The sequence below is a fragment of the Cupressus sempervirens genome, chromosome 4, assembly GCF_028749045.1.
Source record: "Cupressus sempervirens isolate cs-2001-9-10 chromosome 4, ASM2874904v1, whole genome shotgun sequence".
NCBI lineage: Eukaryota > Viridiplantae > Streptophyta > Pinopsida > Cupressales > Cupressaceae > Cupressus > Cupressus sempervirens.
The window spans coordinates 716,230,191-716,302,279 of record NC_143121.1 but is presented as its reverse complement, the minus strand read 5'-3'; the positions used below and the strand labels follow the sequence as shown (position 1 = coordinate 716,302,279).

Genomic DNA, 72,089 nt, shown 5'->3' with positions numbered 1-72,089 from the left:
CAAATGGAAATAAGACTCCAATTCATTCCTAGCAAATGGAGATGAGACTAGTCTTCATTCCTAGCAAATGAGATTCCTCTTCATTCCTTGAAAATAGAACTGAGACTCTTCTTCATTCCAGCTAGCAAATGGAGCTGAGAATCTTGTTCATTCCTAGCAAATGGAGATGTGAAGGGAGAAGCGGATAAGGCCCGAGATTGATCCTATGGGCCCAAAATTCAATCCCACATGGCTCAAAACTCTTAGTATTAGTAATAATGCCCTACAGCTGAGAATGTAAACTTAGGCTTGTGAGCAACATCTAATGCATATAGACAGCCCTTGGGTGTAAAACGTGGGGGCCGGGTCTAATAACACCAAGCCACAATTCCATAAGAATGCGGCTTAAAATTGGGCACTATGGTTGGTGAATGGGCTTGAGAAGGCCTAAAACTTAATAATCAGGGCCTGACAATGAAATGTTGTGACCTTAAAAGCCTGCTTAAGCCAAGATTCGAGTTTAATAAGCTCCAAATGGCCTTGAACTTTGCAATCTGAAAGTAATTACAACTCAAATCTACCCTTTACTGCAGAAGGCCAGATCTAAATCTAATAACAGTGGATTTTAAATTTGCATCTTGTGCAAAGTGTAGCCCTATATGAAGTATGGGGGGGATTTAAGGCCTTACTATAAGAACAAATAATTGAATGTATGCCAGATCTGGGCCCAATTTCAAGGTGGATCAAGCCCTAAGACAGTGGAGTTATACTTGAAATGAATTGAAACTTGCCCCTATTTGAGGTGTGTGGATGTAAGGCTTTTAATTAAGACCCATGTATAAGACGTGTGGCCTAATATAGGCCCAAATTATGATCAGATCAGAGAGTTCAATCAGCTAAGCCCTATCCTAGATAAAATGTATGGGCTGAGAGCATCAAAATGTGTTTGTGATTTGAAATGGGGTCTGCCCTATGGCTAACTTAAGGTGAATTAAGCCCAGATCTATGCTCAAAGACCAATGAAATGAACCCTTATGCCCAGAATGTAACATCAGTTGGCTAAATTAGGCCCTAAAGATGTAACATCTGGCCTTAAGGATTTAAATTTAAGTCGCTTATGCCCTAGTTCAATCCAAACAGCTGGATCTTGGGCATTAAACTCGAGTAGGGGTATGGAGGATTAATTGAATTAAATGCATGCATATCTGGGCCCAAAAGTCAATGGCAGCCCTTGCTATCACTGTCTTACCTTAACCTTTGTGAATCGAGGCATTAAATTTAATATCTTTTATCAGGTTCTACCCGATGCACAATCTTGAATTTCAGATTTCAAAGGGAAATGAATTAAATGCCATGTCTCTCACCCTCAGAACTCGAGGCAATCTTCATTTAATGAAAATTTGCAAGCATTTAAGATTAAGTTGCACTGATAATTGCCCCATATACCAAGACATTTACTATGAAGGCAGGGCAACAGGGCTCTATTTTGAAGATCTCTTGATTGCAATTGCAAGACAAGGGCAAAAATTTTGAACTTTCAGAGGCAGATTTCAATAAAGTTGTTTCATTTTACTAAGACTGTTGAGAGTAGCAGAGGTTTGATCCATCATTATGACCTGCGTTTGCAAATTAAGACTATTCTGGTGCCTGTATCAATCATGATAATCCATCCTCAAGCTGGTACTGTCAAGAAGATTATATCCCAAATCAATTAAAATTAAATAGGCTTTGACTTCAGACTAACACCATTGTCAAATTCTGAATTTAGATTAGCCTTCACCAGTAAATTAAATCTGATTGCAGGTCTAATATCAACCTTTTCTGAAGACCTCAGTTTCAAATTAGAGGGGCCACTTCTTAACAATCTGAATTTGATCACAGGCATTAGACTCAAGGAGATAGCTTGATCCCAGCCTGCCATCGCAGTTTTAGCTCCACTCATTGAGGTTTATTTTAATCGTCAGAGTTGTATATCAAGCCATATTTTCAAACCTAATCGCATCATTTGGCTAAATGTAGTTAATAGACTAGACTAAAAATTGAGCTGAGAAAAAACAAAAAGGAAAAGACTAAGCTAAGACACAACAAAACCCAACCTGGAAAACAACCATAACTGATAAAGCTTCAAATCCTGTCCATTGTAAGACAGGTATTTCAGTTCCATCCAAAGACCTTAGTCTAAAAGAATTAGCTCCAAGCACTTTGCAAATTAAACATGTCTTCACAACTGTAGCAAATGTATACCCGATTATCATCTAAAGCATGCCAGATGCCTTTGGATGAACGAATAAAGCAGAAATAATTACCAGAATGTGTGCTCCAGCCATCATGAACAAGAACACCATAAAGAGTGTTCTTAAAATTTCCCTCCTATGATTGATCAATAGACAGAGAAACTAGAATATCATTCAAATGTGCAATATTTATTAAAAAACCAGTAGATATTACAAAAACTATATTATTAGATTCCACTGAAAATGTGATCCACTGGCAAATAATATTGTAAGGGCTACTTACATGTGAACTGCTAACAAATGGTTTGAGATCCAACGTACAACCAAAGTCTACTTTTTTGTCAATTTTTCCTCCAGATCCAACTACACTGAAGCGCTTGAGATGAATTGCAAGAACATGTGGTGCTTTATCAATTTTGAGTTGTTCTAGAGCCTTCACTTTTACTTTGCATCGTTCACATTGATCTCTTTTCACACCCCCATCTAACTAATCCACTGCCGTGTAATGGCATAATGCTTTCAACAATAGATCGTTTCAAATCTTAGTACAACCTCAACGATGAACACAATTCTAGAACAAAACTTATTTATTGACCAAAAGAATACCTTAGAGCTTCTCTTAGATTGAGATTCTTGTGTAGATTTACTATTATTTGAAGGAAAAATAACAAATGAGCAGCAATCAAGTGTTGAAGAGCAAGGAGAACCTAACACCAAAAAGGTTCAAAAGGTTGTAGCAGAGGTAAAGAGAAAGGATGCTGATGAAGATAGAAAAAGAATTTTGTTGCAGGCATATGAGAATATGATGGAGATTCCTAGTGTGGGGAAGATAGCAATAATTGGTAAGAGTTATGTTCTAGAAGGAGCTTGTTATTGCTTCTTGTTTCTACCTATTGTTAGTATCTTATTGAGCTTCACTTTGTTTCGAGAATAGTTTAATATTCTCTACTAAACAGGGCCAACCACGTGAAGGTGGAAGCTCATTTGGCCCCACCCCCCTCCCCCTAACATCACTCTACATTCCCCGTTAACATCTAACATTCATTCATTCTTTCAACCATTAATAAAATGTAACATTCAATCAATATCACATGATAACATTCATTAACACATTAGATTCGTTAACATGCAACATTCATCAATATTTTGCATTAACACATAATTCATGAACATTCATTAGCACATAATTAAATTCATTGAGACATAAAATTCATTCATTATCAATTAAGGTATGTAGATGACAATCATTTCTTTTTTTTCTTTCTATTTCTTTTTTCTATGTAAGCTCTAAGAGGAGCATCAGTGTCATCATCAATTCCCCCATCATCAGTTGTTTTGTTCTCTGTTCTTGATGATCTCAAATTCCTATGATGTTGCAAAGGGGGGTCCTCTGCAATAACAAATAAAAGAGTTAAATTAAAATTAATTTATTATAATTGTTACAAGTATTTAATTATTTTAAATAACATAACTGTGGCACTCTTTACCTGATCTGACCACATCATTTTGTCTGGACTCAACATCAACACGGTCATGAACATCGACCCCTCGATCCTCTACAGCTGCTATACAAAATGTTACTTTAATCCAAACACCAATTGCAATTACATATAAAAAATTTAATAGCAAATGGATACCTCCACCACTGGGATGCACATCATGCAAACCTTTGGCATCCACAGATTGTGTAGAAGGATTGTCAGGCTGCATTTCAACATCCTACACATTGTTATCATTGCTTGCTTAAAACAAATATACTCACTTTATATTGGAACTTAACATCAAATAGACTAATTGGTAAAGTATTCAATTTGAAATAAATTTCATTTAGCTTATTTACCTATGGCTCAGATGCATCATTATTAGAACCTTCCACACTGATTTCAGCTCGTAGCCGTTCAGCCACGGCTCTATAGCCTTGTTGGAAGCCAATTCTCTTATCCTCTTCTGTGAGGCATCTCTTGAACTCTGAGCCCTGCATTTTTGCGTGGTATGGTGAATTTTAATTGCATTGTTTCATCAACCAATGGAGGGTAGTTAAAATATCAACAGCAAATCATCTATATCCATCACAATATAATAGGAGAAAAATCGAGCAGTTTTGATGGAGCAATCTACTATATAAATGTTGCGTGTTTGTATGCTTTTCTTGTACCAACATATTTTCTCCAAATTCTTAAGTTGGGTAAGAGTTAGTTCAGCTCTTTGGAAATAAAAATGGCTACAAGTGCTGCTGGATTCCCTCATTCTTTCAATCACTGCCTTTATTCTCAACTATTGGAGGAAAATTCAGTCTCAACCATGGCCTCCATTTGTGAGATTTCTTCATATGAGGATTTTGTGAACGAAGAGAAAAGTAAAATATTAGTGATTGGAGCCACTGGTTATATTGGTCGCTTTGTTGCTCTTGTAACTGTAAATAATGTCATATTAGTAAATGAAGGAATCTTCACTAATCTAGATTGCAGAATCTGAATTCAATTGTTGAATTGTTTATATTGAATATGAAAATCCACTACTGTTATTATATTCTATTGACCTATTTATAATTGATGAGCTAAATAAGGGAGTCCTAGCATTTCCCATCACATTATATAAAAAATTTGATACAATTTTTCATTTACTAATACTTACAACTCTTGCTTGAAGTTTCGAAAAACCACCAGAGCCGAGCTTGTGTGTCCCGTGCTTTTCTAGTCTTGCCTTTGTTGCCTTTGATGTGTCAGGAAATCTATGAAAAGTTTGAAATATGTTAGATAGTATAAATATAGAGGTTAAGTAGTACATAATTAGATTCTCAACAGTATCACATACCTTGTTGTACTCTCCACTGTTGTAATATTATTTTTCTTGTCAGCTTTATATTTTCCATCCAAAATCAGAGCCTGCCACTCAGCCTTAGGAACATAGGGCGGACGCTCGTACCTGGGGTTATCCCGTAATTTTTTTCTATACTAGTCCCTAATATACTTCAAACATAAACCAACTTTTTCAAGGAGCTTGTTTCTCTCGAATGCACGAGGTCCAAAGAGTTGGGTCATGCTCTCTATAAGATCATCCTTCAACGGTTTGCGTTGGTTATTCCACCTTTTAAGTAAAAAAAAAACATGTTAGACTCATAAATGAAGTGAAGCTACCTTTAATATATATAGTTCAAGAAATGGATGAAAAGGAAAACTATTATAGCAATGATATGAAATCAAAATAGTGGTTTGGGGTTTTAGTTAGGATATGATGTTCCACCAGGTACGCATGGTGGGCCCGAATATTCGCAAACACTCATCACCAAATTTTCTCCAAAAAAGATCATTCCCTACAAAACAATCATGGGATCATTAGTCGATGAAGAGTGATCAAAAACTAAATTACTATTATATCACTATAGAATAATAATAACTTTAAAGTACCTGGAACTTTGGCTACTTTTAATGGAATACCTTCATCGTCACTGACAATCAATGTGACATCCTTCACCGTTCCCGTACTAGGAACATTGGAACATCCAGGAAATGATGCTCCAGCTCCTATTGCAAAAAGTTTCATAAGTCTTTTTCATGAAGTATAAAAGAACAAATGATAATTGATGTTAAAAAGTTGTAAAAAAAAAACTGTTTGTTGTTGTCATAAGAGAGAAAAAGAGGGATTTGTGTACTAGAAGATGGTGCAACAGTCGATGCCTGTAAGTTGTGTGTTGTTGACTCAGCAGTTGGAAAGAGATTTGTGGTTGTCCTGGATGGAGGCGGCGTCATCATAGGATTCAATTGATGTGAAGCTGAAGAATAAAATTGTTAGAGCATGCATAAATATAGAACGCGTGGACTAGCATGGACAAGATTGTTAGAGCATAAAAAAAAGGATAGTTCGAGCATGTATTGTCAATGATTATGATCATTCCTATATATATTCAATGGAAAACAGAAGTGGGTAATGGAACATGCGATCTACCTGAACCACCTGCAACACCCTCATCATGGGAACGGGGCTCGAAATCACGCAAAAAAATCTGTAAAGACAACACATCCATATTTTAATTAATGCCATAAAAGAGCATAACATAAAAACCATTATTGAACTCTTGTTATAATTAAAAATTTCATTAATACTTACTTTTAAGGTTTCAGAGGTGTGCATCAATTCAGCTCCTCTTTCTCTTATTTCCTGAGTAGTAGGCTTTATGGTTTCCAAACGTAAAATTTCTCTGCCAATTTTCTTTAGCGACTTTTTAGTCGAATCGATCGGCTCATCGGTGTCTGCTAAATCAATATAAAAAGGGTCCTCCTCAGGGGGGGGGCTGCTGATCAGGGACTGCAGGTTCCTTTCCCTCCCTCCGACCACTGGCCCTCTGTGACAACAATAGTATTAGTATTATCAAAATTACTCCAAAACAATGAAGAAAACAACATTAAAAAAAATAACATTTTGCTTCTATCTAGTTTGCACAATTACAATGAGTTTTACCTGCTCGTGTGTAGATGAGTCGGGAACATCGCCAGTATCCCCTCCAGGCGGTTGCTCCATATTGTGCCCCTGTGTCAAAGATCAAGTATAAAAATGTTAGCAAAAAATTTATTGACTAAATGGTATGTTGGAGTCATTGATTAGAAGTTGGTTTAATAGTATGTACCACCCCCATGATAGTAGCCTCGTTTGTATCTATGCGGTTCAAATTGTAATCAATAAGAAGCTCTTCCCCTGCACGTATTGATTTTATCGCATAGATGAATACACGATTTCCCTCACGCGCCTCAAATATGCAATTGGGTTGCTTTATAGTTGACCCAGGTCGTGTACTATTTACAAAACCCACAATATTCCTTGTTGCTTTTGGCCTTCCATCAATGTATATAGCCACACTTTTACTTTGATTATTGTCTTGCTGTTGTATATAATTTGCTGAGAGGGCATACCTACGCATACTTTTTTTATATTTAACAATATGCATCCAAATTTTGTAATCGTAACATGGTCCAACATACTCCATCAATTCAGAAACTTTGTTGTAAGACACCTTTATGCCGTCCATAGAAAATAGGCCCAAACCATGTAGTGATGATGGTGCTATGTGATATATCCTCTCGTTAACACAAAAATCAGTGTTTATTGGAGGAAGTTCCTTGGGTACCCAATGTTTCTGTAGATGTTGGTACCTCAAGGGCACCTCGATGTCGCCTTCTGTCTCATCATCATAAGAACATGACCCCCCTTGAGCAAGGAAAAATTTCATGCGCTTATTGAATTTTCTTCTAATCCTTTGACCTCTAGTTAATCTCCCTATTCTAGATAAACTGCATGTCTCACTTTCCTCTTCTATTCCTATATTTCCCTCACTCGAGGAAGACACTTCTGACAAATACCTATTCGCTGATACCTGCAAATGGGAGAGATCTTAGAAGACATCAATCTTACTATTGATAAGTGTATTAAATAGACTGTCTATAAGGAGTATTGACTTATACCTGTCGATCCATGAGACTGTGCGGGATGCTCCTGAAAGGGGTTCAATTTCCTGCAAATGTAATTCAATTATCGTGAGCATAATCACATCATAATCATAATCACATCCATCATTAGCATCACATAAAATTTAAAAACATTAAAAGGTACACTTAAATCAGGCTCACATTATAAGCCTACTAGGGAAGTAGGCCTAGTGAAGGGCTAAAACTGGGTTTTTGTATCAGCTGATGAGTTGAGGGCTTAGTCACCTTGGGGACATGCTATTTGAAGTTGTTTGATGTGTGTGGAGGTGGAGGAAACACCTAGTTAAGGTGAAGTCAAGTTTGGCGCCTATTGAGGCATTGTGAGCATTTGATAGTTTGTTGATTAGATTGCTTGGATGAATGTATTGGATGGATTGAGGGACATTCATGAGATTATTCCAAAGATGTAGAACCTAAGGTGGCATAAGGATTTGGTGTCCACTATGATAGGTTATGGTGTTGGCTTGGATCAAGGAGAGGCGAAGTCCCTCTTGTTATGAATGATTGCAAGACCACCTAGGGTCTCTGCATCACCTACAGAGGCAGAATTATTAACCAAAAAATTGGGTAAGAACTTATATTATGTTTTCCCTATGATATTCTAGGTACAACTCCCTTTTATAGATATTTAATGAATTCCCTTTTCTAAACTAAACACTTACAAATGCTTTTGACCTGAAAGAAAATAAGGCTCAATACATTCACGCATCAATATGTGTTTTAAATAGTTTTATTTAATTAATTTAGATTAATAATTAATTTAAATTAGCAGTATTCTATTTGTAGTTGAAACTTGTAGCTTTTAAATAGATAATGAATAAATTATGTAACCATATATATAAGACAAATATATTTCTATCAAGAAATGAATATTAAATAGATTAAGGATTGATGGCATACCTCTAAATTCCATCATCATCATCCTCGTCGTCGTCATCATCATCATCATCGTCCTCGTCATCGTCGTCGTCGTCGTCATCATCATCATCCTCGCCATCATCGTCGTCGTCGTTGTCATCATCACCATCATCATCAACATCTTCATCATCATCATCAGTAGCAACATCATCGCCATCATCTTCTTCTTCTTCTTCATGAAAATTTGTGTCAGGAACATCATCCAATAACTGTCGATCGTGATCACCATCTACATCATCTTCTACTTCTTCAATATCTTCTTCTTCCATCGCATTATACTTTATTGGCCTTCCTCTCAGTTCATGTCTAACAACAAATGACCAACCCGGTTTATGTGGAACCTCTGAGTAAAATACCTGCTCACATTGGCTTAGAAGAACATAAGGCTCATCCCCAACTGGCTCAAATGACCTTGTATTAACCATTGTAAATCCATTATCATGTTCAATAACAATTCTATCAGGATCATTTGGATTAAGTCGTAGCCTGTACCATTTGACAACGAAGAGTACTAATTTGAAGGAACTAAAGTCACACTCAAGTATCTCATCCAAAATGCCATAGTATCGATTTTCAAACTCTTGAGGATGTAAGTCGTTTCTAGATGAAATATTAGTCACTTGAAAGACTACAGTTATTCCTGAATCACAAGTTTTCTTCGTGTCATCCAACACTTTGACCCAAAAATTTTGACCATTATAGAACATAGCCTTGTGGTGTTTAACCTACACTAATATGTGAAACATATCAAAATTATTGTATCGTGAGTTGATAAACATACGGGTGATTAATAAATTTGTACATACTTGGAAATCTCTTGAACCACGTGCTAAATCTATTTTTCTTTGCGTAACATTGGAATCTCCATTACGATGAGCTTCTTTAACCAATGAAGATACACCTTCCCATGTTAATGTGCGACCAGAATGTTGACATCGTTCAATCCATACTATCATCCAATCAAGATTGTTTGCAATATACAAAAGTAGTGCATCCCACTCTTGAGCACCTGTACAAAAAAAAAAAACAACTTACAACCGATTTATTTTGAAGATTAAGAAATAATTTATTACAATAACATCTTATAATTTATTACCTCTCACTTTCCTCAATGTACCTTTCCCCATCAAGTACTCCCCTTCTAATTTTTTAAAACGCTCGAGATCCCAAATGTGATCTACATGGATATTTGATGCAAACTTAGGAAGATATTTAGTAATGTACACCATAGTCTAGTATACCATATATCCCTCTACCATAGAACCCTCAAGATATGCTCTTTGTCGAACCAAAGCCTTCAAAGATTTCAAATGCCTCTCAACCATCCACATTGACCTAGTGTGTACAGGTCCACACAATTCAATCTCCTCAACTAGGTATATGAGGTAGTGTTCCTGTGCATTGAAAAAAGTTGGAGGTAGACACTTTTGCATTTCACATAGTAAATGAGGAATTCTTCTCTTCCAATAGTTTATATCTTCTTTATGGATTTCTTTAGATGACAACCACCTACATTAAGAGATTCAAGTCACAAAAAATATATAAATATGAGACTTTACAAAATAATATACAATAGATTACATAGCAAGAAAAAAAAATCGCGAATATAATAAATATATACAACAAATTGAACAGATATTACTGCTTACCTCATATATTTTCCAAGATCGTATATCACTTGTTTGATGTTATTGTTGAAGTTCTCTGGGAGAGATAGAGGAAGCACGTACTGCAGTAATTATAAACCAATCATTTCATTGTTTTCTAACATAACATAACAAACAGTACACCTAGTTTATGAATATATTGTAAATATAGAAGAACATAAGTTACCTTGACGAAAGTATTCCAATCATGCGTTTTGAGCCCTGGCCCAAATTCACTTTTTTTTGATATGAGATTGTTTATGTTCGCAGCAAATCCTGTGGGAAATCAAATTTTTCGTATGACTTCTTTTATGGCATCACTTTGTTGCTCTGTTAATAACCATGGAAGGGCACTTATATTAATCTGATCTCTGTTGCTATTTGAGTGAATGAAATTTTTCAATGCATGATTGGATTCATGTATGTCATTACAAATTTTGACAATTTTTTCTTTGTCACGCCTTCCATCCAATATTTTCCACAATGTCTCTGTTATATTCTTTCCAATATGCATAGTATCAAAAAAATGTACAATTTGTAAGTGCTCGTAGTAGGGCAACCTGCTAAATTGTCTGGGATAGCTTTTTAGTCCCTTTGGAAGGTTGTCAGTATTGCCTTGACGACCTTCACGATCATCAATTACACAATTAGTCAACAAAAATCACAATAGAAATATATAAATTACAAACATAAACCATTAGGTGGAACGGCATTACCTCGACGATTAATTCTATTATATTCCAACTTCCATAGGCGAGGTGTCATTCTTCGTGGCTTTGATGTAGTCTCTTCTTTCCCATTGAAAAGAAGTTTTTCCGTGCTTCGATACTTATGATTCCTATGGAGGAAGTGTCTACACTCATCAAATACCTGCTTTCCTAAACTTTTTGAATGACGAGATTTCATCTTTGGACCACAAACTGGACATGCAAATTTTCCCTTTGTTTGAAGACCTACAAGATAATGATGTAATTGGATTATTAAATATGTTGATTTTTATAATTAGAATTATTGTGCGCAACTTGAATTCACTATAACATACCACAAAAATGTGTTAGCCCTGGGGCATCATGTATTGTCCATGCAAGTATTGCATGGAATTGAAATTGTCTTTGTCCTATTGGTCTAGACATGTCATACATAGTGGCACTGTTCCATAACTCCACCAACTCATCGATAAGAGGCTCAATATATACATTCATATCTTTTACTTGATATTTACCTACTTGAATGAACAGTAACATTACATAATTATTGTGACCGTTTTACTGCAAGATTTGTAAGTACGTGTAAATTAATAACTATCAAATGATAAGATACCTGGAACAATCATTTCCAACATAATGTGCTCCCTCTTTATTGACATCCACGGAGGAATGTTATTGTTGATAACAAAAATAGGCCACACCGAGTAAACAGATCTCATCTCTCCAAATGGATTGACACCGTCTGCTGCCAATGAAAGCCTGAGATTACGAGGTTCTTCTTTGAAGTGTTGCCACTTTTCCTCTATGTGCATAAATGCCGAACCATTCGTAGGGATTTGAATAATGTCATCTCAACTTCTATTGTGTGCATGATAATCCATAAATTGATCCAAGCTACTACACCTGAATAATTGTCGCATCCGTGGAATAATGGGGATGTAACGAAGAACCTTTTGAGGCACCTTTTTTGTTAGTCGATTTGTTTGATATCTACTCATATGACATACAGGGCATTGTGTTGCAAATTCATGTTCTTTATAATATATAATATGATCATTGGGACAAGCATGTATTACTTCATACTCCATTCCAATATCTTTCATAGCAACAGTTAATTCTCGATATGAGCGAGGTAGAATATTTGATGATGGTAACAGAAACTCGCCTATCAATCTACAGCAAAATGTTAATATAAATAATATTAGTGGTACATTATTCACCCTTTGTTAACTATAAAGACATATATGACATACCTTAACATACGTGACATTGTTATGTTGGATAAACCATTCATAACCTTCAAGTTCAACAACAACAATACAGCAGAGAGAAGAGTTGTTTGGGAGTCTTTTTATAAGGGCTCGTATGCCTTCTGAAGTAGAGGTACATCAAGGCTATCATCATCATCATGATCAGATACGCTTGGACTAGATGTGTCATGGATCAATGTATTTATACCATCCTCTTCAATTATGTTTTCTGGCGCATGATCGTCATCTTCCATGGGATCATTATCTTCACCTTGGATATTTGCACCTCCATGTTCCTCCACTTCGAAAACCATATTCTTCGAATTGTTGTGGTGCATATCATGTACTTCCCTGGGAAGATCAACCTATATAAAATTGATTAACATAAATAAACCATGATCATCAACTCATCATCAAGTGATTTCATATGTATATATATAAATTGTTAAACTGATATAATGAACGACTTACCAGTGGATGATAGTCATGCCCCCCTTCAATGTGACCATTCTCCCTACAATGTCTCTTAACTGTTTTGATTAGCAGTCTTCTACGGTTTAAGCCCTTACAAATATTGCAAGGACAATAACATTTTCCATCACCTTTTCTTTTCAAGTTAGACCACAATCTAGCGATTGTCTCCCTGTTTTGTTCTTCACTTATATTATTTGACATGATCGTTCTTTGCAAGAAGCAAAAATCAGGCTATGAAAACTTCAGTCTACAACTTTCACAAACTAAGCAAAATTGTCGAAAGTACACAAATCTTCTTAGACCTAGCTAAATACTTTAATATGTTAAAAATACTTTCTTTGACTTTATTTCTAAGATTATTTGTAAAACTTTGACCAACCGCCTGGAGGTCTTATTTCAAGAGACCTTAGAACATTAAGCCACTAAAAGCAATTTCAAAACATATAAGCTAAAAGTCTAGTTAAAATATACATTAGAATTTAAAAAAAAAACAATTTTCATACTCGAGCGCGCGGCTATAACTCGTGCAACGGCCTTCTTGCTTAGCTGTAGAAGCTCTCCAGCAATGAAATTATACAAACTACAAGGCCTAACTAAAATTTCAAAACATATAAGCTACAAGTCTAGTTAAAATATACATTAGATTAGATTCAACAATAGCAAGCAATGTTATTCAGAATTAGATTCAACAAACCTTAGCATTGTAAATAGCCATCTCCTCTAAATTGGACTCTAGACACGAGGGGGCATTCACATACTCTTCCCCTAAAGGTATCCTAAAGAACAAAAGCCACTATTCTTGAGTTTGTGAATTGCACCTCGAGATGAATGAAGCTTAAAAGGAATGAAAATTGTTTTCATACATTTAAATTAGGATGTAATATTTATTCATAAGTATATGCCTTGCAAGCACTTAAAATTGTTGTTATATGTGTTGCGGGAAAAGAAGAAGTTTATACTTATGTGTATAGGCGCACTTCCTGTATGCGATCCAAAGCTCGAATGTTATCAAGTGTGTCCAATGATAGGGAGAGACCTCTGTGCAAGCAGAAGATCTGCAATGAAACAAAAGAAAAGAAAATTTTCTTATAGTAAGAACAAGTTTGTTGTGCTGCACAGGGTACCAACAAAATAGTGTATAATATCTTTTTCTTTACCTGGCTTTCAATTCAGCATGAGAGCCTTTAATAGAAAAGTCAAGTTGATAACATATTTAACAAGAGCTGCAGGGCAGCATAGTTCCTGCGTAAGTCCAAGAAAATGTGTGAGGATTTCAGCATAGTGCATCTTACTTCAGCATTTCATGTAACACAGCCAAATCCAAAAGAAATCTCGCAGACAAACTACCTGAGATTTATAACCTTTATCTTCCAATATCCAATGGCTCCTTATAGGCGTTAATACAAAGAAGCCAACTGTCAAAAACTGTGGCAGTGATATAAACATTTTGAAAAATAAAATTGTATTAGGTATAAATAAAAAATAGTGAAGAATGGTGTAGACTTGTAGCCAGAAGATAACACAGTGAAAATTGATGAGCTCTTTGTTATCACCCACCTCTTTGTTCATACCTCGTTGTATTGGTAATTTATGTGTTTCATTATTCTTACTGGTTATATATTGCCTTTATTATGAAAAGTCAATTTAACCAATTAGAATATGAGTGCAGGTGAGTCCATGTATAGAAAGAGCAGTTCTAGATCAGTTATCTAGTTACTTCAGAGAACGACTTGCAGGCTATCCATCAACTTCTAGTGAAGATGAAAGAGTGGTAAGAATTTGTTCCCTTCATGTTGGGGATAACTATATCCTTACACTTTTTCAACCAACATATGTTTCAAAGTGATTTTTTACAACATATTTGCATTGCATTAGCTTGCAAACCCAAGTACGGACCCCAAAAGGCAGGTGGCAACATGGTTGGTATGTATAGAGAAAAAATGCTTAACACATGCCTAGAAGCAGTTAATGAAATTATTGATCGATTACCCGATCTTGCTATAGCTCCATGTCCCAGTCCATACAGTCCCACATTGAAATGAAAATTTCATTTGGGGTCTGAGTTGGAAGATTGTCTCTTGGTTGAGGCCATTCTATAAGTATTTGATGTTTAAATCTGCTGTATGCCATTCTGTAAGTATTTGATGTTTAAATTTGTTGTATGCCTGATGTCATGTAGCTTATTACATAATGTAGGTCTTCTTGGAATGAAAATTTCTCAATTATTATTTTCAGAATTCGTTATTGGTATAATCTCATAGGTTTGATATTTCTCATCAGATATCAATTCTGTAGAATATATACTTTAATCGACATGCAGATTCATGTTTTAAGCAAAGCTGTGCGGTGGATATTATTGTATGATTGCATCTTAAATGTCGGCAATTAGAGGGCTTCCTATACAAGTCTAATTTTTAACTTGCACACTGAAGTTCATGGCAATATATTGACATGTGATGGCACTTTTCTACAACCTGAAATTAGTAGCACGTGAAAGCAATAATGAATGGTGATGACACACTGAAATATTGAAGTGCAAAGTGTCAGAATCAACAATATTCATGACTGAGGGAAGAGAGCAATAGTTTTTCATATTAAAAATAGTGACAAAATTTTTCTATTCAAGTCAATGATGGGTTGAGGTGTTTGTAACATTGTACAGTTTGAATAATATCTTAATAATGCCATGTTATCTTGTTTATGGATTTTCCATATTGCTTTAAAGGCTATGAGACACGTTTTGGTTTTTGAGTATAAAAATAAAAATTAACAATTTTATTCAAACTGCAAGTTTCTTACATATATTTTTTGGAAAAGACATTTTCTTTCTCCCTTTGACTGAGACAATGATGTTGGGAATCTGTAAATCTGTAAAGTAACTACTAATTACTCAAAATAATTAGATCCCATTTCTCCAAGGGCCAACAGCATGACATCCCTTTCTACTGCCCATAGCATTATTTGTCCTTTTGCAAATATACAAACTAGGATCCACCTCCCTTAGGCTTTTACAAGCTCAATATTAATGGAGTGTCCAAAAGTAATTCAGGGCGGGCAAGAATAATGAACACCATAGGAGGTCGCTTTGAATGAGTTGTGGTAACCTTTTGCCAAGTGATCCACACTAAAACGATTGTGGAAGCCTCTTAATATAGGTTCACAGAAATGTGAGGCTAAAGAATGAAAGGCCTTCCTATTGAAGGAGATTCCCTCTCCATTCTTTGAGGCTAGCAATTTCCATAATAAAGAGGACGAGGAAATGAAAGTTTTTGATTTTATGGGTAAAATATGTTTTCAAGGGGCCCTGAAACCTTTTGGAAAGCCAAACATTGAACACAAAAATAATAGCAAAAGAGTAGGCAAAAGAAATATGATATTAAGCGACTAAGACATGGAAACACTGAAAAACATGGAGAACGTCTCTGCCGATGCGCGTCTCTGAAAAATAATGGGTTTATTTGTCTTACACCTTGCTGATGCGCGTCTCTGCCCGACCCTCTGAATGCCTCAAGTTCGCCTCTCCTGCGCGCACGCCTTTCCTTTTAGAAGAACCCAGCTGTGTCGCACAATTTCATTCAAATGAGGGTTTTTGGCTTTTTTTTTCTCTTATATCCCGCTGGCGTCGCAATTGCGACACCATCGGGCTAAAATTGAAAAAAAAAAGCCAAAACCACATTACCTTCTCTTGTCGTCGCAAATTAACGTTGCAAATTGACCCCTAATGTATTAGTGAATGCAGAGTAGCAACCCAAGCATCTATTAAATAGATGCTAATATTCATTAAGCATAAGACTTCAAAGCTACAAGAGGAGACAAAAGAAATTATTTCAAAGCAATTGCATTTATCCACTCCTGATATGAAAAGAAAAGGAGGATAATCATAGGATTCAAGATGCAATATCTACAGATCAAATCAAAATAAATAAATAGAAATATATGATCATCCTTAAGATATCTGATAATCAACCTTAAGATATCTGATGATCATCAATGCAATTCTACTTTCACAATATCAACAATCCTGAATATTAAGTCCTAGAGATCATATCCATCCTCTGCCTTGACTAAGAATCTAGATTATAATTAGCTTATCATTTCAATACAAGAATTCAATAATAAAGGCTCTTAACTTTAGTTACAGTCATGATATGGGTGATGCACAACTGCCTCCTAGATTCATGTTCCATCCCACTGATGAAGAGCTCATAACACATTATCTCATTAGAAAGGTTTTAGACAACAATTTCATAGGAAGGGCCATTGTTGAAGTGGACCTCAACAAGTGTGAGCCTTAGAGAGGGTTCAATTCCCTCCTTTATTATTCACTAGGCGTATAATCCCACACACCCATTTGATCTCGAATGATGATATGCACTGGATGTTGAGTGTCTGTGCCGAGTGCTCCAAAACCATCCATTTCATTCCTTCATCTATACACAATGTCTTTCTAGTTTCTTTCTACTCGCATGCCAATTTCATTTCATATGATCATCTGAAAATTGTGTCACTCTAAGCTCTCAACTATTTCCTCTTGATTGATCATCTCATAACTGTTGAATGAGAGCTTTGGGATAAGCTATAGGCATCCATCAAAGCATAAAGGATTCTGTCAGACAGTGTAGATGAAGTAGTAGCATTTGCCTTGGGAGACATGCTTGCAAAATGGAAGCATAGATAAGTAGTGTGAACTGTTTGACAAGATGCCTGAATGTAATGTGGTCATCAAAAGCCATGGTTTCTGGATATGCACAAAATAGATATATTAAGAGAATATATTTGTTTAAGTTGCAATTGCCTTGGTAGACATGCATGCAAAATGTGGAATCATAGGTAAGGTGTTTGAACTATTTTATTGATTGCCTCCATGAAATGTCATCTTATGGCAAGCCAATATTGTAGGATATGCATATTGTCCCAATAAGAACCAGTAGCAATATCACATTCAAAAATCCAAGAATATCCACAATGCATACTAGTTCTATTTTACTTTCAAGTGTACAAAACTGAAAATCCTTATATAAAAGGAAAACTATTTTAGATATGACTATATACTCTATTGAAGCATTGAGAATTTGGCATATTGTATAACCCAAGGCGAGGACAGACAACAATCTAATTTTCATCTTCCATCAAAGCCCCACCTAAAAACTATGACGTTAGAAAATTGATCGTACACAACCTAAGCAAGTGAGTTAAAACCTAGGTTATAGGTTAGAATGGTTCTTAAAGGAAGCAAAAGAATTTGCCAAAAACCTTTGGTATATTATCCTTTACTTCTTGTTGGTAATGTCTTAACCAATTAGTATGATTGATGACATTTGGAAAAGGCTTATGTTGCATTAAATGAACGAGCATCTAGGGGTAATGCTAGTTGAAGCTACCATTAATTTGGTACAATATCCTTGACTGCATCATCTGTTCATCAATGCAACTAATGACCTAGAGGGGTATGTTATTTTAGATTCAAAATATGTTCTCAATTTCCAAAAACATGATAAATGTCAAAGACAGTATTGGTTAGCGTGTTTAACTAGAAATAAAGATACTCCGAAAATAACTAAATTTAAAACCTTCAATGCACATTATGGTTCAAGTCCATAACTGTACCCTGAAGCTATGCAAATGAGACACAATATTCATGATAGTATTTTGGTGTCACCGTGTGTTGTGTACTATAGTAAAGACCAATTTGCCAATTCCAGCTCTTTAGATGGGCAAAGAATATCAAATTATCACAATATAGTTGTACTAGTTTCGTTATTATAGAAAATATCAGCACTACCTTGCAATCTAATTTCAAATTTATCAGATGTCGAAATAATGAAAGGTCTATAAACCTAAATCTCTAGGAAAGGAAATTTTAATCCTACAACATCAAGATGCTGAACCAAACTGTAACAAGAATTGACCCCACAGCTTAACCTGCCAACATACATAATGGTAAGTTTGTTGAAAAATTAGGCAGTTAAAACATCTCAAGATCTATTAGTGACATCATCTATAAGATATTATGTATTTGAATTGATGTTCTCAAATAATGATGCACAATGCACCAATATAGAAAATTTAGAATAACAACCCTTGCAATGCAGGAAATTTTGGATGCAACAAGTGAATTTGATAAAAATACAACATAAAAGACTACAAAAACCAAGCCACGTCGGTTTGAATTAAATAGACCACTCTACGTCATTGTCAAAAAAAATACTGAAAAGAATAAAATCAGTAAACTCTACAAAGAAACTAGGTGACAAAAAAAGCAATTATACACTATCAATGCAAGATATAAAGGACATCTTTCAGGTTCAGATCATCAAACAGAAAAAAAATGATAAATTTGTTATAGTAACATGTCTATTAACACTCTAAACAAGGCATTAAAGGTCCAGAGGATGTATGAGGCTCTTCTAATTTTTCCCATTAATGTGTTTAGAAATAATAGCTTACTTCCATTGAAATGATGTACCCCAATCTTTGCAAGCATAGCATAGTACTCTATTTCTAATCTACAAAGAGGAGGGCAGTTGTTTGCAATTATAATAAGCTTTCCTACAAACAAATAAAACATACAATGGTCAATAACCTGTCATTTACAAAAGAAGTGTACTTAGAAGCCATACACATTACATTTGAATATCCCATTCTCTTCAACATCTGGACATGCACAAACATAAATGTAAATCCCATGAACCATAAATTCTCAACACTCACCACATAGCTCCTAAGATCTCAAAGCACTTAATGTTTAATTCTATACCGCCCACTTGCAATATTAGTGATGAAATGTCATTTATCAAATGCTGACAAAGTCCATGCAAATTTTAGACTTCCTCATCCACATGAAATATTTTCTCCAATATCACAACATTAACCAACATTTAGAACATCCAAGTAATGTTTTCATAAGAAATCTTATACAAAATTCAGCTTCAAGATGCATACAACTTAACATATTCAAGCTCATGCCAAAAACCAATTGGATTGTGCATGTTCTTTTATCAACATCACATGAAAAATAAATATCAAATCTATTCGTTTCAAATAGTGCTCCTGTAATCTAAACCAAAATTTAGAGGAAAATCTAAACAAGAATGACATTAACTCAACTAGATTGTTTCCATTCTTTCCAAAACTATGACAGCTAGCACTATTCAGTTGCAATTATTGAATTTTCAATCTTTCGAATCCTCCATTTCTTGTTCTTCAAACTAATATGACCTAGATTCTCTAAAACATATATAGTACTTTCTTGGAAGTTCTTACAACACTTTTTCGTTCCTACATTTTGTTTGATAATTGGTTACTTTTTTTATTAAATTGTTTTTGGAAAAATTAATGTCTGGGAGTATGTCCTAACAACAACCCATTTCATGGCCTAAGTTGCAATTCCTCCTTCATAGAAAATTTAAAATTATATACACTACACTATTTTTGCATTAAGAGGGATCATAAATCATGAAAATGACAACATTCAACATTTTTTATTTCGTGCAAAAGGACAATTCCCTCATAAAACTAATGGTACAATTTGCATGTCAAGGACCACCCAACTTCGTAAGACAAAAAAGAAAACATCCCACCTTAGAAGTAGGCATACAAACCTATTTATTGATCTCTGATCTTGCCATAAGACGTCAACAAAAGAGTGGTAGGCCATGGAAAGAAAAATGTAATCTACCTGAAACAAGTTCAATCAACTAGTCCACATTTTATCTACCATGTGATGGATGATTAAGATTTTACACATTCCAAGGATATTCAACAATACATAAGTTAATAAACCATTCTATTGTAACAACATATATATGCATTTGATATAAGAAAAAGGTAAGAAATCTTGGATGTCTCACCTCAATTGGTGTCATCAATTCTAAAGGCTTCTCCCAACTAGATTGCCTTGTCCTTTTATTGTAATAGTATCTACATGAAAAGTGGTACTTGACCATGAGAGAAAAGGCATAAGAAAGTCATAGCTAAAGCAATGAATCAGTAAAGTATGTTGAACCAAGAGAAAAAAAAATTAAAAATATTTTAAACAACTTACTCCAAGTATTTCCAAGGGTGCAGAGCTCTCATAATCCAGCTGTGTGTAGTCAATGGATTACAGTCTCCCTGGGCTTGCAGTTCTGTTCGTAATAAGTCCTCTTTGGCATAGAATGCATTGCTATGAATGTTATTGGCACTAGGTTCTTCAACTTTGACATTAACCTCTACAACCTACATACAAATTTTTGATTATTCATAGAACCACCAAAAAGCATCATTGTACAATACATAATGAGCAAATTATTTTATTTTTCCAAAATGTTCTAACTGTGGAAGTCTACCACTAAAATATTGACACTAGAAAACCTAAATATATTTGCAGCCACTAAAACTATCATTAGCTGAGATGGTACAATGTCTTAGTATAGTAAATGACACAATACCATAAGAAGGGCCCCCAATCCTTCATATACCAAAAAACTATATTCAACAAACAAAACACTCAACCTAATTCACTGCTTCACCAGGTTACAGTCTATAGCCATGTCCATACGAGAAACAAAAAAGTGTTGGTGCACACGTGCATATAAATGAGGAGCAATCATTGTTCCATACTTCCTTGTTTCACCTTGTTGTAGTGTCCCTAGATTAAGAATCCCAGTAAGTTTAACTTCTACTTCTATTTTACCATCCTGCATTTAGAATAATAAAGAGAAATCAGCTCTAAAAATAATAAATTATAAATTACTCGTGCACATACAATAATAAGCATAAAGATTCTATGTCCAATCAAAAGAACAAAAACTCTACTTTTTGCAGTGTTTGATTAATTTTCTTGCAAACTTCAAGGTCGAAACCCGATTGGCATTTTTTTCTCAATTCATCAGTGCTCCTATTAATTACATGTATTAAATAAAATTTTACCTTTTGCAATTAGATTATATCATTACAAAGTATGAGCCAAAACAAACTGAATTAAATTCTTGCCATCCATTCTCAATCATTTCAACTTTACATTTTTAGGTTGCAAATTCTTAGTCTTATTGAGAATGCTTGATTCTTATGTCTGAATATCGAAATAGTAGCAACATGAGTGTGAAATCAAAACCTGATAAAAGTTCTAGACTAAACAACATTTGTACTTGATAAAAGTGCCAAAAGAAGTCATATTCATAGTTTTCAACAATACAGATAAAGGACATTGTTAGACGCCTAGATCTATGAACTTTTGCTAAGCATGTCCTCCAATCTTGATGTTTCCAAAGAATCTCAGGATCTTCCTCATGCAAGTAGACACAATTCTCAATAGTTTCGACTCCTCCAGTGGAATTTGTGAAGTGTGCATCAAAATATTTGATATAACCCAAACAATCACACCCCTAACACAGGAAATATTGTTTCTCATTAAAAGTTTTTTGTACTTATTTGAGAAAACATCTAATTTCTTACACCTGTTATTAAACAAATGCATTTATACATAATTTATAACTCCTGCTACATTTTAGAGCAGATTAAAACAATTTGATACATTATTCATTTTATTTTTTTGAAATACTACCTTCTTTAAAGAATGAGCATTTTTACCCAGACCATCCTCTCCAGCATCAAACACATTTTTCCTATAATGTGGCTCATTTGGATCTCCATAAGGAACAACCATCTCCACAAAACTCAACCTTTGGGCAATAGATCTCTGACCTCTACTACCATCATCATATGTAACAGAGTGAATTACCAGCCCCTCTCTTGGAGTAAAACCTACCCGAAAATTCCACTGAATGTGATAGGAGGTACACAATGTTAGCATTGATTTTTTTAATAATTATGACATAATAAATATCATGTATCTTAACACTAAGTCAAAATGAAAGAAGAAAAAAATGCAACCTTCTGCCACTCTACATGGAAGCCATTGACACAAAAACTTGGTCCTTCTGATTGCACAATCTGTATAGGCTTGAGATCACTTCGATCCACTCCCCCACGAGTTTCTCCTACAGTATAGTTTTTGAGGGGATCTAGAGGTGGAAAAGGAATTAATTTTTGATCTTCAAACTCTATAACCATCATTTTTTGCATATCAACCAAAACATGTATGCCCTCGACTGGTCGAGCATATCCATTCTCCATTGGGCAATCACTTTCAGTTCTATAGAATATAAGTGGTCTAGCAAGCCTTCAACTTGGGCCATCATCTTCACTATGATATCCAACACACCTAAAAAGATGGTGTCATGGTGATTTAAACAAGTGACATTTATTCAATGGAAGATGCTAAAAGTGTGCATTGCAGTTAGCATATAAGGAAAACATTTACTATGAACATGAAATTGCAAAGTGTAGAAAAATAATAGACAACTTACCATGGATCCACCATTACCAAATCCATATCTTCAATACTCCTCTTCTTCACTGCTTCCTTGAAAGGGGTGTAATCTTTGATAGCAGACTCACAATCAACATACTCCATTGCATCCTGGACCAAATCCAAGAGATTTTTAAAAAACACTCATTATCCATCAAAGCTATAATGCAACAAGCTTCACCCATGAAGTTCTTATTCTATAAAAAATTAATAAATCCTTCTGTGCTGAACACAGTGGAAACATATTTCTAATACAAAGAATAAACAAAAAACAGTAAAAAAAAGTAATATCAAAATTGAAAAAGAGGCAATACAATGTAAGAGACGCTCCACTTATTGGCTCTAATAATAAATTAATAATGATGAACAAAAAATGGGAGGTATAACACAAGTTCCATCTTTTCAAAAGCTTTGAACATTAGAACTAGTAGGCCAAACATGAAATCATAATCCAATAAGAAAATACAATGAAGAAAAGAAGATTTTCATCACCAGCACATCCTCAAAACTTAAAAGTACTATAATATCAAATCAAGAAATGGGATTTCTCACATTTCATTTATGTTATTTAGACAAGAAGACAAACTGAAATGGTACAAAAATTTGGTTTCCAATTACAGTAAAAAAGAAGAACCAAAACAAAGCATAAAAGAGATTGAAATGACAACAGGATTGCAATGTAATTGTAATGTGAAAATATCATAAAAGTGGTCTCGACTTCCAATGTCCCTCATCGCAATACAATGGCACATCGACTAAGAATTGTTTTTGCAAGATTGTATGAGGAAGATTGTGACATAAGTAACATTGGGTATAAAAACATATGATCCAAGTACAAAATCTTAAGAAAGCTTCTCATAGTCGATGTTGATTAAGGTGGGACACAAAATCACCTAAGATTTTCATTAAGAAAAAAGTAAGGGGTCAAAAAAGTAAATGTGATGACAGGAAAATTGACACAAAGAACGAGGGAAAAAAAAAAGTACTCAACTGTATTATTCCAATGAAAAATGAGATCAATAAATTCCCAAATATTTATCTTTGTGCCATTTATGCTATATTACTTTGGCCACCAGTGACCAATTACCTAAATATTACAGGAAGTCATTATATGCATTGACCTTGGACATAAAGTAACTAAAAATGCAAGAACATTTATTTAGATTTTGCACTTGCAATAGACATGAGGTGAATAAAAATTGAAAGTTATACCTTCTCATATCATTCAACCATCATGTGTACAAGCTACAGAGCTGCACTAGCAGAAGCATTTAGAATTGTAAAGTATATACAAAGTGGAAATGTTGCTAATGGTTATTATTCACACTTAAAAAATTAGTGTGAAATTTCATTTGAAACTTTATGCATACAAATTCAGAGGCAGTCAAAGATATCCTACGCAACTGATTCCTGACCAAATCATCACTATCCTAAAGGATGTTCAACTTCACAACCTCTTTTCAATTGGAAATAATGTATGCTTTGCTCAGCATGTTAGCAATTCCTAACAAGATCAGTGATGATGTATTGACCTTAAAACAAAAAAATCTCAAAACTTAAACAAAGGTACTTAACAATATGATAATTCAAGGATGCCACCCACTATACACTTTACTGTAAAAAGTCTTACGGTCAATCCACAACATGGACACATGTTACTTGCAACCATTTGTATAATCCAGCCTATATTACAAAAACTTCAAAGTCAAGAAGTAAAAATAGACAAAGGAAAAAAGAATGTGAAGAAAACAAACTACTTGCGCTACTTAAGCATAAGAAATAATTTTTGGAACAACACATACCACCACCACAACACTAGAACTTAAGTTCCATAAACACTAGTTGATACGGTGGCATATGTCTATTAAAAATATCGTCACTAAAACCCCAACCATGAAGAACTAAAGATGCATCTAAAAAAAGCATGTTAACTATGATAAATTTAGTAACATGATTATATGAGATAGGTGGAATATCACTTGGTTCTAGCATTGCACTTAAAAGAGAATACATGGTATTAGCTTGGATAGATAACTCAGGCCACGGGTTGAAACATGATTGCAAACTTGAGGGTGATACCATTTCACATCATGGGATGATTAGTTACTCTCCAAGGACACCACCACTTGTGATATATGCAAATGAAGAGATAGACTAGGAGTGCATCGCACTTGTTATGGTGCTTGGGAATATAGTTTCTTCATGTGATGCATTGGTCTTGGAGATCAATCTCAGTTGGGTGTCAATGTTGGGATTTCTCAACAAGAAGTATTGGAACTAGTTGGGATTCATTGGAGTGACCTTGGAAGATATAAGGATGAAAGTTTCAGACATTTAGGTGTTATTCACCACTTTACCAGTCACTTTGTGTCCCCGTTTCATCTAGAGATTGATTGGGACAAGATTTTCAATAAGGATTGGAACATTGATCAAATTGGTACACTTGAGATTGTTTCTTGGAAATCCTTAGCGAAGGAAGGCCCATTCCTTTAATTGTGAACTTATTGGTTGGTTGCAGACCAGCCACACCACTCTGTGGTTTGCCCTAATACTAGAGAGTTGGCAAGCTCTTCTTGGCCAAGGTAGGGAGAGTTCATAGTCTTAGACTCGTACAGGCTTCTTCCAGCCACTTCTGAGGCAATCTGGACTGAGGCATTACTTCAAATTCATGCTAAGACTATAGACCACTCCTATGCTTCAAATAGAGTGTTGAAATTGGTGATATCATAATGTATTTCACAAATTCATGTTATGGGCAGCAGTAGTCGTGGATCATTTTAGACCTACCACATGCAAAGTGTCCATTTTATGTTAGTTTGAGCTTCACTTGGTTTCAAGAATACTATAATATTCTCTACTTAACAAGGCCAACCACGTGAAGGTGGAAGGTCATTTGGCTTCACCCCCTCCCCCTAACATCAATCTAAATTATCCATTATCATCTAATTACATACTTCATCCATTCATCCATCCATTTATGAACTATAACATTCAATCAATACAATCACATAACATTAATTAATATGATATAAAATTCATTAATACACAATACTAATCAAGACTTCATTAACACATAACAATATTCATTAACATTTTAAAAAAATATTATTAATACGCGTCATTCATAGATAATTACTTAAAACAAAGTTCTTTCCAACAAGGTTTATCAAAGAGCATTTTTAAAACATCATTTCTTCTTTTGGTTTTTCTTAGCTCTCTTAAGAAAAGTGCTCATAGGAGCATCCATATCTGCATCATTCTCCTCCTCTTCTGTTACGTGTAATGTCAAATTACGATGAATCCTTCTCTTTGAAGGAGCAGGAGGCTGCTGCACTAAAGGGGGCTTTGTTGCAAGAACAAGTAAATGGGATAAATTGGCATACTCTTTTTCTTATTTTAATTGTTACAAGTCTATAATTAAGTACTAGTACAACATAACATGCATTTTTCTTACTTGGCAATGCCGCATCATGTACATTAACATTTTGATCCGTCGCCACGTCAACATGTTGAACACTTGGAACATGCTCCACTCCTTCAGCATGATGTTCAACATGCTCTGAAATATTCAAAAAAATGATACACGTCAAATTGCAATTGAAGATGTTAAATTGTATTCATAATTGCATAATTAATTTCCAATAGCAAAATTAATACCTCCACCACTATAATGCACATCATGGCCTTCATCACGAGCAGGTTCCATGGTAGGATATGAAGGTTGCAGTAAAATGTTATGCACATTGTTATGCAATCAATTTACATTCAAAACTAATACCAAAAAAGAATCTTCTCAACTATTCAATTTCATTTACTTTTCATCTGACCAATTTACCTATGAGATATCATTTGGTGCACTAGATTCTTGGGCAAGGCTTTTAGATTCTTTGCGTAGGCGTGTAGCCACAACTTTATAGCCTTCCTTCAAGGCAATTTTTCTATCTTCATTTGTGACCTCCACATTGAATTTTGTGCCTTGTATTTTTTGCTTAATATCATCCTTTTTCCATGTATGGTTTCATTAAACCACATTTTTTGCAACATTATATAAAAAAATTAATATGAAATTTCATTGCTCCTACTTACAAGTCGAGACTAGAGATTCATATAGCCACTAGAACCAAGTTTGTGTTGGCCAAACTTTTCTAGTCTCACTTTTTTAGCCACAGATGCGTCTTGCAATCTATGAACAATTTCAAACATCTTAGATTATATATTTACAAATATCAATAATTAGTGCATGATTACAATGTACTTAATACTATCACAACATACCTTTTTTTGCCTTGTGTTGCTTCATTTACTCTATTTTCACATAGTCTTTTCTCCTTTGCATCTTCTATTATTTCATTGCACTCCATTGGTGGAATCATAGGAGGATGGTCATACTTTGGGTTATCCTTAAGAGCCCTTCTATATTGATCCCTCATAGTCTTTAGATGCTTTGATGCTCTTTTGAGAAGTAGGCCAATGTCAAAAATATTTTTTCCAAATTTCTCCTCAAAAGATGCAATTAGCTGATTTTTTAATTCCACAGCTTGTAAATTCCACCTACTTAAAAACAAATAGATTGTTAGATCAATAACTTTAATATATTACAATAAATGGAAGAAAAGAAAAATTATGTAGCAATGATATGAAACTACATACCTTTTATGTATGGTGGGTCCAAATAGTCTCAATGTGATATGAAAAAGATGATCAAAGAAAGCATTATTACCTACAAAAGCATAAAGGGTTTATCAGTCCAAAACAAGTAATGTAAAAGTAAACTAAATTTACACTTTAAATAATAACAATTTTAAAGCACTTGGAAGCTTTTTTTCTTTTAACGGAAACATAGTTTTCTTGTTCAGCAATAATGTCCCTTCATATGAACTAGTACTAATCACACAACCTGCTCTAGGAAATGGATCAGGTTTAGAAGTACTGCTCTCTATTGCTCTATCAATTGAAACATCATGACAATTAAAGGAGACACCAAATGAAATGAAAGACAGAGATATGCCACTAGTCACACTTTGTTAATATGACCAATTAATTTGCTACCTAGAAACAAATGTAAATTATAATGCTGACCAAGTAGAATAATGTTTCAAAATGGTCATGGCCAACTTAACCTAATATGGTCAACTTTATAAAAGATTTTAATTTACTGACAGACTTGACAGCTAGATTATATATCTATAAGCTAGCAAAAGTATCTCAACACTGAATATTCAAATTGAGTTTATTCATAATGAACAACAATCACATTACATCAGTAAGACTATCAATCAAAAAATTGAAACAAATGATTAGAGTGTGTTGTAGAAAAGTTGTTAAGAGAAAAGATACAATAATTATAGAGTTTGTTTGAGGACAGTGATTCATAGAAAGGAGAAATCTTTTATTATTTCAAAGAGAACAATAATGATTATTGTTTTAAAAGGTGTGATTCATAACTAGAGAAGCATAATTAAATGTGTTTTGAGATATATTAATATGTGTTTAAGAAACAAGTGCAATTAAAGGAAAGGTAACAAAACTAAATGGATACGTCCATTTCAAATAGAAATTTTTCTACATGAAGACATGAAGGTATACAAGATAATTGAAAATCATTAAGAGAGGAAAAGAGTGTAAGTTCTACAATATAACATCATACAGAATGGTGCAAATATAGAACATAAGTACATGTGTGGTGTGTACAATGAGAAATATCTAAGTAAAGAGAAAACATAATGAGGGTAGGTGCAATTGAATATGTGTGTGTCGTGTGTATGATAAAGCTATATCATATAAACTAACAAGAGATATTAGATGCAAATTTATAATCTCTATGGCAGACTTATAAGAGTAATAAGTGCACATTTGAAAGGATAATAAGGGTAGACATTGAAGGATAAAAAGTGTAGATTTGGGAAAAGGATAAGTGCAAACAAGGTGGATTTATATGAAGTGAATATAAAAAGGTACGTATATTAAAAGACATTATAAAAGGTGGATTTGAGAAGATCATTGAAGAAGCAAAATGCAAGACGAAAGGTATAAGATATAAAGCGATTATAATGTCCATCATCTGTTGAAGATAGAGACATTGTCAAGGTGAAATTTCAGACTTAAGTGAAGTTGATTCTTTGCTTCGAGGGGTTGGTGGCTACAAATTGTCAGAGTTGCTGCTTATAGTGAGCTGGCGCACATACACTTAGGATTTGGTGCCTCTAATAGGTTGGGGCCTACAAACATTGTAAAAGAACAAGATATATAGCAATTATTTGTTGCAGTTGTTTGCAACAACTCTTCAAAATTTAGATTTGGGAATGGTTATGGACTTGACATGACATTTTTGATGAAAATTGTAGATAGGCAGTATTAGCATTGCTCAGAGAGTTAATTACTTTATTCACATGAGAAGAATTGTAAAAAAATACTAAATTATTGTGGAATTGCTGGAAAATAACAGTAGGCTCAGAGAAATTTATTGACTATATCATGATAGCATTGTTACAGCAGTATAACATGATGGCATAATAAAAGAAGCAATAGATATATCACGATAGGAAATAGCAATACAACAAAAATAACATCAATCATTATGGTAGTGACATCAACATACTATAGTAAAACATAAGTAAAAATTGTGATTTAGATTCATAGTTGCTGATATAACAGTTAACATGGCAATAATTTGGATTTATGATCTTACTTTTCAGAAAGGTTTCAGACTTCAAAATTCTTGATATCATTGAATTCCATCATTATTTAGTTGAAAAAGAAAATAAAGGTGCATTAGCCATACTTTGGTACATTGTGGTATTGGATGTGAAGTGCAAACAAACAATGTCTTTTTGGAATGTGGTTGGCATGCATGCTTCTGTAGACATCATTTAAGCACTAATATGCTAGTTTGTTGTTCATCAACTTGTAGAAATGTCTCTTTGCCTATCTCCATTTCTCTCTATGTGTGGGTATATATATGTATGTATGTATGTATGTATGTATGTGTGGTGTGTGTATGCAGGCTTCTGTAGACATCATTTAAGAACTGATATGCTACTTCACTATTCATCAACTTGTAGAAATACATTAAAAAATATAGAAAAACAAGGTTTTACCAATTCTAGTGGGCATAGATGAGGATTTTTGCATGGTCCTTGTTGCCAACAATGCACTAGGCAATACTAGACCACCAACTGAAGGAGGAGTCTGCACTTCATCATAAGCTGAAGAATACAATATTGTTAGCAAAGACATTTTCAATGGATAAAAATCAAATGGGATACTAGCTAGAAGCGTCCACAAAAAAAAAGGTAAGTGTTATAACGTTGATGAAAACAAACAAAGAAAGTGTTACTTACGCGAAGGTTGTGCGTGATAACCCTCACCATGTTCATCATGGATGTCACAACTAGGACATATGTCTATACAAGAACACATAAAATTAGAGATCATGATCCATAAGATACTATAAAATATTAACATTTATTGAACTTATGTTATTGCTTTAGTCGAATTATTGCTTACCTTCAAAGATTGGATTCTACAATCCAAACTTTTTCTCAATGCCTCTTTCTCCTCACTTCTGTCAACCTCGATGATAATGTTAACAAGTTCATCGGTGTATATTTGTTTAATTTGATGGGTGATGAAAATAGGGTCAACACTAAGGGCATTATCATGTAGAAATGACGCCTTTATTTCAGATCACATTTGATTAACGATCATTCTAGCTTTTTCCTATCATTTGTGACATCAAATATTAGTAAAATTTCATCAAAATAACTCCAAAGCCATAAAGAAAATAACATAATAATACGACATTAGTTTCTATATTAACATTAAAAATTACAATAATTAATGTTTACCTCCGTTGAAGGTTTCCAAGATGGTGCATCCATGTCACCCTGTGAAATAAATTAGTAAGTCTTAAAAATTAGTAGCAAAATTAAAGGAATAGACTTACCAAAAAAAAAATTGGTCTAACTAATGTGTATATCTAAAAAAAATTTGACATGTTCTACTTAATGTTTATATCTGCACATATGGTTTGGAAAGAAAAATTTGGTCATACATGACCCCATCAGAGTTGACATTGATCCTACCTAGACATTTCATTGATCATCATGATCTTCATCCATGTCGTCGTCGTCATCATTATCATCATCATCATCATCATCACCATCATCATACTTGTCACTTTGATCATCGTCGTCACCACCACCATCTTCAATGCCATCATCATCATCTTCATCACCATCATCATCATAACCATCATCGCCATGATCATCACCATCTCCATCACCATGATCATGATCATCATGATCATCATCACCATCTTCTTCTTCTTCTTCACTAGGTAACTGTCATTCCTGATAATCATTTACTTCATCTTGTGCTTCTTCAATATCTTCTACTTCCATCACATTATACTTTATCAGCCTTCCTCTTGGGTCAAGTCTAATAGCAAATGACCAACTTGGTTTGTGTGGAACACCAAAGTAAAACATTTGCTCCCATTGGCTTGGAAGAACATAGGGCTCATCTCCAACTGGCTCAAATGATCTTGTATTAATCATAGTAAATCCACTATCATGTTCAATAACAATCCTATCAAATTGATTCAATCGTAACCTGAATTGTTTGACGAAAAATAGAACTATTTTGAATGAATTAAAGTCTTACTCAAGTATATCATCAAAAATGTCATAGTATCAATTTTTTGATTGTTGAGGATGTATGTCAGTTCTAGACAAAATATTGGTGACCGCGAAGACAACACTTATCCTGAAATTACACGTTTTCTTCATTTCTTCTAACTTTTTTGTGTGAAATTTATAGCCATGGTAGTACATAGCTTTGTGGTGTTTGACCTACAATTATTCAAACATGTCAAGATTATTTGCATCGATCTGTGAGTTGATATTAAACTTATGTCTCATGATTAGTAATCTTATGCGTACCTTTGTATCTCTTAAGCCATATATTAGATCAAGTACTATTGGCATAACATTAAGATCTCTATTACAATGAGCTTCTTTAACCAATGATGCAACACCATCCCATGTTAATGAGTGACCATTTTCTTGAGACTATTCAATCCATATCATCATCCAATCAAGATTATTTGCAATATACAAATGTAGTGCATCCCACTCACAACCAACTATAAAGAAGAAAATTACACCAGTTAGAAACAACTTATACATATTGATGATGGATAAGAATTATTAAACTACAAAAAAAATAACTTATAATTACCTTTCACCCTCCTCAATCTACTTTTCCCCATTAGGTACTCCCCTTCGAATTTGTCATTAGAGTTGAGATCCCAAATGCGATCTACATGGATATTTGTTGCAAACTTTGGAAGATATTCACTAATGTACACCATGGTCTAGTATACCATATATCCTTTTATCATAGAACCCTCAGGACGTGCTCTTTGTCAAACCAAACCCTTCATAAATTTCAAGTGTCTCTCAACCATCCACATTGACCTAGTTTGTACAGGTCCACACAATTCAATCTCCTCAACTTGATGTATGAGGTAGTGTTCTTGAGCATTGAAAAAGGTTGGAGGTAAACACTTTTGCATTTCACACATAAGTTGTAAATTTTTTCTCTTCCAATATTTTATATCTTTTCTATCAATTTCTTTAGATGATAACCACCTAAAAGAGATTCAACACATAAAAACACATAAATGAGATTTCAAATAAAATTATATAATAAATTTCAGATAAAAAGCTACAAATCTAAGAAAAAACACTTCTAACCTCGTGTATTTTTCAAGATCATATATAACTTGTTTAATACTATTGTCAAACTATTGTGGAAGGGATAGAGGTAGGACATACTGCAATCATTAAAAAATGATCATTTCAATATATTATTAAATAATGCAATAGGCAGTACATTCAGTTTTACAAATATACTATAAATAGAGAACATGACTTACATTGACGAAGGTATGCCAATTATGTATTTTCAATCCTAGCCAAAAATCACCTTTCTTTGATAGAAGAGTGCTTATAGTTGCAGTAAATCCTATTGGAAATTTTGTTTTTTTTTAATGACTTCTTTTAATGCATCACTTTGTTGCTCCGTTAATAACCAAGGAAGGGCACTTATATTTATGCGGTCTCCATTGCTATTTGATTCAATGAAATCTTTTAGTGTATGATTGGATTCATGAATGTCAGTACAAATTTTGATAATTTGTTCTCTATCATGCCTTCCATCCAACATTTTCCATAGTGTCTCTATTACATTCTTTCCAATATGAATAGCATCAAACAAATGTACAATTGGGAGATCCTTGTAGTACGGTAACCTACTAAATTGAGTAGGATAACTTTTCATTCCTCTAGAAAGTTGGTCATTGATGCCTTGACGACCTTCATGAGAATCAATTACAACATTAGTAAATATAAGACAATATCAAAATACAAATTTTAAACTTTGGACGACAAATTGGACATTACCTCAATGATTTAGTCGATCGTATGCCAACTTCCATATATGAGGTGTCATTCTTTGTGGCCTTGATGATGTCTCTTCTTTCCCATTGAAAAGATGTTTTTCAGCAATTCGATACCTATGATTATTGTGGAGAAAGTGCCTAAACTCATCAAACACCTTCTTTCCTTAACTTCTCGAGTGACAAGATTTCATCTTCGAACCACAAACTAGACATGCAAATTTTCCCTTTTTCTGAAGAGCTAAAAGATCATGTATAATTATCATGGGAAACTTAAGCATATGATAGTAATGTGTAGGCACTATAACAGACCAAAAATATGTGATCTTAACAATATAACATATCACAAAAATGAGTTAGCCCAGGGGTATCATGTATTTTCCATACAAGCATTGCATGAAATTGAAATTTTTGATGTCTTATTGATCTAGAGATGTCATACATAGTGATGTCATTCCATAACTTCAACAACTCGTCAATTAGGGGCTCAATATACATGTTCATATCTTTAACTTGGTACTTACCTAGTAATTGAATGAACATAAACATTACATAATTATTATGACCATTTTCATGCACTATTTATAAATTAATTTAGATAACTATAAAATGAAAAAGTACCTGGCACAATCATTGACAACATTATGTGCTCCCTCTTTATGGACATCCAAGGAGGAATGTTATTGTTAATAACAAAAATAGGCCACACTGAGTAAACAGATCTCATATCTCCATATGGATTGACATCATCCATTGCCAATGAAAGCTTCAAATTACAAGGTTCTTCTTTAAAGTGTGACCATGTTTCTTCTATCTCTTTAAATGCAGAACCATCAGCAGGCATTCGCATAATGTCATCTTGACTTCTATTGCGTGCATGGTAATCCATAAATTGTGTCAAGCTAGTGCACTTGAATAATCATTGAAGACGTGGAATAATGGGAATGTACTGAAGAACCTTGTGAGGCACATTTTTTTATTATTTGATCTGACCAATATCTACTAATATGACAACCAGGTCATTTTGTTGCAAATTCATGTTGTTTATGATATAGAATGTGATCATTGAGACATGCATGTATTGTCTGATACTTCATTCCAATCTGATTCATAATGTTAGATAATTATTTGTATGAATGACTCAAAATGTTTGATGGTGTTAAGAAAAACTGACTAATCAACCTACAACAAAAAATATGCATTGTTAATATAATGAATAGTAATTGATTCTAACATTGAAAATGAAAAAAATGGCATACCTTAGCATACGTGAAATTGCTACATTGGATATACCATTCATAACCTTTAAGTTCACCAACAACACTATAGCCGAGAGTAGACTTGTTTGGGAGCCTTTGTATAAGGGCTTGTGTGCCTTCTCAAGTAAAGGTATATCAAGACCATCTTCTTCATCATTATCAGATTCGCTAGTACCATCATTGTGAGCCTCTTCATCACCTGCCCCAATACCATCTTCTTCAATCATGTCCTCTAACACATTATCATCTTCTTCCATGGGAGTGTTATCCTCAGCTTGGATATTCACACCTCCATGTTCCTCTAGTAGGAAATCCACATTCAGCAATGAAAAAATCATGGTCGCCTTCAATGTGAACATGTTGCCTACAACGACTCTGGACTGTTGTGATTAGAATTCTTCAATTCTTTAAGCCCTTACACTTTTTACAAGGAAAATAACATTTATCAAGTTTTCTTTGGAATTGAGCCCACAATTCAACCATTGTCTCATTATTTTGTTCTGGGTTCATATTGTCAGGCGTGATCTTTCTTCATAGGAAAATATATCTGCAAATAAATTGGACATGTTATAGTTAATGTTTATATCTACACATATGGAAATTGTTGATTAATCTTTTCAAATGTAACTAAAATGATCCTCTAATTTCTAGAAGGCCTAGATGTTTGCAAAATGTGGAGTTATAGACAATGTATCTTAATTATTTGCAAAATGCCTCAAAGAGATGGTACAAGGTGAAAGTTACTTAGGTGCTATCAGCAGCATGCCTTGACTAATCCTGATAGCAATGACTAATGTGATTAGTGCATCAACTAATGAAGATGACTAAAAGATCAAAACATATTAATGTATAGCAATGTTTTTCTCGAGGAAATATATGCTCTTCAATAAGATATAAAAGGAAATATGAATTAGATGTGATCTATGTGTGCTCCAATCAGATGGACATTACCTTTTGAAAATCATTCAATAGGGGCAAGTGTGTTCTTAATAGGTATATTTATTCTTTATATGGCTCTACTCTTTGATTATAAATAATATACTTCTTTTCTCAAGAAATACATCAAATTTACAAGGGCTAGTATATTACATAGCAGTAGTCAGCATTGCATGGTGGTCATATTGGTGGAATAGTTTTTGTAAATATCATAAATACAAAGCTACAGTACAAAAATTGTTTTTTATTTAGTTTCAAATTTACTCCATGCTTTATTTTAAAATAATCAAATGCTTTTCACAAAGAACATGTGCAAGTAACCAGTCCAATATGACTCCTAACTCTCGTGTAGCAAAGGAAAAAGCTTGTGCAAAGTACAGAAGCTAATCCTTAGATTTTATTTGAAGGACAAATTAGTCAAGTTTTTACAGTAGTAAAATAAAGCAAACTATTTGACAAAATTTCTCAGAGTTTACGTTACAAAAATTTCAATATGAAATAGCGTAGCATCCTACAATGGTATCAAAGCATAAAACATCCTGCTAGCCTGTGTAGTGATTCAGTATTAGAGATGGCTAATGTAGGAATGAGTATCTTAAACAGTTAAGTGAAATAAATTGTTCAAAGATGTTAGATCTGTACCTTCAAATGAGGTTCTTGAAGTGAGTATTATGCTCTTCCATTTGGGAACCTAGACGCCCTCTGCAAAAATAGCTAGTGATTTTGATCATCCCACAGGAATAGAGGACCCAAGATGTCAGTATATAGGAAAAGTCTAAAATAATCCCAATTGCGTTACTTTAGTTAGAAGAAAATTAAATCTGGGTTGAGAAATCTACCTACCCTTGTGTCAATATGACAAAACCTTGAGAACTTTTGTGTAGTTGTCCTTTGAGAGGCCTTGTGAGGACAAATACTTTTAACTATCATTCATATGTAAGTGGTAACATATGTACTCCTCGCAGCTACAAGATCGAGGCCTCTTCAAAACACAATATCTGCAACCCTCCTAAAAAAAGATGCTTCAAATCATTGTGTAAGCAACACTTGTAAATCATTAAACTTTAATTTAGTTGCTTGGTCATCGTACTTGCATAAAAGAGACTGTGTTCCTGACAAGGCAGGAAGGACTTTGTAGCTTACACTGAAGTTTGCTTTCAAGAGTTTAGAGATAGAGTGAAACATTGGATCACTTTAAATGAACCTTATGCCTATGCAGCTATGGAAACATTGAAACCATGAACCACAAAGTAGAATAGTCATTAATTCCTTTCACTCTCATACTCTACAGGAACCATTGAAACCATTAAAATTTGATAGTGAGTTATACTATTTAAACCATACTAAGCCACTATACAAGCATAAATCAATACAAAGTCACATTCAAAAAACATTATCGGTAATAAGTATTAACTCTTGGGAAGGTAAAAGCTAATTTACATAATATAGCTTCTATTTAAAAAAAGAAATAGGAGCACATTTAATGATCCCCAGAGAGGTGTAATAGAAAAGGATTAGGTTTAATTAGCTCATTGAATTTAGGCACAGTTCAAGAGATAGTTACAATATTCCTCTAATTTGATTCTTCCTGCTTTCAAATGCATTGCATGGGATGAATTTCAGAGACTTGCATTTATATGTTTCAGTTGCTTTGCTATCCGATAGCATACCTGTGTAGATGACTAGTATCAATAGGTCAAGAAATTTGGCAGGCTGTAATGATAAAATATAGAACATATGGCAGGCTATAACAATAAAATATATCCATCCCATGACAATTCATGTCAAATGAGATCAATTAAATTGTATGTTAAGTTTTGAGTTGACTATATAATAATGCATCACTCAAATCTGAAAGAAGAATCTCAGTATTGGACCAGCCTACATCAAAACTCCACAAATCCACAGCCACTATTCCTTGAACAATACAATTATACAGACATGATTCCATGAAAGTTGTGAAATTTAATTGAATAGTATCATAAGTGTACAGCCACAAGCCACAACTAAGCCAAGTAGGCATATATACATTAGATGTCTTAGGTTTAGCATCACAAGAAAATCCCCTTGTACCCCACCCACCCTTTGGTTGCACAAATTCCTCCTAAATTTTATTTTAGCCATAACCCAAAAAGATCAAAAGGATGATTCACAATCCACAATCTTAACAAAACTAAGATCTTGGGAGAAATAGCACATATTATCTACATGAATGGTAGTTTTTTTTATCATCCCTATATCCTACATGAACCCACAACTATCTTAATAACTACAATCTAAATCAGTCAAGGATGACCTCCATCAAGCACACTACAAAAATTTCTTCAGTCGAAGCCATACCTTTTGCTCTATCAATGAAAAAATTTCTCCAATCATCCACCTTGATTGAATTGGTTCCATAAACAGTTGTGTTCCTACATATTATTCTTTTGAAAGATTAGAGCATTCAAATATAGCAGCTTAAACCCATACATACATCACACAAACCAATTTTGATCAATCAAGGGTAACTCTCATAATCAAACACATCAAAATTTCATTAAGAGATTCCCCATCTATTTGTTCAGCTCACCTTTGTCTAAGTTTCTTGACATTCACTTTATCTTGGGAGCTTAAGTTCCTTTACAAGAAACCTTGTAGAGAGTGTTGCATTAACCTTTAAACAAATATGTGTAGTGTAGCCTTTACCTTCCCACTTTAATCCTTAAATTAACCGATATCCTGATTTTTGAAGAAAGAACTTATCTTCAAAGTAGTGGGTTAAGGATTTTACTAATGATAGTCTAAACATAACAAAAATGAATCTAGATTAAACCACTTAAGTTCCGTAGCAACATGGGCATTGCAGTGGAGAATCTGACATGCCTTTCCCTCAAATCTAAAAACCAATAATTATCTCATAATGAAAACATTTATGCCAACTTGGTTTGTATCTCAATTACAAGCAAACCATCCAACATTCTTTCTAATAGCAGGCTTCGATAGTAACTCTCCCAGTTTTCCATATACTAGTTCAAACTTAGATATATCTTGTTGATCTAACAACATCCCATCATTAAAAGTGCCAGAAAGGCAAGAATACACAAATGTTTGTAGATTAGCATAAGATTCATAATACCAAAATGTACTTGTAATATGCACTTGGAGATGATGTATAGAACCTCTATCTGCAAGAGTCATTCTCTGAAAAATCCTACAAAAATAACAAAGTTCCAGATACAAGCAAACAATAATCTACTACTGTTCTTGCATCCTATGACTTCCCACAACTGAGATATTAATATCTTTAATTTATGAAACAGTAAATGCTACCACTAGAATCTCTTCAAATTCTCAAGCTACCAACTAGCAGCTTCTTTAATATTTTTGCACTTTGATTCTCATTCAACCACCTCAAGCTACAAGAGCCTCTTCTCATATAAAAAGAGTGTTGCCTTTAAAAAATTAAGTTATGCCTCTCAGAGCCTGATTCTATTCCATCCTATGGCAGCCTCATGATCACATATATGTATGCCATAGAGATGTGTTAAGGAGAAATCATACTTTAAAACCACAAAAAAACACTTTAAAACATCTGTTTGATAAATAGTTCAACCATGACGAACACTTAAAGATACAAGTAGTCTAACTGTATCTGTTTGTGATACTAGAGAAAATGTTTCATTACAATCAATGCCTCCTATTGAGTGTACCCTTTTGCTATCAATTTACCAGCTTTATTCCATAAGCCATGGGAGCAGGCATGAGACAGTTGATGTCAGGCTTATTGCTTATGTATGTAAGATAGATTGTAGAGGAAAGCCTATTAGCTAATCATGTTTACAAATTTGTGACTATATGATAAAAGAGAATGCAAATGGCTTTCATTGTCAAATGAATATAAGCCTACACTACATACTTGTGTAAAACCAAGAAAGAGTTGGTAGAATCTTGCCACAGGATATTACAAAGAGGCAGTACATTGGGTGATAAGTATTGTCATAGATGAGTTAGCTATGAAAATTGTAGCATGCTTAAACATGTGTACAATAAGCACACATCCCTAGGGTTTGTGGGTCATTCATCATAATTTGACTTCCGGGGTGTGGCAACATAGAACAAATTGGCTTAATGGTAAAATTCCATATTAAGATGATTAAAGCATTAAGATTCTATCTACGATTCAAAATTTTGTACACTGGTACAACATATAAATTTAAGCTTTTTTTATTCAAAGTGTGGACACAAATAAATGATTGAAGCTCCAAATTGGATGGAAGCTTCTTTTTATGTTTTCTAAGTATTGGGTGGAAGCTAAGAAGTTTTTGTAGTTTTTTGTGTTTGTGTTTGAGATTGAAGCTCCAAATTGGAAGAGGTATTTATTCCAGCATCATTTAACTTCCAAAAGGTCATATAATATATAATATTAAGTTGTGACTCAAGGTTCTACATAGTTGACTTCTAGTGAGGAGGTGGTTTCTAAATAAGTGGATGTTGAAGTTGACTCTTGATTTGTATAGGTGGTCTTTAGCATAGATACTTGAAAGGAACTGATATTTCAACTTTGCATCTCATTATCAATTTCAAAACTTTTGTACACAATTTTCCCAAAATGTCATCAAGACAATGCTTAAGTTATAAGTTATTATAAATAATACATAAACATAAAAATTTGGTAGTGTTAGTGTTCTGATATATTCTAATAATAACATGTTAGTGTTCTTAACATAGTTTTAAGTTTTAGCCTCAAGGAAAACAAAGACTGCTTGACAATAGCAAGAAACAATAAAAATAACTTAGAAATAGTCTATCACAATGAAAAACATATTTTGCCCATCATAACACTAGCAATTCTCTACTATCTCGTTTTTGGCAACAAAGACTAGCACAGACATCAATATGAACCCGAGGTTTATACTGAACAAATGCAAGGTATGTAGTGAACTCTACCCAAAGTGCACTCAAATATTCAGACTTCCTTGGTATGCAGTGATTAATTTTTTTTATTGTTTGATTGTTTTTTGATTTGTTAGAGGATTCATGTGCAGGGATATATATAATAAAATATGCAAGTTTCTATGCCAAACTAACTCCAATGTGGAAAAATATCTAATAATTGGGATTCAAACTAAGCAAGAAGATAACTAAGATAAAGAAGAAAATATATTGGCCTGACATTTATTTATTGTAGCATAAATAAATTCTTTACAAGCATGCACAAGTCTAAAACTAGCTCAAAGATTCAACAATTACACTAATAAGAATACGAAATATGATTCAACAATTACACTGATAAGAATATGAAATATGGAAACATTTTGTGTTGTTCAGTTATTGGTTGATGGAAAAGACCACAATACACCTATCGAGGGACCAAAATAGACCAAGCACAACAGGGAGAGGTCTTATTTCTCCTCTCAATAACTTGGCCAACACAAATAAAGAGGGCAGAGCCAATGTTACATCTACATCTTTCATACTTCTAACCTATGCAAAATGCCTCACCACCTCCAAACATCTTGTGTCTTGTGGAGGGATGGCAGTGACTCCTTGCAAGCTTAGAGCAATAGGAAAGTGCCAGGTATGAAGAACACTCACTGACTAGATGTCAAAACTATAATGATGGGACTAACAGTCAAAAAAAGGTGTAAAAAGGGCTTCTTTTTTTTTTTGCTTTTATCCTTGTTTTCTAAACATTCAAGTGACCCCTTCTTTTTAGGTCTTATTCTAAAGAAATTTTGATTGACATTGTTTCTCTGTTTTGGGCAGGTGGACTACATCCTGGGTTCAAATCCCATGAAGATTTCGTACATGGTTGGGTATGGATAAAAGTACCTAGAGAGAGTTCACCATAGAGGCTCATCTCTGCCTTCAGTTGCTCAACACCGATAGGCCATTGGGTGCAGCATAGGCTTCTAAGCCCTAAATAGAAATTCCCCCAATCCAATTCTTCTAATTGGAGCAATTGTGGCTAGCCCAGATTGTAATGATAACTTTTTTGATTACAGAAATGATTATGAATAGTCTGAACCTTTTACCTATATCAATGCTCCACTAGTTGGTTCTCTTGCTTATTTGGCCCACTCCACTCGCTCTTAAAACATACTACTTTTTCTCTATCAATATCAGTATGGTAATAGAGTTGGGTTAGCTACTTTCAGTATGATATATAGACTCTTCAGAGTGTAATAAGTAAGAGTATGTTTAGCTTATTGTGAGGATGGTTCAAAGTTGGAGCCTTAGTCCCCCATTGCTTGATTATGTTGTGTTTTTCCTTGTGATCAGCTTTAACAAATAGATAATGATGTTTTTGAAGCATGATAAAAGGCTTTTGAGATCACTCTGTCATTTTTTCCTAAGTTTTTAATGTTGGCTCTGCCCTCTTTGAAAATATTATGATTAACAAAGGCTCTTTCTGAATGATATTCCATCCGCTGCCAATCTAAATATGTTGTGAGTGTGTTAGTAGTGAGAGGTCACAACTTTGATTGAGTATAAATTTTGAAGGAATCAATATTTTTCTCTCTTTCCTGTTAAAAGATCTAAAATTTGACATTTACTAACTAATTAAAGATCTAAAATTTGACGTTTACTAACTGAGTCTACCAAAGACTATGTCTCTAAATAGATAAATCCATTCACAAAGAAGAAGTTATAGACTATTTTTCTAAATGCTCCTGATTTTATAACTTCCATTAACAATGAAGTCTAGGTAATGCTTCATCGAAATAGGACTCAGAACTACAAGAAATGGCTCAAAATACTTTTGTTTAAAATGTCAGGCTTTTGATGTCCCATATGAAAGTAGATAAATCAGATGGATGTTTCCCTAAAGTGACATCTCTAGTTTCAATGGATATGTCTAGTTTGGAAATATTGTGGAAACACTTCTCTTTAACACATTTTTTCAAACACTTGGCATGCACCCTTAAATTCCCCACATTTTGTACCCTTAAATCATAGCAGCTCATTAAATTGTGCACTCAACAATAATATCTAAGGACAAGATATGATGAAAAAAAAATAGACATACTAATGTTCCAAGAGTTTAAGGTTGTTGGGTTCTCTCTGGATATTAGCTTGAAATGTAAATGGAAAGATGTGAGAGCATTCACCTTTTCTCACCAGAAAGGATAGGGAGGGGATGCTAATTTAGCAGGTTCTAAATGAACCAAACACATTCCAAAATTGAATTGTTCCCCTTGTCATTGACTGGTTTAGAATACACATAAAATTGATGATAAAGAGACAGATATCTCCAATGTGTATTTTGGCAATGATCATAGAGATAGAATTGAATTGTGGAAATGGATGTTTAAATTAAATAGAATTCCATAGATCACTGATAGTGACTTTACCATGGTTGAGGCTCCTCAAGACGAAATTGGAGGTGACAAGTTTGAATGGAAAGGGTGTGAAATGCTCTTTTGGTACAATATGATTCATAAGCATAAAAATTTTGACCCCTTAGTTGGTTGCAAGTATAGTTATAAAGGCATTGTGGCATACTTGGTACAATTTTATAAAATGGAAATAAGAGAACTTAAGAGATTTTATGTTCATAGGGATGTTTTCGGATTTAGGAAGGATGACACAAGTGTTAGTGTTCAAGTTAGCCCCTATACCTTATTGAATCCCCACCTTGTTATTGTCTATATTTTTCAAATTGGTAGGGCTTTTTTGGAGAAGGGGGGAAAGATGGATTAGTTTTGAAACTTACCCAGCTAAAAGATGAAGATATTAATACTACTGTTAATATTATCAGATGGTTTAATGAAGTGGTGGTGAAGCACCAACCTACTATTGAGAGATGATCCCAGAACATCAATAGCTACTAAACCCTTTTTCAAGTAGTGCATGACCTCATTTGGGATATTTACTTTGATGGGTCGAGGTGATGAGTGGGTTATGAAGTGGGAGTTTTTTTTGATATCCCTTAAAGGAAAATTAATTCCTCGTTCCTTTTACCTAGAATTCCACTACACAAATTATATCATTGAGTACAAAGCCCTAATCATGTGGGTACATGTCGTGATTCCTATAGAGATTAAAAGCCTTCATATACATAGAAATTGTATGTTGATAGTGAATCCAATAAAAACAATGTATAAGGGGAACCAATCTAGGTTGTCTCGGTATATAGAATTAGCATTGATCTTAATCAATTCTATTACTACAACATAGATAGTATTTCAAGGAGATAAAATTGGTATGCGGATGCAAAGGCTAGTGTAGCCTCTTTGGTCTGACCCGAAATCATCACCAATGCATATCAATTTGTGCTACAAGTGTTGAGATCTCATGTAGTATCAGAATTGCCAAGCCTTGGTGATCCCATTTGTGTACATGTAGACTCAGAAGAATGGTTTGTTGGCATCTATGGGTATCTGAAGAGAAAAAAATTCCCTGATAGAGTTGATGAAAATGCTTATATTAGGACAAGAAAACTCTTTGGTTACTATCTTATCTTGTCAAATGTCTTGTATCGGAGATCCTATAATGGTCTCCTCCAATGATACTTAACTAAGGGTGAGATACCACTCATTTTTTGAGAGGCTCATTCAGGCCCCACTAGAGGACATATAGGTGGTAAGGCCCTAGTTCAAAAGCTAATTCATGTGCAATACTATTAGAAAATTATGGAGAAAGACTCCTTTTCATTTATCAAGATTACTCACAATGCCAACAACATAGAAATTTGATTTAAGCTCTTGGACAAACTCACTAAGCTCAAAACTCTCCATGGCCCTTCTAGACATGGGGTTTAGATATAATTGGAAAAATATCTTTGCCACTATTTAAAGGCCATATTTTTATCATCATGACCTTGTAGTATTTTAGTAAGTGGGTGGAAGGGGGCCCATTAAGGTCTACCATCACTAAAATGGTCTATCAATTCGTACTAGACAATATCTAATTTCATCTTGGATTATCTTCCTCTATTGTCTCAAATAATGGGACATATTTTTAAAATGAGGTAAAATAGTTATAGAAATATTTTTTGTCCTACATCACTTCTCTATACCTTATTATTTTCAATCCAACAGTTAGGCAAAAGCCTCTCACAAGACCATTGAGAAAATATTGCAAACATTTGTAACTAAGAATGTGAGAGATTGGCATACCCAATTAACCTATGCTTTTTGGGCTTATTACACTAGTGTCTCTATAGATACATGATCTACTCCTTATAGCCTAGTATATAAAGCCGATGGTATCATGCCCCTAAATTAGAGATACCATCATTATGTGTCTCCCTTAAAGGAGTGATCAGTGATGACACTAATAGTTTGAATCATTTGCATGAGTTAAAAATGTTGGATGAACATACTTTATGCCTTTGAGCTTATTAGAAAGCACTCTCTATGCAATATATTCAAAATTTTCTTTCTCATAACTTTGAGGTAGGTAATCGCATTCTTTGCAAATCCAAATGAATGTAAATGTGTCACCTAGTCAAAGAAGAAAATACAGCCCAATTGGCTGGGGCCATTTGTTTTCACCTTTTGCTTATAGGTATGGAGCCTACAAGTTAGCACCCATGGACAATACCCCTCTCAAAGAACCCATGAATGTGGTACATTGATGATGGCGTTATGCCTAAATGTGTCATGCAGGATGAATCCAAGTGATCCCCATGACATATTGTCATCAATATGAGTGTTTATCTTTGTGGTAACAACCATGTTTGTGATATGTGTGTGCATGTATGGTGTGAATAAAATTGTACAACATACATAAAGAAAGCCAAGATAAGAAAAGAATGGAATCTGAACTCCAAAAACCTATATAATGCTAGAGTGCCTGCAGAGTAACTTGATCAATATTGCTACTAAACAAGAGTCTGCACCCTAGTCCAGAGACTCTTTCTAGAGGTTGCATTGAAGCTGTCAAACCTTGTTGGCACTAAAGTTGTCAAACCCTATTGGCACGTAGTCCTAGCCACAAAATGCAGTGTAGAAAATAAGCGCACAAGTTGTCTTCCAGTCTCGGCACAGTGTAACAATGAAATTAGGGCACCAAAAAGATTTTTTTTTTTAATTTTGACATAGTGAAGCCCGTGTTGGTCAAAAATTTGACAAACACAGGCTTGTATTTTTTTAAAAAGATATGTTTCCTTGCATATTCCAACCAATTTAACCCCATTTTATTAGATGGTCCAAAATTTTGGTCTAAAAATGGGGTCAAATGTACTAGTGAACAGATATGAAGGCAAAATCTCATTTTTATTGATTTTAATGTTCCAAAACATCACAATTTGTTTCTCTGACCTTGGGAGATTCCAAACATGTTAAAATACTCCTCCCCCATGGTCATAAGCAATCAAAACAAGTTACAACCAACATTTAAAAAGTTTCTTACTAAAAGGCAACTTTTGCATTAGCAACTTGACAAATTTTATGCAACTTTTGCATTTTTGAGTTACTCATTAACCTATGACCTTAGAATGGTCAAGACACATGTAAAGCCTCCTAAGATGACTTTAAAACATCTGTTCTACAAAAAAAAATGATAAATACTCAAAATCCCCAAGGTGATACAAGGTTAATAAAGCACCAATGAATACCTAGGTCTTACAATTTTGGATTTTAGAGCCATGTGTTAGTCTCCCAACTTATTCCTATCCTTCATGACCCTAGTGAAGTATCTACATGCTTAGATGCTCTGTACCAAGTAGGATTTCAAAACCAAAGGAGCTCCTAGGTACTGTCACCTCACTAGATTGTAATACTTACTGCTATAATTAAGTAATTGTCTCAATTAGGGGAGGGAGTTGACCATTTTAATTCAATATTCATTGTATTTTCTGCCTCAATTTAGTATTTTCCCTTTACTATGTTCATAAAATCAATTGGAAATTGTTGAGAATCTACTATATTTCTTTGATTAATCAAGTCTTCAAGACAAAATTTGATTTCAAGGATTTTTTGTTTACTAATGATTATATTGATTACCATTCTTCTTTAAAATCATATTTGGCCTAATATTAAAATATGTCAATTTGGAATATTCACTTAATAGATAGTTTCAACCTATTTCCTTGGGTTGAGGGATTAATCCAATCGTTATAGGAACTATGTAATCAATTTACATTGAATTGAGAAATAGATATGAAGAGTAAAACACATGAGTACTGCACTTACAAAAGGATGATATAAAACATAGAATCCATACTTATCATTAATATAATACAATATACGAAATATTTACAAACTCCCAAAGGTATACACAAAAACTAGGAGTGTTCTCCTAGCTTGAACCCAAGGCTTAGAGAACTAATACAGTACTTATGTAAAGCCTTGTTTTGACCCAACTTGTATACATTCTTTCAGTACTACAATGAACAAATCCTATGACAAAACTTCCATGCAGGAATAAGAAAGGCTACACCCCAGAACAAATACAAAATGGCATAGCCCATAAGAGACCATATACCTAGGAACTAAACAAATCTCACAAAAGATAACCCTTATTGAAACAATTAGAGGAATATATTATGTTACCATTATCACTTATGTATACCATAACAAATAGCTCAAAGGTCCTCTTTCATAAATATCATTATGTAACCTTCAGCCTCCTTTAGATCAAATTCTATCAGCCTAGGCATGAGTATAAATGTTGTTTTTTGCTTCCTAGACTTATTGAAGTTAGGGAGAGAGAAATACAACTTACCCAAATATGAGAAATCCACCTCTAGCTCTGCATAGAAACTAAAAGCTCTAAGGTAGTTGAAGAGTTAGTCTTGGTTTTGATCTTCTATGATGTTCCTCTACCTTAGTAGGAATTTGATGCTCGTGTTTATCTTAGGCCACACACCATTGAATTGGTTAAGATCTCTAATCTGGAGGATGGGACGTCTAAGAACTGTAGCATGGAGCAAGCTTCTAGGAGGCTTAGTCATGTAATCTTCTGCATAGGGGATTTCAAAATTCCTAGTAATACTTGAGACCACTTGCTCAAGACCATCCAACCATGTTTCATCAAAGAGGTTATTGTAGAGATAAAGAATATCCCAATGTCCTACCTGCGCTCTAGCCATACAAGAAATTAAGGTGCCAATAATCGAGTTGTTAGTGCATTAGGTGTACTCATAGTTAAACACTTTAGCCAAGTCATGTCATCTACATGGTTGAGTAATCTATTCCATCTCTCAGGTTTGACAGAGCCTCTAAATACTAGAGTCTTGTCCTTAGAGGCATGAAACAAAGTAACAACAGTTTCCATACTAAACTGAGGCAGGATCCAACCAAAGGGTGACAAAAGAATAGAGGAAAAGAGCGCAAGTTCTTTATTGGTATCCATCTTATATTTCTCTATTTTCTCTCTATTCATAAAGGGATTAGATATTCCTACGTCCACTAAGCCTTATCAAACCATATTTAAATATATTTTCCATCATCCCTATTTAATTATGTACTTATAAATTCTCATATTGTTCCAATGTCATGAGCGAATATATTCTCGATGCGGATAGATTTAGAATGGGAAAAAGAGAAAAACAAGGATAGCAAGTTACCAAAACAAAGAAGAAGAAATGTTACTCTGTGGTCTTAATGATGTCAAAATACTTGGTGAATGTAGAGAAAGAAGTCTAAATAGAAATGCATCCATCAAGATAAATAAGTTTCTTGGGATTAAATTATCCTAGATCGATTTGAGAAAGATGTCCTCCCCATCCACTCCCATATTAGCTAGTTGATCAACTTCTTTGTTACCTTCTCGATATATGTGTTGTATTCTTGTCTCTTCAAACTTATCTAAGAGAGTAAGGACATTTTCAAGATTAGAATTAATTTTCTAATTCGAGGTATTTTGCTTCCTGGTTGCATTTAAGATTATTTGGGAGTCCCCTTCGATTACTATCTTTTTTATACCCAGTTCTAAGCCTAGATTAAGTCCCTCCATTAGAGCTTCTAGTTTTGCTATATTGTTTGATGTAATTCCTAATGGTTTGGCACTCTTTGCAATCCAGTCACATGTTTATGAGTGGACGATGCACCCTAGACCTGCCTTACCAAGGTTTCCTCACGATGCTCTGTCAAAGTTCAATTTGGACTATCCTACTAGGGGGGATCCCATCTACATTCCTCTCTAGCATGCTTGTTTTCCTTAGAGTATACCATTAGTGGGTTAATTAGATTGGTCCAAACAAATTCATGTCTGCATCCCAATCTAAGAATGATCCTTCTTCTTTGGTTGTATTTCTAAGATTATTATTCATAACTTATGTAATACTGGCTTGTACTTTGTTAAGTAAGGAGGAGATGGTCATTTTTGAGTCATTGAAAATTATTTTGTTCCTTTCCTCCCATATTTCCCACGACATGAAATTAGGAGTAATGTTCTGAAGTTTTCTATATCCTTTCTTATTTATGAAATTAGGCCAACTATTTAGATGATTCTCAAGTTTTTTGGGTAAGATTGTGATCCAATTAGGTTTTTGACAAAGTTGTTACCAACTTTCCCTTGTCAAGGATCATTGATATAATAAATGTTTTTCATTCTCTAAATCCTTTTTACAAAGAGGGCATCTCGATGGGCCTTCAAAACCCATCTTAGTAAATCTATCTATTGTTAATATTCTTTTTTGTGTTGCAACCCATATAAATATGCCCGCCTTAGGTAGGCATGTTGGATCCCAACATAACTTAAGAGGTATATTTATCTTTTCCCATCTTTGAGAGTTGATTATGAGATCATATCCTTTTTTAACATTGTATTGCCCATCCTTGGATGCTCCCCAAATTACTTTATCTTTTCTATAAATGTGATTGGTTTGTCTCTGTGTTGGAAAGTTTTTAAAAGCCTCTTTTTACTGTGATGTTAAATTTGTTCCTTCTACTAATTTCCATATCTAGGATTCTTTGTCGTCTTCCTATTTTCTTGCTTGTATTTATTTGCATGTTTGACCGACATGTTTACTAGTGTATTTTTTATATTATCTAGAAGATCATAGTTATCAGGGGTTGGGAGTCCATCCCAAGAATCTTCCCAAAATAGGGCTTCATCACATTACCCTATGTCCCATGTTAGATTGTTACTGATAATAGGATGATATTGTAACACAAAATTCCATGATTTGGAGCCTTTAGGGAAATTCCTTGTTCAAATCAGATATGTGTGATAGAGGATTTTTTCCCACTTGCTTTCTTTCTCTTGGTATATTCTCTGGACTAATTTGGCTCTCAAGGCTTCATTTTGTGAACTATTTTTTTTTAAATTCCTAATCCTCCTAGTTCTTTTGGTTTACAAATATTTTCCCATTTGATCAAGGCTAGTTTCCTATTTTCCTCTATCCCTTTCCAAACAAAGTTTCTGAGTCTGTTGTCTAATTTCTTTTTACCCCTTTTGGTAGGGGGAGGCATGACACTTGATATGTAGGAATACCTAATAACACTAATTTGATTTGTATTTCTCTACATGATTTAGTTAGCCATTTCCCTTTCCAAATTTCTACTTATTTATCTACTCTTTCCAAGATGGGGTTCTAGGTTTTGGATCCTCTAACATTTTTTTCTAGATGGATTCCTGGATATTTACAAGGGAATGAGCCTTTCCTAAAACCCATGATATTACAAATGTCATCTTCCAATTTTATAGGTGAATTAGAAAAGAAGATATCTGATTTTTTGGCATTAAACATTTTCCTCGATGCTCCCATATAAATTTGTATTATTGGTTTGAAGTTTTGTGCTTCTTTTGTTGTGCTCTCCCCAGGTAAGATTGTATTATTATCAAATTGTTCATGTGTTACATCGAGGATGTTTTTTGGTATAGATATTCCTTTAATTTTTTCCTTTTCTTGTGCTTTTTTGATAACTCTATCAAATGCTTCAGCCATGATGATGAACATAAAAGGTGAGATAGGATCTCCTTGCCTAATTCCTCTGGATATGCTAAAAAACTCTTTGGAGAGTTGTTTACGAGGAGAGATATTTTAGGGGTGGCGATACAGGTGAAGATGAGGTTCATCCGTTGGTGTGAGAATCCAAAAGCTTCTAAATTTTTTCATAAGAATCTCCAATCCATCTTATCATATGTGTTAGTGAACAAATTGTCTTTCCCTATAAAATTCAATAATTCAATCTACACCCAAGGTAGAAAATCATTGATGCTCAAAACAATTGGGTAAATGTTACATTCATCATTTCCCTCTGAATTTTTATAGGTAAAGCTCCCTTTCCAAAAGATTATCAATGAATCTGAACTAACTAAATAAAAAAATGTATAATTTTTCCTGAAAGTGCTTAAGGATTTCTCACATACTCTTAGCTACGGAGGTAAAGTTTAGAAATTCAAAAATTGAACAAATAACTGAAAAGCACACAGTATTTCCACATAGTACAAGATTTAAGAACAAGTTGAATTCTACAGTGACATAAATTGATTTCTACTAATAATGAATAGATACAACAATCACAAGAAACAATAATAGATATTATCCATGATTAATCATCATAGTCCTCAAAGTAACTGCAAATGATTGAGTTCAAACTCCAAGTTTCAAACCACAGAAAAATACTGATAGATCTATATATTTAAGTACATTTCTCAAACACAAAGTCTTTAAAGAAATAACATTTGCATATATCACCACCTTCTGTTTATTACTATCTCAGCAAAAAGTTTCTAACAATACTAAGCTACGAGTGTTTTTCTATATGACTAAAAGCTAACCCTTTCTTAGTTTAATGCTCCAAAATTTATAGTCTTTTACAAACCCAAAAATGCCTCCATCAAAACCCAGCCTTTTAGTTCCAAACAGTTTTTTAAAAAATTTCAAAATTTAGAATCCAAGAGATAACTGTCCATAACTAAACTTTCTCGCTAGGCTTCTCCTTGTCTGCCATAGTTTGTTTGACCAACTTCCATCTCTTGAAGGTGCTTGTAAATTCCTGCATTGCGTAAGAATGGGGGTTCTTCAGATTAAGCAACTTTGATCTGCATGCGTGCTTCTGCCACCTTAGTTCCTTGATCCTCTGACTCTGCCTTGGCATAAGCTCTTTGTTTAGGTACAACATCAATTCAATGTTAGCTATGGTGGTGAAGTCTCAGGAAGTAGGAGTGTCACTATCTTTAATCCCAAACATAGTATCAATGATTTGCATAGCTTTCAATATTTCTTTGTGCATCCCAGTGACTTCAAGTTTGATCGCTCGCATTTCTTCTATGGATGCCCTATAGATAGAATCCTTCCAATTCATTTTTTTTTTTAGGATTAATAACATGTAGGAATCCATGGCCTTCATGGGGTTTTCACTCAGGAACTTCAACATGCCATACTTTTCCACTTTGTGTACCTGAAACATGATTTCCTAGCACCGACTCTAATCTGCCTCCTATACTAGAATGAGGGTTTGAACTTCTCCCTCCACATATGTAGTGGTAAAGTCTAGGATAAATTTACTTCCTTCACAATGGACTCCATCCATTCATTCATTACCTCCAAGAGTAACCTTCCTCTTTACATTTTCCTGACCAACTGTTGATTGTCTAATGAGTTAGGATCAAAAGATTGTGGTGTTTGAATTAGCAGAAGAGCACTAACATTCATCAAGGAGTCTATATATTCAGCCATGGTGATTACCTATTTCTTCAGTTCCTTCTTTTTCTTACTATCTTTTTCAGATTGAGTCAACATATGGTCTATGGAAAACTTGAAAAAATGATTTTCGGTGTCTCTAGAGATGGCCCCCAAATCCACAGTAGTAACCTTGAAGTCTTCAGCATCAATTTCCTTAGAGCCTTCTTTTTGCCTATAGATAGCTACTTCCGTTGTAACCTTACCCGTTATAGGATCCTTGATTAACCATGCATCACTCTTCAGCATCAATTTCCTTAGAGCCTTCTTTCTGCCTATAGGTAGCTACTTCCGCTGTAACCTTACCCGTTATAGGATCCTTGATTAACCATGCATCACTCTTCACCTTCTTATTCTTAGAGATGTGAGTTGCATACTTCGTGACAATGTCTTTAGTAGGTATGGACATGGGTTGGAGATTATGTTTCTTACTCATTGAATTGGATAGCTAGGGAGGAATGGTGGAAGTGGTCGCTACTCCTTGGTTATTTTTCGGAGGAGTCATGAAACCAGACTGCATTGTATTTGGAGCTTCTATTAATTCCACATCGTCATCTTTTTTGACTGACATAGTAAGTTCTTCGCCTTTGTCTATTCCTAAATGATGGTAGTCTCTCTTTGGACCTTTTCTTGAGCAAGCACTGTAGACTTGGTTTTAGACCTGGTCCTGGAAGCCATGAGTCACTTAGGGGATGCCACTTCTTTTTTTCTTTTTAGGAGTTGAAGTGTCACCTACAGCATGAGATGAAAATGGGATGTCAGAGGTTAATGGTTTAGAGAAAGAAACAACCTTTGGAAATTTTTCAATCTATTTCTCACTGACTGATCTCAGACTCTTCCTCCTCAACTAGTTGTTTGTACAGGCTAAAATGGATCTAGTCCTAAGATTTATATCATCCTCTTCAGCTCTGCTTGAATCTACTTCAAGTTGAATTTCCTAATTTGCTTCATCCTAGCCTGGTTCAACAATTTTTGAATCATCTTTAGTCATTCCCTCGAACTTGAACTTTAGCTTTAATGAGGTAATTTGGGGAGTGTCAACCTCCAATGATCTCTCTTAACCACCTCACGCTCATCGCCACAATTTTCCCACAAATCCTCTAAGTGAGGAGCTGATTAAGAATGACCCTTTATTCCAAGCACCAATGTTGCAAAACTTTTACTATCAAAATCCCTCCTCCCTTGATAAAACTCGAGTAGGCTACTTATGATTATGGAAGCATTAATCATAGTGCTACAAGTTAGAGAGACAAGTCTGATAGGGAAAATAGACTCCCCTTTTTCTTGAGGAAAATTATCTTTAATTATAGAAAAAAATTGTCTGCATATCTTTTCTATAACAAAGCAATCTAAGGCATATCGAGGTAATTTCACAGGCTCTTCTTCAAATCCCCCCACTCGCAAGTATGTGAACCTTGGAAATATGATGTGAAAGCTCCCGTAGGTTTGGATTAACTTTTGGGTTTCTAGGGATATCCTCAACATTAGGGTTTTTCTGAGACTTATATGCACATTCCTTATCAAAACATCATGTACTTTTATGAATTCTTCTAACACTTTGTCCTTCTGTAACAAGGGGCAATATCGATAAAGAGTTGTATCTTCGCTCCAAGGCTCATGAGGAATGGAGGTAATATTACTGACACATGCAATGCAATAAGTTAAGTAAGAGGACATATAGAATTCTTCTCTTGAGATCTTTGAGTGTTTAAGTTGATTTCTTGGTGAGCTAGCTATCAACTCTACCCAATTTAGAAAATACTTCCTAGTTAGGATAATATCTATGTAGTGGTACATCTAGTCCTCAAAAAGTAAGACAAAGCAAACCCCTTAGCTCAATGTAGTAGAACCATTAGGTCATGGATATAAGGTTTCATGTGGTCTTTGGTAACTATTTTGGGTAGCCTTGAACTTCCTTTATAATTTGTTTCCATCCGCTTTCGGGCCATGAGGTTGCAATACTTTGCAAGGTTCTCTTGGTACTAAACTAGGGACTTGGTAGGGCCAAAAGTAGCAAAGGTGCATTCGGGTAAACACAAGACTGATAAAATAATTTCTCTAGTAATGGACAATATTGGCTCCCCATTCCTATTCAAAATACTTTTTGTTCTTGCATCATAATGATCAATACATAGTTGAAGCAATTATGGGCTTCAAAGAACAGGGGGAAAGCGGCGGCTTCAAACAAACCACTCACTGGAACATCTAAACATCCTTTAATCTCATCAACCTATTTAAGAAAATTCTCTTGTAGCTTATCAACCCTGACTCCCATTAGGTTGGTGTCAAAAATTATGGGCCTTTTACATTCAAAACTAGAAACATTCCCAAAAAAATGCAGAATGGACCTCATACTGATCAAAAGGAAAGAAACACCCCAACACTGCTCTTTTTTTCTCAAAATAACAACACAGAAGAAGAGACAAGAGATTTTTCACATTCTCACCAGTAATCTACTAAAAGAAAACCAGAAAAATTCCCTTCTTTCACTACTACTCCACCTTCAATTCATCTTGACATAGGATAAAACAATTGAGTGGAAAACTTGGTACTTTTAAAGGTAAGGTGACATACTGGCGAAAGTACTACCTCATAATGAGGTTTATATGATGAGATCGTTGTGGCCTAGCACGCATGCTAAAAATAGTGACATGACTTCCTTATTAAATGATCACCTTAAGGGAATGTCCTTGCAATAATTACAAACTTCTAACAATTGATCTAGCTTCAAAGTGAAAGATCTACCCTTTTATCACTCGTGATGACAACTCACTGTCCACATCAAGTAATGATGAATTAGAATGGACACCTTAATCATTATTTTGACACCGTATATGACATCTTGGGAACTATTGTCTTTTCAAGAATCATTAATACTTATGTGCATAGATCCTTAGTAGTAGAACTACTTTGAAATACTTTGAACCAAGGTTCAAAGTGGTTTGGAAAAACCTCTTCACCACGCTTGATGGGTCCCACCTGCAAGATCAAGAGTCAGTCTCAAAACTTTAGTTGAACTATTTTGAACTGGAGTTTGAAGAGGTTCAAAGAAGTTCAGAGGAAAGTCTCACAAAGAGGCATCACAAGACTCAACTTTTGGAGGCAAGATAAGATGATGCACGAACAAAAGGAAGCATGGAAAACTTGCTGATGCGGATTTTCAAGGTTAATGGAGAAAATGAAAAACCACAATGGAAACTCAAAACTAGGGCTAACAATATGCTTTTGGATATCTAAGTTAATAAGCATGATTACTTCCTTATTATTTTTAGCTGAATGAATTGTTTCCTAGACGGAAATTATCCCATCTAGGATGGATCTTCCTAGAACAAAACATGTTTTCTCTTCTAATATAAGTTAAGGGAGAACTTGTTTAAGTCTATTGGCTACTGCTTTTGATAAATTTTTATATATTGTCGCAAAGTGATATAGGTCTAAAGTCACCAGGTTCCTCATGATTTTCTATTATCAAAATTAGCGTTAAAAAAGTATGATTGATCTCAGTCAAAAGTGATCCCACATTTCTTGATGCTTCCATAGCTTTCTAAATGTCATAGCCTAGGATATCCCAAAACTTTTGGAAGAAAAAAGCTTGGAAGCCATTTGAACCAAGTGATTTATCTAGATTAAGGTTGAATAGTGTTTTTTTTTTTAATTTCCTCTATTGTGAAGGATTTATTCAATAATTTGTTATCCTTGGCTGTAATTAATTTTAGGATAGCGCTTACCATAATATTTTGTCCAATCAAGTTAGAACTTTCAAAGTAGTTTAGCACATTCTTATAAAATTCCACAAGCACTTCAACTATTCGTGTGGATTCTTCTTCGAAGTTACCTTCCTTATTTTTAATTTTAGTGATTCTATTAATGTTTTTGTTATTGATAGTGCTATTATCGGAAAAAATTGTTACAATCCCATTCAGCTAACCAAGTCTCTCTTGACTTTTACTTTCAATAAATTTCTTCTTCTGCTAATATGTTTTCTTCTTTAGCTTGCAACTCCTTTTCTTTTATGTATTTTCCATTCCATTTTTTATTATTTCTTCATTTAGTTTCTTTAATTCTTCTTCATCATCTAATTTCTCTTTGAAACTATTATTAAAATGTTCTTTGCTCCATTTAAGAATGTTTTCTTTAAGCAATTTTAATTTCGATACATAGCAGTACATTTCGGACCCTCCAAAGATACTTTCCTACCACCATTGTTTGATGTTGTTCATAAAGTTGTTATCCAAAAATTACATTTTTTCACATTGGAACTGAATTCTTATCGAATTTTGGGTTTCTTCAAATTCTATTCTAACTGGAAAATGAGTTGATCCAACATTTGGCAAAATTGTAGAGTGGAATACTACATTCAAAGTACTTCGATCCCCTTTGAATATAAATATATCTAACCTTTCTGCAATGTGATAAAAGCCTAATGTTTTGTTATTCCATGTATATTTTCCATTGCTTGGTTGGATCTTCCTTAGGTTGTTCCTTTCAAACCACTCTCCAAAGTCTGTTATGACCTATGTTACTGCTTGAGATCCACTATACCTTTCTTCAATTTGAGGATTACGTTGAAAGCTCCTCTGATACAAAAGTTTCTTGTCTGATTGATTTCCATTAAAGTGTTGATTTCATTCCAAATCTCTTTTTTTTCTTCTGCAGTTTGAGTGGGCCTGTATACATTAATGAGGGTCAATTTAATATTATTTCTAAAACTTTTGACTCTTCCTCCATCTAATTATTGTTATTGACTACTTTGGTAAAGTCTATTTTTCATGGGTTCCATTTAATGCCAATACCTCCTAATACTCCATTATATTCTACTAATTCTAACTTTTAGTTGCCCAATTTCTTTCCTAGTTTAATTCCTTGTTCTTTTTTTAGTTTATTCTCTTGGATTAAAAGTATTTTAGAATCAAACAGGGATAAATTGTGCTTTAATAAGTGCTTCTTTCTAGGGGCATTTAGTCCCCTAGCGTTCCATGTTCTTATCCTCATTGCTCTGTGGGAAGGAACTTCCCCTTCCCTCCATTCGTAATATCGCTAATATTTTTTTGATTCTTTTCTTTCCCAATGATGGATCTTAGTTGAATAAGGGTATTTCTTCCTTGCTTCAATTTTTTCTTTCCACATCTTGGGGCCTCTAGACCATATCGATTGACTGAAATGCTTAATTTGTCTATGTAATCACTGGCATTGTTGATACTGGTTGATATCATGTCATCCTCCATTGTCTCTTTATATTTGTCTAATTCTTGAAGTATTTGATCCCCTATATTTTTTTCTTCATTCTCAGTATCATTTTCTTCTTCAATTTAAACTTCCATACTTTTGGTCTTATTTTTCTCTTTGCTTTGTTCTATATCATCAACTACCCCAAATTCTTCCCATATTTGTTTTTCCTCTACATCATTCCCTCTTTTTCTCCTTTTTTCTTTACTGGTTTCTCAATTTTTGGGCTTGTTTCCATAAGCCTACTTATAAATGTCTTTACCTTCAATGGGATAAGAGATCCCCTATTTGTCTCCTCAAATGGATCTTTCCCATTTGAGGCGGTTTGCCATAATTTATGGGATTTTATTTTTGGTCTTTTTCTAATGGTTACATTTCCCCAATGTTTTGAAGATGTTTGAGGGATAATAGTTGTCTGTGACTGAGTCTTTGCATGTTGGCCTGACTTTGCTATTTCTTTTCCACTTTGTCCATTTTTTGGTCCTAGTGTTTAATGCCAATTCTTCCCTTGCTCTAATACTTGTCTAATCTTGTTATTTATCCCTTGTTGACCCTCTTAGTAGATGTTATTTATCATAATTTTTCTTACTCCTTGATCATTGTCTCTTATTAATCCACGTGTTTGTTGATATTCTTGTAGTTCTTTGTCTTCCTCTGGATCTTAATGTTTGTAATTTTTTTTAGATGTGTTTTCCATGAGGTTTCCCATGTTAGTAATCTTATGATCCTTACAAGCTTTCTTTTTTTGGAAGCTGGGGATCTCAGTACTAGAGTATGCTCTTCTTGAATTGAGGTTGCTTCCATGTTTCCTTCACATGTTTCTATTCTGATTTTTTCTCCAAGTGTCCTCTCTTAATTTTCCATTTGGTGTTTTATTTAATACTAGTATTTTTTATGTTGTTATGTTTGTTGCTTCTCTGCCTCTTCCTTCTTTCTTTCCATTCTCTTGCTCATTTTCCTTTTCTATTATATGTACCTGAATAAGGTTACTATGGAGTTTCACATGTTCTTGCTCCCCCAAGACTATCTGATCATGTATATCATTTTGAATTAACAAAAGGTTGTGAGTTAACCTATTGTGAGATTTAATGTTGTTACTAATTTCCTCAAAGAATGTATTGTATTTTTGGCATTTTATGCATTGTTGTAGTCCAGATAAAAATTGTTGAATGTACTTCTCAAAATATATGCCTTGACCTTCTTGTTCTCCATTCTTCCCTAACCTTCTTCTCTACTCTTTTGTTGGTAGTAAAACTGGATTGTAGTATTATCTTTTATCTCTGACTCTTTGAGTTCTCCATCCCCAGATGTTTCCTCGTTGATCCCCAAGTTACTATTAATTCTAATCTTGATATGTTCTAACTCAATTCTCTCTATGGATTTCTCTTGAGCTTGGTCCTTTTCTTTAAAGTGGTTTATCCTAAAAGTATCTTTGATTTTTGAGGTTTTATGGATACGATGTGGAGTTCTATTATGGCCAATGTTTATGCCTTTCTTTTTTCCTTCATACTTAGAGAAGGATAATCTATAGATAGATTTGTTGTCTATTTTTTTTAAGTATTGAGTCCCCTTTTTTCCAATTTCAAAATTAACAAGGAATTTAATGTCGTTGATTTATTGAGATCTATTTCAACACCTATAAGATTGCCTAAATATTTTCCAATTTTATTAAGGATTTGAATGTGATTATGTTTAGGAGGTAGGGTTTTGGATACTATCCAAGTTGGAGAAAAATGTTTTTGCACTGTTTGTTCATTAAAGTTAGGTTCCCATTATAAGAATTTCAAAGAATAACCTTTGTATTAAAAATAAGATACTAAAAGAAATTCATTTCTAATATGCTTGTTTTGGCAGTGCACATAAATCAATCAATTAGAAAAGGTAGAGATACTTACCTGTTCTATGCAGAAGTCTTGTAGCCATCTTACCATATTGGAGAATTTAGATTTGGAGTCATTCCAATAGGCATACAATCCTAATTCTTGGCATGTCATCCATGCACTCTCACTAAATTCATCACTGATGATTTGGATACCTTCTAAATTGGAGAGCTTATGGATCAAAGAGTTCAAGTTTCTATTTTGTTCTGCTAAACTATTATATAGATTTATGGCTCTATTTTCTTTTGCCTTAGTATCAAAATTGAGGGATCCCAAGTTAGTGGTAAGTATGGGTTTCTGCATATAAGAATCTGGCCTAATAAAATATGGTGTTGTAGCATTATGTTTCCTGTGAGGCGAGATATAGGCACACTCTTTTTTATTTAAAAGTTGGTCTTGCTCAACTCTTGGGATTGTTGGGGAATAATACTAGCAGAATTGACAGAAGGGTTACCTAATCCAATTGGAATACTATTGGCTGCCGAAAGAATTTTAGGTTGGGGCTTTCTATGGCTAGGGTTTCTATGTATTTCTTCCAACTTAGGTTTAGTTTTAGAGAATGTCTCTTTACTCCTAGCTTGTTTGCATATTTTGTGTTGTTGAAGTGTGTTTCTTGCTTCTTCATGCGATTTGCTTCCCAATCTTCTAGGGCTCTATGGAAATAGACTCCTGTGACGTTATCATTTTTTGTTGTATTTTGATCTAGGAAATGATCCTTTGATGGCTAAAAAATTGAAACTTTTGAACCTTTTCATGCTTTTTTGTTGCGAACATACTTCCATCCTTCTTCTTTCCCTTCTGGAAGAATTTGTGGAGTTATGCAAACTGAGTTTTCCTTGGACTTGTTAGTTGTTCCAGGAATCATATTTCCTTTTCCATGAAATTCCCTAGCTATTTGTGCTTCAACAATTTCTTTACCTCTAATCTCATGAAGCTTAGCTAGGGATGAAAAACTATTTGAGCACAGAATGGAAATTATGCCTGTTGTTTAGCCTTTGCTAGGTATTTGGTAGCATAATCCTATGGAAATGAAGGCCTTCTTAGATTTGAATTCATTTATTTCTTTCCTTGATTGGAGATCAAGTTGGTAGTTTTGTTGCTTGTGAATGATTTTGGATAGACTTTAGAGTTCGCAATGGATGTTTTAATTCTTGTGATTGCCTTGTCTATGGGTTTTACTAACTTCCATATGTTCACATTTCTGCTCGCATGGAAAAATGGTTCGCATTTTTTGCTTGTAAGGCAGAAAAGTTTGCCATTTTAATTATTTTTAAATATATTTACTCTTTAATACTAACTTTAATCTAAGTAGTTGTTGTTAGAATGTGTATGAACAATAAATAATCATAGGGCAATTGAGCATTACAAGAAGAATTTATATATTTTTTATATCGACTATATAATAGTAGATATATTTTTTGTGTTTCATGAATATGGGCAAGAAGCCATTTTGGATAAGTAGCACTATCAACTATGATACTAATGATGATTCTCTATCATAGTAAAGGTGAATAGTGCAAATAGCCATGAATGTTAAAGAGTTCAGTCGTCGAGTCTATTGCATGAAACCTCACAAGTGGGAGAGAAAGAGTTAGGGAAAGGCATTACAATAGGAAGAAGTTTGAGATTCTTATTAGGGTAAAGAAAAGTGAGGTTTGGTGGAAGTTAGGTCATAATGTAAATTTTAGAAAGTCGAATAGGAAGAGAAGAGAAGTAGAATTGGATGGAAAGTAAAATCTTATTCAAGCGGAACCAACAAGAATTCAAATTTAGATGTAAAGGCATGCATGTATAATGAACTCTATAAAACTCTAATACTCCAAACACCTATGAACATGTAGAAGTATGACCAAAAACACCCACCCTAAGAATTTTTGAGCCCTGTTTTGTTTCTAGCACATTGGCGAGCATTAAAAAATGATCATATGTAGGTGGTTTCTTAGCTCATTAGAATTTAGGAATGATTCTTTGTTGCACAATCTTAAATTGATTTAAAATGAGACAGTATGTGAGGATTTTGATATACTTTAGAACAATTGAATTATTTCATATTATTTTATAATTATATTTGATAGTGCATGTTTTGACTAATAATAATAAAATAAATTAGCTATTTTTGTTGTTGATGATCACTATCAAAGATGATGTAAGTTGTATTTGATTTCATAATGGTTAGTTTGGATGGTTATGTCACCATGGCACTTTAAATCGATTCATTTCTAGCAATATTATTTCTAACAATGATTTGTGAGCTTTTGATCCAATTTAATTATTTAAGTTGGTAGTTTGTAATGTGGAAGACTTGTTACTAAAATAAGTTTTTTATTACTTTTAGATTTACTTTTTATTGGTGATCACTTTTGAACCAAGCTTTGAACCATTAGGGTCACCTTCAAGAGATCCCATCTCCATGGTATTATTTTTGTAGTTCCCATGGCATTAATGTCTTCTATATTTTTCATGCTCTTAATCACTTTCTTATCACTTTGTATATCCTTAATGACTCCCTATTCTATCACCTTACTTTATCTCTCTAATTGATCCTTACTCTTTGACCTCCTTTTGCTTATATCTTTGGTTGGAAATACATCCTTATGTCTCCCTTCCCCTTATATTTTTGGTTGTGAATGCCTCCTTATGTTTCCCTATTGTCACAACTAAGCACCCCCTTAGTCTCTCTATTATTCTTATTGTGCATGCTCCTCATGAGTAGCCACATATGTTGGCATGACAACCTTGTACCTCCCTTTACAATGTTTGACAACGATGACCACATCGTGAGGTAGCTAATGCCATCATCTATTCAACCACCTTTGTGTAGACCACCAACCTTTGACCATTTGGACACCATAGTTATAACCTTTCACTACTTGTGATGAGAAACCACCACTACACGCCAAATCTACCCACTTGTTTTAGAGATAAATAGTGATGAAGGTTGCTAGTGTAATGGTTACAGCTTCTTACTATTGTCAAAATATAAACTTACAATATTTCACCCTACATCACTCTATTTTTGGTATGCTAGGAAGATTGCACAAAGCGCTAATGCAAAGAGCATATACAAAATGAAAAAATTCTAAGAATCAAACCTTGCAAAGACTAAGAATTGAAAACATGATGCCCACAGTGCTTTTGCATTGGCTTATTTATAGCTATATAGCAAGTGAAGGGAACTAGAGAACTAGGGATACTAGGTCAATCAGGATGAAGGTTGGATGTTAAGTCCTTCATGGCATCCCTTATTATCCTTCCTTAGAAGCTCTACCTCTTTCCCGTGACAAGTGTCCCTTGGCCTTTTTCTCTCTTCTCTCTTGTCTTGAGCGGTAGCCTTTCTCTTGCTCCTAGGCTTTTTCCTTGTTGGCTCGGTGCCCCCTCCTCCTCTTCCCCTTTGTCCTTTGGTCTCATTGGGTGGCTTGTTAGTTGTTTGTTCTTTAATTCTCCCTTTATTTTTTTTATTTTAATATATTAGGTAGTGATTATTTATTTTTCACTTTATTATTTATATTTATATTTTTTAACTTTTTTATATATAGATATATGTATACATACATACATACATATACACACACATATATATACATATAGATATGTATGTATGTGTATATATATATGTATGTATGTATGTACATATGTATACATACATACATATATATATACATATATATACACATACATAAATATACATATACACATACATACATACATATACATATGTATGTATGTATGTATGTATGTATATGTGTGTGTGTATACACAAATACACACACACACATACATATATATATAGATACACACAGAGAGAGATATGTGTGTGTATATAACTAAATAATATAAAGACCAAAAGAATACAAAAAGGGAGAGAAAATTAAATAATAAAAGGTGTAATTGGTTCTCTTTATATATATATATATATATATATATATATATATATATATATATATATATATATGATAGTGGTTTTTTTTTTTTTTTAATATATATATCAAATAAAATAATATATAAAGATTAAAAGAATATAAAAAGGAAGAGAAAATTAAATAAAAGATTTAATTAATTCCTTTATTTAGTTTTCTCTCCCCTTCTTATATTATTTCAATCTTTATTTATTATTAACATACACACACACACATATACATATATGTATATGTATATATGTATATACATACACATATATGTATATATGTGTACATGTGTGTGTGTCATATTTTTGGTTTTTTCTTCTTATTTATTTTTCATTTAAATTTGTTGTATTTTTGTTTTGTATTTGTTTCTATTTATATTTGTGAGGGTTTTCACAATTATGCATTTTGTGTGTGTGTGTGTGTGTGTGTGTGTGTGTGTGTGTGTGTGTGTGTGTCCTTGATACTAATTTCTCCAATGAAGATCCAATGGGAATGAAGCATTGGTTAATTTACCCCCCTCAATGTAGAATTCCCACATGCATCTTCATTATTAATTTGAACCATCAAGTAGTCTAGTTCAACAACTTTGAGAAGATCATCACTTCCATTGGTATAAATAATTACTTTGAAGGAACGGCCAATATATGGATATGTCACCATTATCTTTAATATCACACTAATGTATATTCATTCCCTTCATTATTCATTTGTTAAGATTGTTATTCTTCATATATTTCAACCATAAGTCTTGGGTCCTTTTCAACTAGAAGATTGTGCTTCTCTCCTATTCAAGGGGTATAGGATCTGATATAATATTTTTATTTATTCACTTCTCTCTCTCAATGTGGTGAATGAGTTACTGAATTGAGACTACTCCAAATACAATGGTAATCAACGTAGTAATAAAGGATCATTGGATTATTGTAATGGTACTGTCATCGATTAGATAATATGGTTAAGAGTTTATGAATGATATTCATTATTGTAGGCTGCAATTGTCGGTCTCACCAATATTTCTTCCACACTTTTCTTAGCTTGTAGATTTACTTCTCGTATCAAAACTGATAAAATCGGCTCCAATAGTGTGTGATGCATTTTCATCCTTAATCCACACCCATGGATAAAGAGAAGATAGTACCAATATGACCGAAGCTCAACTGGATATTGTATCAATTATTAGTTTGAAACATTTACAACAAGGCCAAGTAATTACTTTAGCTTCAGTAATATTTGCGAGCACCCAGAAGTATACGTGCTATTTCTCTAAATTTAAACCAGAAAATTAAAGTGGTCATGGTTTCAACCAAATATCTATGACCAATGTCTCCATCTATGAAATACTGCAGCTCATTCACCATTGTATGCTTTTGTAGATGTTTGTATGTGACTATCCTTATATTTCCTTTGATTCGAGGTTCTAGCAATATACTCTTGGACTGCAATGAAACTTCAAGAACCCTTCACATAGGAAGTACCATCTGTGAATATAATTTTTTGTGACTGGAGTTGTAGTTTCCTTTCCTTTTGTTGGTCTCAGCTATGCTCCATTATCCATCATATTCGATGTATCTTATGTCCAATATTTTTATTCGATGATTATCCATTAATCCTTTATGTTGATCCTTTGCATTGGATAGTACAATATCCTATTATCTTTGAGAGTCAGATTGTATTATGTCTCTCAATGGGATTTGATATCCTCTCTGTTGATGACTAATGAGACTAGGAATTAAGCCTTGCAGTATTGTCTCCCTACGATCTGTATATCTTTAAGAATTGTTGCCTACTAGTTCCATGTGGATCCAATTAGCACCAGGTGTTCCCTTCGTCAGTTTCTCCTTCATGTAATTCTATTTGGACACTTTTTTGAATAATCTTGTAGACTTATTCTATCACAATTTTACTTATCGTTTTTGTATGTTTTGTATTTTTCTGAAATCTATGTATCCTCAAGTTTATCGTTGCTTTCCCTGCGTACTCCTATTGACATATTCCTTGCTTAGTGTGTCATGTCGTATGCATTGGCTTTGGAGGATAGTAATAGTGTCACTATTGTTATTGCCTTTGTAATCTCTCATATCTTTTTCAATGTAGATTGTGCGCTCCTTATTCTCTAATGTCTAACATATAGACTTCTTTCCCTCCTTCAATATATGTTTTTGTTTCATTTTGATTCCCACTTCCTTTCAATGATATTGATGTTAGAATATGTCTTTCGTAGAGACTATTAGTTTAGAGCTCCAATATGCATCAAGATTGCCAGGGTTAATGCTATTTGTAGCCTTGCTCTAATACTATGTTAAATAACATGGATTGGTTTCTACAAATGTAATTACACTGCCATTGTTATAGGTATGTTCCAAATGCAGATTTAGATCTCATATAAATTTGCGAGCAGACATGTCTCTTGACAAGGTTTAAACATCATTAGTTAGTATAATAATAATATAAATAATCATATGTATAATATATACATTATTATTATATCTATATATATATATATATATATATATATATATATATATAATATAATATATGTAATATATATAATAATATATGTATATAAAAGAATATTTATCTAGTGATGATTTACCATCAATAATGAAACTCATGATCATATCAATCTGACTGTAACTACAAACTTAACATTTCCTTGGATGATGAGCCTCTGATAAAAAAGGAGCTAAGAGGTAAGAAAGTGTTATCTTAAGGGATAGTTGACGACAAAGGCATCAAGGAGGCAGATACTAAAAGAGACACTATGGATATGAACGAGAAAAACATGAATCAGAGTAAGGACTATGATGAACATGGGTATATGAAGGGAATCCTTGGAAACTTGGGTGTGATGAAAAGGGATATCAGCAGTATGAAGGAACATATGCAGGATATCAAGAGGGATTTTGATCAACTAATCAGGACTACCAGAGGTGAGAGGACTCTTTGTCGGCATCTAGATAGACTCTCTAATGTTATTGGAAATGCAGAAGAAGTCAAGAATTTAATGAAGAGAGTCCCACCTCTAGAAGTGAATAATAGAGCTATGGAACAAACGATGAAGGATATGCAAAAAAAGATGGATGCCATGGGAAACAGAGTTGACAACACAGAGAATGCAGTTAAAAAACTTGCAAACTAGAGTTGCTCCATCTTGAAGACTATAGTGGATAACACTAAAACTCTGCTAAACAAACTAGAATAGGGGAGAATTCAAGGTTTTAAGGACATGAAAGAGGATCAAGGCCCCAATAAATGCACCAGGTCTAATTCAAAGAAGACAGAGGTTATGGAAGACAAAGAAATTAATGAGCTGAAGGCCTCTATTGTGAACATGAATATCCTTGCAGATCAGGCTGTTAATTTACTAAAGACCTTGTAGTTTTCCTAGTGTTATCTTTTGTTGGCTTTTTGTTGTATTATCATGTTTGTCGTATTAAGGCTTCCTATCTTAGTTTGTTTTGTTTTTTGGTGTTGATGCACAGTTCCTCATGGGCTTTCTTAGCTTATTATGTCTCATAGTTTGTAAAAAGTTTCAAGTCCTTCAAAACTTGTTTTTACTTAATCAAAACAGTCTAGGCGAACATATCTAAAGAAATCCATAATTTGTTTCCTGTGTAGGGCAACACGTGTCACGAGTCATGTGAAAAAAGGTCTTCTAATTAGATCAAGTAACAACAAGTATCGATGATTTTTCCTTATCCGAAAAAGGGTCAATTCTCCATAAGCATCATTCTTAATCACGGGTTTTGTAAGACATCCTAGGTTGGACAAAGTGTTGGCTGCATAGGTTGCACATTGTTGGAATTTGTGATTGACTCCTCTGAGAAGACAAAATATTTGGGCAAGCTCATGTAATGTTCTAAAATAAACATTAAATTCTTTGGAAATATATAATCCTAGATAAGGAGGGAGATTAACTAGACTCTATATGAATACTCTAGGAAGTTGTTTGCTTAAATAATCAACAACACTATTTTGCTTCCCTACATATGTTGGACTCTGTAATTATACCAATTTAAGTATTCTTGCCACAAAACATATTTGCCCCTCCCATATTTTCTTCCATGATCCTTTTCTTGAAAAAGTAAGGAACATTGTGCAATCAATGTGGGTAATGAACTTTGCAAGATGCATCAATTTTAGAGAAACAAAAGTCAAGCATTTGATGATATTGTAAATTTTTTTATCAGAGGAAATCAATTTTTTCACTTCTTCAAGAAAAATTGTTGGAAACTACAATTGGAACAATTGTTATGTTGTCATTGATGTCAAACCTTATTCAAGAGACATTTACTAATAGTGTTGAGTACCATATCAGTTGATTGATGAAGAGGATTTGAAAAGATAGATAACTAAATGAACTAGTGAAGTTGAGTAGTAAGTATGATGGAACTACAAGGAGCACTTGATAAATTAGTCTTTGACAAGATGATGTATTGTTTAATCATTATATTATGAAGAGAATAGAATTGAGTTGATGTTTAAAAGAGAATATAAGAAATTGAGTAAAACACTAAGCTTGACTAAGTGACAGTTTCACTAGGTCAATGAAGCACAATATTAAAGAACTTAAGAGAGAGTTGAGCAAACAGAATTAGTTGAGTGTCAATTATGACCGAGTGAGCCAAGGAAAGCCGAGCATTGTAGAGAACAGTGAAGACCGAGTAATCTTGTGATGGCCAAGCACAAGAACACAGTGATGACCGAGTGTCACCAAAATAACAGTTTGTGAAAGAATCAAGTTTTGAGGCTAACATTGTTGAAATTTTGAGTTGGTCAAAACGTGTGAAAGATATGGATTAACAATCTAATGTATTTAATGCAAGGATAGAGTTTGTTATGTGATCAACGGAAAGGATCTAAAAATAAGTTTCTAGAAGTATCAAGAAAGGAGGGGAAGAACAAAATGATGGATTGATTCAATGAGTCTAACCTAACCCTAAGATCTACGATGATATTTAAGAGGCAAAAGATCAAAGCTACCTATTTAATAAGGTATAATAGATATTTTCTAAGGTTGATTTGTTGTTGATTGGCGGCTTTTGTGAAGAATAGAGTAGCAAAGGAAAAGTGAGAAGATTAGTGAATTGTGATTACTTGAAGGGTTACTAAGAATATCAGAGATAGAGAACTTAATGGAGGTTAGTCAATGAACCAGCATGAGACGAATGGAGATTTGAAATTACAAAGTGGGTTATGTTTTACTAACCAAACCTAATGTTACATTCTAACCATTGTTATAGTCAAAATCATTTAATCAAGGTTTACCTAACAATCATTGGTAAATCCTTTAATCAATGTGACATTCTAATGGAATGATCCAAAGTCCTCTAACCAGACCACTCCTAGAGGGTGATTAAATCCTTTAACAATGTCACATTTAACACTGTGTTTTGTAACCTTTAACAGGGTTGGCTCTTAACTGAACTCACTTCTAGAAGCGTGAGAATTTTGTAGCATGTTATTGGTGGTTTTTCTCAAATTAGATTTCCACATTATTAAATCCTGGTGTCATTTACTTGTGTGAATGTTATGTTATGCATGTTATCTTCATAGTTGTTTATTTTACTATTAGTCGACACATATACAGTATAGAGTCTTAAAGAATGTTAAGTTGTTGATGAGATGCTATATAGACCAAGTTGTTTAATGAGCTTGTTTAAGTTGTTTGAAGTTGGTAAAAGTTGAATTGGTACATCTAAACTTGAGGATAATAGATTCACATCCATCCCCCCCACCCCCCCCCCCCCCCCTACATTTATTCTAAATATTCTAGCAATTGGTATCATATCATTTGGTGCTTGTAAGAAAGTTTAAAGGAACTCAAGCCAAAGATCAAGATGTCAAAGAGAGAGGTACCTAAGTTGAACAAGGAGAACTTTCCAACATGGCAACATCTAATGAAATTGCATCTATTTGGAGATCGAGATTCTAAAAGATACCTAGAAAATGAATACATTGAAGTACCTAGGTCCACGACTATTAAGAAAATGAAGGAGAACAAAGAGCATAATCAAATGATGATAGATCTGACATCTACATTGAGCTATGTTGAATTTGATGATGTAAAGGATTGCACTATTGCAAAGAAAATGTGGGACAAGTTGGTACAAATCCATGGAGGGAACAAAAATGTGTCAAGGGCTAAAGCTGAAAGCTTGAGAGGAAAGTTTGATGACATGAGAATGAAAGAAGGGGAGACTATTGCACAATATTGTGGCCAAATCAAGGAGGTTGTGAATGCTATTAGAGGTGTTGGAGGAATCATATCTGATGAAACTGTGATAAGTAAGGTATTGAGGACTTTCCTTCCTATCTATGCAATCAAAGTGTCTGCAATTCAAAAACTGAGGTGTACCCCTGGTAATGATTTGTCTTGGATAGTCTAATTGGTAGACTTACTACATTTGAGTTGTCAAATTTTGATAATTATTCATCTGCTAGTGTTGAATGTGCTTTCAAGTCTCAACTAACAGTTGATGAGTCTAAAAGAAAGAAAAAGAGCAAGTATGTGGAAAGTGATAGTGAATAAAATGATGGCCTTGATCTTGAAGCATTATTGACAAGAAGACTACCTAGATAAGATAAGATAAGATAATTTTATTAATGTCCAACAAAAGACCACAACGTGGGTCTATGGGATTGGAAGTTAACACCAAGAAGAAAGCAGACAAACAGAGCACCAAACGGTGTCCAAAAAAGAACAAGTACAACAAAAGAAGAAGAAAGCAAGAGACATCACAGAAAATATTAGGTATCTGTCCTCATAGGAAAAAAGTCCAATAGTGACTGATATGTGCGGCTACCAGAGGCCCTATGATAAAGTTGAGTACTACGAGGGGAGTGTCATTGGTGAAGAGATCCCTTGCAGGATCTCACAGATCTAGAATGAATCATGTTAGGAAAACTGTACGGTCGCTTCACACCCTGGGCTAGAGCTAAGGGCAAGAAGAAGATCATAATAGGTTTGGGTTTGACTCCTGGGAAATGATAGTTGCAAAGTATGGTCATGAAGTTGTAAGGACTCGCGGAGATAGAGCGCAATGGAACACTGATCTGTGTACTTGAAAAAATTCAAGAGAGATCTACAATCTCTAAAGAAATAATAAAATCTCCCTCTAATATCGTAGTATATGGGGGCATCTAAAAAGGAAATTGATCTCAGATTCTACCTCTGCTAAGGTACAAAGCCTACACACCCTATCCTCTCTAGAAATATGGTGATTGACCTAGATCTGGAGTCTATACGAGCCCACCCTAAAGGAGCCAAGGGAGACACATGGGGCATATGTCCAATATCTGTGTAATTACTCAGGGCGTATAATAATCCCATCCCAAATATAGAAGAAGTGCTCAGCATAGAAAGCCATCCTCAAACATAGTCCGCCTGGAGGATCCACCTAGGTCCGTATGATATACTACCTATAAATGTCAAGTCTAACATGCTCATTCAACTCTTGTTGAGAGGGGAGTATATGAGTAGGAGCATCCAATGAGAACTGGTAGGGAGGGAGATGGTCGATGTCGATCCCAACTGAACTTAGCAGGATATTAGCCTGAGCATACCAACAGTGGGCTCTAGTGGTTGGATCAAAGTTTGCAATAGTAATTAAGGAGTAGTAGACTAAGTAAGGATAGGCCTTCAACTGAGTCTGCAAAGCCATGAAGACGATGGAGAAACCAGATCAGGTCAAAAATGGCTACAAGCCTGAATGGATGATCTCTAAACTCAGTCAAAATAATATTGTGGGGGGGTAGATCTATGATATCTGATAATTTGATAGAGGAGTAGAGTCTGGGTATGCTTGATCATGGCCCAATCCAAGTCTAAAAGGGAAGGACCCCAAAACACCAAACCATAGAGCACTATGGGTCTTACTAAGGAATCCTAGAGGGATAGCTTAGATGATGTGTCCTGAAAGTGGTGTCTTAAGCACTGTCTCTCGAGTATGGCAAGGGAACCCAACCCTTTACTGGTCTGAGTTTGAATGATTGGTCTCAAGCTAAAATGAGATCCAAAAAACTTAACCCCAAGGTATGTGTAAGATGATGTAATCTCAACTTTTCAACCCTAGAAGTGAAAATGGAGATGTGAGGTCTTCAGACCATTGAAGACCATAACACAAGTCTTCCCAAGGTTCACAACCAACTATCTCATGTCACAAAAAGATGCAAGCCTATCCAAAAGCCTCTGAAGACCCTCAAGAGAAGAGGCAAGAAGAACCACATCATCAGCAAAGAGAAGGATGGAGATCAATATGTGGTGTAGATGACAACCATCACTCAGAAGCGAGGAGTCACTGAGAAAGGCCTCAAGCTCATCAATGTAGATCCTAAACAAGGTGGGTGAGAGGGGGCAACCCTGCTTCACCCTAATGGTGCTCTGGATAGGGTCAGAGAGGCCCTCTGTGGTCCTGAGTCTACCAATCACTGTCTCATATAACCTCATGATAGTCGTCAGTAAGATCTCAAAAATACCAATATCTCTCAGCCTTTTAAAAAGGGCCTCTCTAGGGATGGAATCAAAATCCTTACAAAAATCCACAAAACAACAGTAGACTTTCTTTGAATGGTGTCAAGTCTCCTTGATAATAGCCTATAGTGTAAAGATATGGTCCATGGTCTGGTAGTCTGCCCTAAATCCCGCTTGACCCTTAGCCCTGCAATTCCTCATGTCAAGCTCACTAGATAAAATAGTAATCAATGTTGTAGCATAAAGTTTGGCAAATGTATGCCCAATCATGATGGTCCTATAGAGGAAAAGGCAAATACAAAGGTAAACTTCACATTATTTGTTTTACATGTAACAAAGTTGGTC

At 34.2% G+C, this 72,089-nt stretch overlaps 1 long non-coding RNA gene and 1 pseudogene across 1 annotated transcript; both read right to left on the bottom strand.

Moving 5' to 3' along the window:
- Positions 1–3,457: 3,457 nt before the first annotated feature.
- LOC149563279 (uncharacterized) lies at positions 3,458–4,460 on the bottom strand. Its single transcript, XR_016364270.1, has 3 exons — positions 4,439–4,460; positions 3,701–3,775; positions 3,458–3,603 (listed from the first exon to the last, which is right to left on the bottom strand). It is a non-coding gene; the product is annotated as an uncharacterized LOC149563279 (long non-coding RNA).
- A 16,268-nt stretch (positions 4,461–20,728) lies between these two features.
- LOC149563278 (spermidine copper dependent amine oxidase 2-like) lies at positions 20,729–59,417 on the bottom strand (annotated as a pseudogene).
- Between the last annotated feature and the right edge of the window lie 12,672 nt (positions 59,418–72,089).